We start from the raw sequence: 72,089 nt of genomic DNA, 5'->3' as shown, positions 1-72,089 counted from the left end.
TTTAGGAGTAAAATCTGCTTTTCCTGTATTCATATCGCCGCTTAATCCTGTGTGACTTATCCCCCTTCTTCTGATAAGACGCAGCTTAGATACAAAGCCTTTGGTTTAAATGTAAAAATGGGAATTGACAACATAACAAGAGGAGCAGCTCTGAATCCCGAGGAGGTGTCAGCTCGACTCATCCTCTGCATTAACAACCAATTTGTACTTCTAACACACACCCGATTTTCTGCTCTCCACAAAAGGCCAATGAAGGTGCCTTGCTGGGGAATTGCTGTTCACAGCACTTAAACAGATTTGAATGTTAGGCTCTTAAATCTGTATTCCCATGTCAAAGATGCTGCCTTCCATTCTGATGCAAGACTTGCTGAGAGCGTCTGCGGTGTCATGAGCTAAGAGCAGGATGGATTGATGAGGCTGGGGAGACACAGGTCCATGGTGACAGTGATCTATGTATGTGAACATTAGCAGTGCCAATGAGACACTTGGCCACCCTCAGTGCTCTCTACATTCCACACTTGTCTCTGGCACAGTAATCATCAGGCTGCATTCTATATACAGCAATGGTTCCAGATTCAGGACAGCAGACATCTCCCACATTCAGGACAGTTACCTCAGCGTGGAATCTGTTCGTCTCTCTCTGTATTCTAATTCGTTCCATGTCATTCAAGTACCAACTTCCCCATATTGTTTAGAGAAAAAGTTTAATCTCAGTCACCTTCTTCTCTTTATCATGTCTCATTGTACATAAAAAATACATTATATGCCAACCATATTTGGATGAGAATCTTTCAAGTGTCAGTTGCAGCTCTTCACAGACATGTCGTTATTGTGCTTAGTAAAACACCCTCTTTCCCTTTCTTTCTTTGACCTCACAGCCGGTAAGCAAGGGTCATTTTTAGCTATGTGTCTTGGGGAGGCACATCCTGCTCTATTTTCCTTTGAGTGCTCCTTACCTGAGGCACACCCTAACCCTGTATTTCTCTGAGTGCCCCCTTAAGGAGGTTACCCCAGGCATTATATTGCAGCATCCCCAGGCCCTGTATTCTGGAGTTCTCCTGTAATGCAGGGTCTACTAGTCCCACATTCATTTCCGAGTGCTGGGTGTGGGACCGTGATAATGCCAATCACGTTGTCACACCAATCACACATGACTTTTGGATCTTCCCTCTCCTGGAAGGGTCCAAACAATAGAGAAATATGACACAGAGTCCACATAGGGATCTCTACTTCTACTTTATTTAAAATTCTCCAACCACAAGTTGTCTTCAGCAACAGATGGAGTAGACACACGTTGCTGGATTGTGCACAATATAGTTGTGTACATATTTAGGCTCCTCCTCAAACTCTCAGTGCCTCCTATTGGAGATACCTGGAATCTGCACTCCTCAGTGTTTGGAGAATTTGACAACGGATGCACAGTGGTTAGCATTGTGGCACTGGGTCCACAGGTGCGATTAAAAAAAACCATTTGCTTGGAGTTTGTATGATGTTTGCCGGGGCTTTCCCTTTGTGCTCAGGTTCCCTCCACAGTCCCAGAACATAGTGGTCGGCTACTAGGCTTCTGTGTGTATCCGCAGTGGGAAAATTAGATTGCAAGCTCCACTGAGGCAGGCACAGATTTGGATAAATACATTTTCTGTACATCATCAATATGTTGGAGCTATATAAATAAAGGATAATAATAAAACCAACTATTAACAAGCAACAACAAGTCTTCTCTATATAAAATAGCCACCTAGTGCTAAGTTTGGTGGTTTGATGACTTTGGAGGGAGCGGAATGTTTGCTATTATCTGACAGTACAGGACAGATGAGGAGATGTTCCTGTGTACTCGGACATTCACGGGGTAATCGCTCTTCATGGGGGCTTCGCCAAGTGTACGGATCATCATTACTACACAATAAATGACACTAATGGGTCTCACAAAGGATCAAGAGACCATTAATATCTCACTGAAGCTCAGAGTTTAATGTAGAAAATGACAACTGTGACATATTAATCCGGAACATCATGTCCCCAGGACTCTGTTACAAATCACACAACAGTGAAGAACTTTATATTGTGTATATTCCATATATTCGCCCTAAACACATTGTCACTTTTATTTGGAAACTATTATTTCAATATTAGTATAAAATAAATTGACTTCTGGAAATGTACTGCTCACAAGGTATAGACATATTACTTATGGTTATATCTTACGGCAACACCAGTGAGTTTATATGCTGAATATTGCTGGAATTAGTGTAATAGGCTGCGAGTGACGTCAAGCACAATTTATGGTCCTGTACACTGATATAAACGTATACATTGATATAAAGAATAGATACATATATAACATTTATAGGAATAATACACTTAATCATCATAGTCCACCTTTAATTTAATAAGCAAAATGCACCTTAAACAAAGCTTCGAACACTGTTACAGTGAATGAATGTTCAGTAAATAGGCGGGGGTGGGATGCAGTGCAAGGGGGGGGGGGGGGTTCGCTGCTGTATTTGAGTTGGATATTTTACTACTGCTTGTAGCATTTTAATGTCTCTAAAAATCCCATGTAAAGGACCGGGATCCACTACGAATGTTGCGGTTTAACTGGGAAGCTCCTGGGCAGAAAAAAACCCAAAGAATCTCTGGGTAAAGTAAGAGCAGAATTGGGTCATATGCGGTCTTCTCTCCAAGGACACGTACCACGGTGCCCACATATCTATGTGAAAACCAACAGGGATGTCACCCTTTCAGGAGGTGTCCCATTATATATGCTCATTGCTCCCCCAATTTGCAATGAAACATCTCAGGAAAGTAGCGGGACATGTAGGGTGTCTCTCATGATCCCAGAATTTCTGCATTTCAGGACAGATGTGTTTCCTGTCTGTATTCTGAGCTCTGTACACACGTGACATTTCCTAGTCATCTCCTTGTTCGCTCTATTGCAGAACAACGAAACCTAAAATACTAAATAACTACTAACAACAATGACAGTAACTTAAATATATATATATAGCAGCTTATCAAAACTGAAGATATTTGGGGCTATATTTTCCTATAATCTAATTTTCAATAATCGCATTGAAGGACACAGTCACATGTTTCCCTCCATGGATGATAACAGAAGACAGTAGCCAGTACTCAACTGTGTCAAGATATGGAAACTTTTACATATATATGAGAATGTTCTGTGGTCTTTTACATAAGGCAGCTTGTAGTGTTGGTGTAGTGTCAGACATGCACAGCAACTCTATATCGGGACTAAAAACGGTGCCTATGGGGTTTAATCACAGTCCGCGCATAGCACAGCCAAAATGTTCAGCCCTTAAAACCGCCATCTTGATGGGCAAAAGATGATTCACTGACATCATCAAGATACAATCTCATTGTAGGAAGTGGCTCATTGGGATGATTTATGTTTAATGAGCATTCAGTCAATATGTTCCCAGTATTCTGTCTCAGGACCTAATAAACTTAACCTGAATGGTCTTTAAACTCTTCAGATGAAATATCACAAAAATTATACAAAAATTGAGGTTATGAAATGTTTTAACTCATTGTTTGAAAACTAAACAATGAGCCATCAGTGAATGTTACTTTTCTCTCTAGATGTTGTCTCCCTTAGTCTCAGGCTTAGAAAGAATTATGAATTGTTTTCCTAATATTCACGGGGTCCTTATGTGCAGAGATCCCACCCAGCAGACATGGGAGTGGTCCTGTCTTGTTGATGGATGCCGGGTGGGTGATGTTCTGCGATCACTGGCTGTGATTACAAGCTGACAAACTCATCTATCCAGAAGAGTGATACCAGTAGAAGAGGTAGTAATGTGTCTGGGGACAGGCTGGAGATTGGGGCATAGATCAGCATCAACGTGACAACCGCTCTTCAAGTATTTTCCTGTCTGAATCTTATGCAAAAGCAAAAAATGCCAAACAGAGAATCAATTCCTCACCAGAAAGGGGAAAAGTTGCAACAATCCCCAATCTCCTCTTCATATGTACAGAACTTCCTGTACCTCACAGGTCTCCTCTTCATATGTACAGAACTTCCTGTACCTCACAGGTCTCCTCTTCATATGTACAGAACTTCCTGTACCTCACAGGTCTCCTCTTCATATCTACAGAACTTCCTGTACCTCACAGGTCTCCTCTTCATATGTACAGAACTTCCTGTACCTCACAGGTCTCCTCTTCATATGTACAGAACTTCCTGTACCTCACAGGTCTCCTCTTCATATCTACAGAACTTCCTGTACCTCACAGGTCTCCTCTTCATATGTACAGAACTTCCTGTACCTCACAGGTCTCCTCTTCATATCTACAGAACTTCCTGTACCTCACAGGTCTCCTCTTCATATGTACAAACCTCATCGGCCTCCTCATAATATGTACAGAGATTTTAATACCTTACTCCTCTTGCATCTGTATTTATGAAACCTTTTGCTAATACGCACTTAAAATGTCTTGTTATTCAGTTCTGGTGCATTAATAAAGCAAACTGGGAATGTGGACGAGTCTGATCAAAATTCTTCTACATCAAAGCTGGAATTATCTAACCTGGAGAAACCCATTTGTGACCGGAAATGTGAGATAAACTTTTCTCTGGGGGTCTGGGACCCCCTATCCTGCTGGATACCCCCAATACTGCTAGAGACGCCTCTGGTCAAGCTTGTAAGAGTTAAATAGACAGAAATAAAGAGGTTCCCTGTGATAATTCCTAATTAAAATTCCCCAGGCAGGAAAAGTTTAGTTTTGAAGTTGACTCATCAAGACCTGTTAAATAATTGATCGTTGTCCTGTGTATATGACTGTGTCTTTCTAAAGGTGATTAGTGAGGAGAACATTCAGCTGCATAAATCAGAACTGATTAACATAACGAAGCTTCCTCTAACATCGCACTGCCTCTTACTAACATACAGGAGACCAGAGTAACCATTTGTTTCCTTATTCTGTCGTATTGTGGGAGCTTCTGCAACACAGTTTGGGATAAATAAGTCTTAAAGATACCAATATGCAAATGCAGGAATAATGGTAAATAACTTGTACCCTGACAGGGGCATTGCTAGACCCTGAATGTGAGCCGACTACCCCCTAATCCAAATAGTGCAATGGCAGCTGCATTGCATAGCGAGCACCAGGCAGAGATCCTCATCTTATATAGAGACCCAACTTACATAGTGAAACACTAAGCACAGAGACCAACATTATACAGAAAACAGAGACCCCCATCACTCATTATTTATCCTTTCCTGGGTGCTGGTGAGATTCTGGACAGAGGTGGAAGACTGCACTGCCAGGCTGTACTGCTGCCAGTAGTAATACTAGGCCCGCTCGTCAACCAGCAGCCTAGGTGTCTAAAGAGCTGACAGATGCAAGGAGGTGAGACATTATAAGTCAGTGATCGGGTCTCATTCAAATGTTCCTCTTTTGTCAGATATATAATGATGCATTGATTCCAGAATATTAAAAAGTTTGCCACCCAAATTGGTATCCACTACCCATTACACTTGCCACAAGCACAGTACTGTGATTATATATGACGCTCATAATGTATATAATTCCAGCTGCATTGAAAAGTCTCACTAGTAAATAATATACAGCCACTGCTTTACAAGGATAAGAATATGTTTTTTCCAGTGTCATCTGCCATTCCCCCTGTTGTCAGACTCACTGTCTGAGAGGCTGTATTTTCATTACTTAAGTAGCTCATAGGTTTGTTTTTCTTCTCTTTAAGTCATAGTTACTGACTTTTCAGAGTGCCACCTGGGGATATTCAGAGGAAACTCCATGTATTTGGGCCAGATGGTGTTACGCTCAAGAGTACACTCAGTCTAGATTATCACAGGCCTAGCGAGGCGCGGAGTCAAACAGCCCCCTGGTCTTCACCAAGAACCACCACAAGGAGGGATGGGTTTGACTCCTGGGAGACTGCAGGTCACGAACCTTGGTTCAGTCTCTAGACGTGAGGGGGATAGGTGAAAAAGGCAATTCAGTAAATAAATAAGGTAGTACCTTAGGAGGGATAATATGAAGAGATGATCGGTACAGCTGGCACTCTGCAGAGGGGTGATCCAGAAGGAGTAGTCAGAACACCAGCCGAGTTCAGAACACAGGTCAGATGGCTGAATAACAGAGGGAGAATCCAAGAAGACTAACAGCAGGCAAGCCAGGTCTGGTATACAGGAAAATGATCAGCACACAGAAGGTTCACAGGGATAGGCAGAACTTCGCTGGAGTCAGAGAAAACTAACTTGTTGATCTGACACAGGTTAACGTCAGAGCCTCTCTTTTATTCAAACTTCCCGCTGCGGGATCATGTGATGATCCCTGACGTGGAGTCATGTAATAGTCCCCCGCCGTGAACCCGTGAGTGACTGACAGAACAGGAGCGTGGAGGGGTAAGAATCCTTACAGATGAGACTTAATGATGTAACTTGATGTGTAATACTGTACGGTGCTGCAGAATCTGTGGCTCTTTATACATAAATGATAATAATGCAAAATTTGTTATCCCACCATGGTGAGCAAAATCATGATTGTTCTGCCCTCCAATTCTCGTTATGGCTCGTCTGCTGGAAAACTGCCAAACTCTACTGGGGGCTCAAGAGATCACCCACAATTTCTGGAGACATTCTGCTCTGTGTTTGCAGGAGTCTCTCACCTTTGTGGATGAGCTTCTGTCGCTGGTGATATTCCTCTGTCCTCACTGATATCACTGACGTTCACTATATATTTTTTTTTTATTGTTTGCTCTTTTCCTGAGGAACTGGTAGATAAAACACTTTTACTAAGATTGCAGTTATGTGCTCTAAACCACAGCAGCCAATCAGATGCTTGCTTTACTTGTCCAACTCGCATCAGACAAATACAAGCTCACTGGTGATTGGGTCCAGTGGTTCAGTATACATTTTCACGCGTATCCAGATTTGCTGACATCTTGTGCCTCTTGCCACCGCAGGGATAGGACAGGGAAAAGAAGGCGTGGTCTAATGTAGCAAGAGTACATTAAGGGCGTGTTTACATAATTGTGAACAGACACAGACCCTCAGAGAGACGCATGTATGCCTGTTAGAGGTGTATCACCCCTGGGTGCCTGGGGGCTGGTGAAAATACATGCTGATGGTCACCGGTGCTAGCCAACTGCTTCTGATTGGCTGATCGCGGCATTTATCACACACATTACACTATGAAATGCACCTTTATCAACAGAACATCCAAACATCCACTTGTCACTCATCTTCCTTAATCACTAACACAATAAACCGCTGGCACAGTAGACTGCAACCGTTCTGTCTACGATAGGTACTCGGCATTACATGGATAGGTAATTTATCACCATGGGGTTGGGGAGAGATGACTGTTTGGATTTTTGGATAAGAACCACGCTTTATGTTTGTTTCTATACTTAATATGTACTCAATAAAGAGGCCTGGCCTGCTTCTGTCACGTGACACATTTTAGAAGTTCCCATTGATTACAGGTGTAGAAGCACAGGTTTGGTTAATATTGTAATACATTTATCACATTTCTGGAACGTTCTTCCACGCTGGCAAAAATGGGGTTAATAAATAGAGCAAACTCTGCTGCTTTGTATGAAAGTCAGAGGAGGGCTGGGGGGCGTCTAATGATACCCACAGAAGTCTCGCTCGATGGCAGCTCTTCTGTAAACTGATGAGAATCCTCCCGAGGCTCCTCCAGGCTCCACTAAATGGAAGTGCTGTATGTTCTTGATGATAAAACAAGTCTTTTTAGTTGATTTTACCCTAGACAGAAAAATCTCTCATTGCAGCTGTCACCGACCACTCTCATTAACACTCCCAGGGCAGGAGACGAGTAGATCGTTTTCCATAGAATTCCACGTCCAGGAAACAAGACTGTTAACCCTTAAGTCATTGTATCCCCTTAGTTACCTGTGTCAGGGTAAATTCCCAGGACAGGGAGATATGTTTATTCCACCAGGCACTGACCTGATCTATATAGAGAGTAATAGTGGAAGAAGCAGGGATATTGAGGAATTCGTAGGTTATTGATTACTGACGATGCAGGACAGAAGATTCCAGAAGAGATAATTCCCTGATAGCTGTTTAACAAAAGATATACAGGACACAATGGGCCTGAATTATGTTTGGATGTACGTCCATTTGTGCAGCAAATTTTGCATGAAATAGTTCTCCAATGAACGCAAGTGCACGCAATTCATGTCTGAACGCAAATGTCACTGATGATCGCCTATGACTTGAGAGGTGGAATAAGGGGTGAACTAACGTAGGTCATGAAGGGGTGAACTGACGGGTCGGGTACACTTGAACGATAATGAAAAATCCGACACCGAGGACACCTACAAATAAAATCCGAACTGAGCAAAAACCAATTTAGATATAAACAGACTTACCTGAAAACCGACGCTGCACATGACCGATGGGGCCAACATGCCGACGGCAAGTTATTCCTGTTCGGCAGTACAGTTTGACGTCATCGCGACCTCAATGAATGTTAATTTAAAGCGGCAATGTCTGGACCCCGCAGGTTAGTTGTTTAAACACTTAACCCGACATGTTTATCAGCCACCACCAGACATGGATCTATATCTGAGGCAAAGCTCCTTGAAATACATATTCTATAAGCTCTATCACCATTAGACATACGTTCCCTTATCCTGCTGACCTGGAAATGAAGGACCTCATTTATGGCCTTACACAAGTGGAAATATATTGTCTACCAACCGTACATCACGCTGCATTCGTACTCCACCGTCCTTAAGAGATAACTCCAAAAACTAAAATAGCTCCAAGGAGTAAAGGGAGAAAATATGAAGTGGACACTGTGCAACAATGTAAACGTCACATCAAAGTACAACCTCGTACCACTTTATATTCACCCTCCTGCGACTTTATATCCCCTTTTCATTAAATTTAACTGCTCAGTTTAACCTCATTTACGGCTTATACTAATCGTAACCATGAGGGGACTGTCTGTATTACACGTGTCCTGAGAGTGAGGGGACATTGGGACTGTCTGTATTACATGTGTCCTGAGAGTGAGGGGACACCGGGACTGTCTGTATTACATGTGTCCTGAGAGTGAGAGGACACCGGGACTGTCTGTATTACATGTGTCCTGAGAGTGAGAGGACACCGGGACTGTCTGTATTACACGTGTCCTGAGAGTGAGGGGACACCGGGACTGTCTGTATTACATGTGTCCTGAGAGTGAGGGGACACCGGGACTGTCTGTATTACATGTGTCCTGAGAGTGAGGGGACACCGGGACTGTCTGTATTACATGTGTCCTGAGAGTGAGGGGACACCGGGACTGTCTGTATTACACGTGTCCTGAGAGTGAGGGGACACCGGGACTGTCTGTATTACATGTGTCCTGAGAGTGAGGGGACACCGGGACTGTTTGTATTACATGTGTTCTGAGAGTGAGAGGACACCGGGACTGTCTGTATTACATGTGTTCTGAGAGTGAGAGGACACCGGGACTGTCTATATTACATGTTTCCTGAGAGTGAGGGGACACCGGGACTGTCTGTATTACATGTGTCCTGAGAGTGAGGGGACACCGGGACTGTCTGTATTACATGTGTTTTGAGAGTGAGAGAAATCCGGGACTGTCTGTATTACATGTGTCCTGAGAGTGAGGGGACATTGGGACTGTCTGTATTACATGTGTCCTGAGAGTGAGGGGACACCGGGACTGTTTGTATTACATGTGTTCTAAGAGTGAGAGGACACCGGGACTGTCTGTATTACATGTGTTCTGAGAGTGAGAGGACACCGGGACTGTCTGTATTACATGTGTCCTGAGAGTGAGGGGACACCGGGACTGTCTGTATTACATGTGTTTTGAGAGTGAGAGAAATCCGGGACTGTCTGTATTACATGTGTCCTGAGAGTGAGGGGACATTGGGACTGTCTGTATTACATGTGTCCTGAGAGTGAGGGGACACCGGGACTGTTTGTATTACATGTGTTCTGAGAGTGAGAGGACACCGGGACTGTCTGTATTACATTTGTTCTGAGAGTGAGAGGACACCGGGACTGTCTATATTACATGTGTCCTGAGAGTGAGGGGACACCGGGACTGTCTGTATTACATGTGTCCTGAGAGTGAGGGGACACCGGGACTGTTTGTATTACATGTGTCCTGAGAGTGAGGGGACACCGGGACTGTTTGTATTACATGTGTTCTGAGAGTGAGAGGACACCGGGACTGTCTGTATTACATGTGTTCTGAGAGTGAGAGGACACCGGGACTGTCTGTATTACATGTGTTCTGAGAGTGAGAGGACACCGGGACTGTCTATATTACATGTGTCCTGAGAGTGAGGGGACACCGGGACTGTCTGTATTACATGTGTCCTGAGAGTGAGGGGATACTGGGACTGTCTGTATTACATGTGTCCTGAGAGTGAGGGGATACTGGGACTGTCTATATTACATGTGTCCTGAGAGTGAGGGGATACTGGGACTGTCTGTATTACATGTGTCCTGAGAGTGAGGGGATACTGGGACTGTCTGTATTACATGTGTCCTGAGAGTGAGGGGATACTGGGACTGTCTGTATTACATGTGTCCTGAGAGTGAGGGGATACTGGGACTGTCTGTATTACATGTGTCATGAGAGTGAGGGGACACCGGGACTGGCTGTATTACATGTGTCCTGAGAGTGAGGGGACAGAGTACGGACTGCTGCGTGGTACTGGGCACATGATGGCAGGATTACAGTAACAGCCCTAAATGAGATATAAGGGGTCTGTCTGGATGAATATAACATTTGTCTGAACTCTGACAAGTGGCCCCATTATTATGTGAGAGGCAGAACTGGCAAAATAAACACATTTAACTTGTGTCATAACAATGCCCCGACCAGTTCTCTGCAGTGTAATACAACAAGGTTTAATGATTTGTTGACTGTCACAATCCATCAGCTCCCGTCCTGCACTTAATCAGTCAGGGAACAGAGCCACGGATCAATCATATTAGATTTCCTTCCCGCTATGTAAAGAGATGCAGCCACATCGTTATGTTTAAAAAGCTTCTCGTTCAGTTTTTGTCACCGACACTGCAGATTCGGCTGCGTTATGTGACGGACACAAATGAATGATATATGTACATAGACAATGTGACTGGGAGCCAAATCACAGCGGCTCATTCCTAAATGTGTCGGGAATTTTTCTCTGGCAGTTTCTGCTAATTCCAAAATCCATCCAAAAGACTTACTGGCGATATCTTTTCTTTCCCTTGTACAGAGAAGGGTTAAGTTAGAGTAGTAATATTAGAGTAGTAATAGGAGAGTAGTAGCAGGAGAGTAGGAGCAGTAATAGGAGAGTAGTAGCAGTAATAGGACAGTAGTAGCAGGAGAGTAGGAGCAGTAATAGGAGAGTAGAAATAGGGGAGTAGGAGTAGTAATAGGAGAGTAGTAATAGGAGAGTAGGAGCAGGAATAGGAGAGTAGTAGCAGGAGAGTAGGAGCAGGAATAGGAGAGTAGTAGCAGGAGAGTAGGAGCAGTAATAGGAGAGTAGTAGCAGGAGAGTAGGAGCTGTAATAGGAGAGTAGTAGCAGGAGAGTAGGAGCAGTAATAAGAGAGTAGTAATAGGAGAGTAGTAGCAGGAGATTAGGAGCAGTAATAAGACAGTAGTAATAGGGGAGTAGTAATAGGAAAGTAGTAATAGCTGAGTAGTAATAGGAGAGTAGGAGCAGTAATAGGAGAGTAGGAGCAGTAATAGGAGAGTAGGAGCAGGAGAGTAGTAGGAGAGTAGGAGTAGTAATAGGAGAGTAGGAGCAGTAATAGGAGAGTAGGAGCAGGAGAGTAGGAGTAGTAATAGGAGAGTAGTAGCAGGAGAGGAGTAGTAATAGGAGAGTAGTAGTAGGAGAGTAGTAGCAGGGGAGTAGGAGCAGTAATAGGAGAGTAGTAATAGGAGAGTAGTAATAGGAGAGTAGTAGCAGGAGAGTAGTAATAGGAGAGTAGTAGCAGGAGAGTAGTAGTAGTAGTAGTAATAGGAGAGTACTAATAGGAGCGTAGTAGTAGTAGTAATAGGAGAGTAGTAATAGGAGAGTAGTAGCAGGAGAGTAGTAGTAATAGGAGAGTAGTAATAGGAGAGCAGTAGCAGGGGAGTAGTAGTAGTAGTAGTAATAGGAGAGTACTAATAGGAGCGTAGTAGTAGTAATAGGAGAGTAGTAATAGGAGAGCAGTAGCAGGGGAGTAGTAGTAGTAGTAATAGGAGAGTACTAATAGGAGAGTAGTAGTAGTAGTAATAGGAGAGTAGTAGCAGGGGAGTAGGAGTAGTAATAGGAGAGTAGAAATAGGGGAGTAGGAGTAGTAATAGGAGAGTACTAGTAGTAGTAATAGGAGAGTAGTAATAGGAGAGCAGTAATAGGAGAGCAGTAGCAGTAATAGGAGAGTAGTAGCAGGGGAGTAGGAGTAGTAATAGGAGAGTAGTAGCAGGAGAGTAGGAGTACTAATAGGAGAAAAGTAATAGGGGCGTAGGAGTAATAGGAGAGTAGTAGTAGGAGAGTAGGAGCAGTAATAGTAGAGTAGTAATAGGAGAGTAGTAATAGGGGAGTAGGAGTAATAGGAGAGTAGTAATAGGAGAGTAGTAATAGGGGAGTAGTAGTAATAGGAGAGTAGTAGTAGTAGTAATAGGAGAGTACTAATAGGAGAGTAGTAGCAGGAGAGTAGGAGTACTAATAGGAGAGTAGTAATAGGGGAGTAGGAGTAATAGGAGAGTAGTAGTAGGAGAGTAGGAGCAGTAATAGGAGAGTAGTAATAGGAGAGCAGTAGCAGGGGAGTAGGAGTAGTAATAGGAGAGTAGTAGCTGGAGAGTAGGAGTAATAGGAGAGTAGTAATAGGAGAGTAGTAATAGGAGAGCAGTAGCAGGGGAGTAGGAGTAGTAATAGGAGAGTAGTAGTAGGAGCAGTAATAGTAAAGTAGTAATAGGAGAGTAGTAATAGGAGTAGTAGTAGGAGAGTAGGAGCAGTAATAGTAGAGTAGTAATAGGAGAGTAGTAATAGGGGAGTAGGAGTAATAGGAGAGTAGTAATAGGAGAGTAAGAGCAGTAATAGGAGAGTAGTAATAGGAGAGTAGTAATAGGGGAGTAGGAGTAATAGGAGAGTAGTAGTAGGAGAGTAGGAGCAGTAATAGTAAAGTAGTAATAGGAGAGTAGTAATAGGAGTAGTAGTAGGAGAGTAGGAGCAGTAATAGTAGAGTAGTAATAGGAGAGTAGTAATAGGGGAGTAGGAGTAATAGGAGAGTAGTAATAGGAGAGTAAGAGCAGTAATAGGAGAGTAGTAATAGGAGAGTAGTAATAGGGGAGTAGGATTAATAGGAGAGTAGTAATAGGGGAGTAGGATTAATAGGAGAGTAGTAATAGGAGAGTAAGAGCAGTAATAGGAGAGTAGTAATAGTAGAGTAGTAATAGGAGACTAGTAGTGGGTGAGCACACTGCAGGATACATACAATATATATCTGGAATATAAAGTCCCCTCACAACACACAGATAAAAAGTTTTAAATACATTAATATCTGTTAATAATATACAAATACATTGAAACAAATGTGGGGGTTTTTTTTAAATTTTTTTTTTACATGTAAAACATTTATCAGGATGTTATTAATGTCTACTGTACAGAAAATGCATCTTTACTGTTACTCTTGATTGAAAGCAGATGTCCCAGCATCATTCAGTACTGTCATCACTGGGTAGTTTCTGAGCAGGCGCAGAGCAGTTTTACACATAATACGTCACTTATCGGGATTTACGTTCCTTAAGGAATCAGGCCCTGTATGTGGGGAACAAAGAGTAACTGAGTCATAGATTACACCTCGGCCGTGAACTTGCGGGGTGGGATTTTTGGTCACGTTATCAACAGAAATAGGAATGTCAGGTAGGTAACTTCTGTTGTTGGGTGGAAATATTATAAGCTCTGTTTTGAAAGATCGAGTTTGAGTTGGCGAGAAGACATCCAAGATGAAATGGCAGAAAGACAGTCAGTAACGCGAGACAACACAGATGGTGAGAGATCAGGAGAGGATAGATAGATTTGTGTATCATCCGCATAGAGATGATACTGAAATCCAAAGGAGCTTATTAGTTTTCCAAGAGAAGTGGTGTAGATAGAGAATAGCAGAGGGCCTAGGACTGAGCCTTGTGGTCTCCAACTGATAGAGGAAGTGGAGCAGAGGTGGATCCAGAGAAACAAACACTGAGTGATTAGATAGGTAGGATGAGAACCAGGATAGGACACTGCCCTAACATCCTATTGATCCTCGTATACTTATACTGAGCCAGGAGGTGCAGGAAGGGAAACCAATCTCATTGTTGTCACCAGCCCCTAACTTCCAGTACAAGTGTGCGCAGTGCGGCGGTGTGTACCCGACCTGTGCATCTACTAATCCAAATGTATCTGACTGGGAATCCCCTGGGGTTGGCAAACTACAGACTTGTGATGAGATTTGACTGCGAGAGCAAAGCTGCTTCAATCAATGGGTAAAGTGAATATATACAAACACTCCAACATTGCAAATGACCAGATAGAGATGGCTGATACTCGTTATAAAACAGCTGCCTCCAACTGCGCTGACTGCGCTCACAGACACGGACATTATGGGCCTCACTTAGCGTTTGGACTAAATCCAGCTGGAGAATTGCAATTTTTAGGCTGTATTTTCTTGCATGCAAATAACTTGCATTTGCTGCCCCGTCGAAGCTGCAGCTAGCACCAGAGGTACAGGAGGCCGGTCCCTCTACAACAGGGATAATCTGCAGCCTGGTCCCATCGTAGTGGTTTCCGCAGTCTGTTCGGCATGGGGGAATAACAAATAAAGTGCTCCACCCAGGACCAGCTCTGTATTGATAACACTGGGGATTACCCCAACACGCCCTGGCAGTGGGAGTTTGGGTAAAAGTGTTTAAGCATATTGTTTTATTATGTGGTACTACTGGTCCCAGCAGCCATAAATTGCCTGGGTATGTTGCTTCTTGTAGAACTGCAAATAATAAATAGTCACCCGATCTCTCGATTTCCACCTAATGTCCATTGTGGGAGCCCTGCCCTCATCAGGTTATTTCCCTCTAATCTAGTGTCCCACTAAATATGTAGCAACACATTGCGTATCTTTACCCCCAAATACATGACCTTATCCACACTGAACGTCATCTGCCAGGATACTGCCCAATCTCTGAACTTATCCAGTCCCTCTATCCGGATAGACATCGTGAATGGATCATATTACACTACATCACTTTGTGTCTTCCAACAATTATAAACAGGTGAAGCAGCATTGGTGAAAGGACAGAGCCCCGGGGTGTAGAATTTCCTGTCGGAGTAAAATGTTTATTTGTTTGTCTAAAGCTCAGGTAGAAGCTGGTAAATATGGAGACCAGAACTGCTTCTACTTCTTGTGCCTAATTTTCCTTCCTCTGCATTTTAAGGTGCTTTCTGATCTTTGGAAACATCCCGTATAAGATGTTTACATACATTTGTGGGTTTGCAGATACTCCAGATAACAAGCATAGCGTGAATAGTACGAGCATCATATAATGGTCCAAAATGAGAACAGCGACTTCAGGGTCTATTTCTGGGGCGTGCGGAGTTTCTTCTCCAATTTAATGAAATATTGTGTTTGTTTGGAAATGTTGCAGCCAGTCGAAATATGAATTCAATTATTCATTAGTGTCTGGCGTAATGTTTTTATGAAGCCGGGATCTGTATAAATGATGGAACACTTTAACCTCACTTCCCGATAAGTGCCGTTTGGTTGGCCTTTTAATTGCCATGTTCTGTATACCAATGAGACGGTGTTCCCGGCGGGCTGGTGGAAAGGTTATATCTCCGATTACACAAAATACAAATGAGCAGTAAAGTGATGCCTGAACTGAATTATCCTTCTGTGTCCCAGTCTCCTCTCCAACATGTGGACATATGTATAGGTCTGTATAGATCCCCTCCTCCGTAGGCTCATGAAGGTGTCTGTACACCAGCATCAGCACAGAATATTATACGTTTTCCTGTTTAATGTCCGTGCCGGTGAGAACTCAATTTTCGGTAATGAGTTGTAGATGAAAGGGCAGCGTCTGTGTTTGAAAGAAAACTGATCTTATTGAATTCCACCAACAATAAACACAATGGGCCCGACTTGGTAAGGCCACAAAACGAACATATTGTGTGTTAAAGACACATATATCCAGCATATGCAGGTCCGTATCCAACAAGGAGCGGATGTGAGGATACGTCTGGTGATGAATACGGGTCTAGGTCCGCTCTGTTCTATCAGACACTGCAGGACACGTCCAACACTTATGTGGAATATAAAGTCCCAAAAGAACGCACAGAAAAAAAACTATTCAATTAATGTCACCTGTTAATAATAATTAATTTAAAAAAAGGATTTTTTCTATTCCCCCCCCCCCCCCCCCAATAAAATAAATTAGGATGAAAGTCTACTGTACATAAAATACATTTTCACAGAAGCTTCTGATTGCAAACACATATTCCAGCTGTATACACAGCCGTCATCCATAGCAGTCGGCACTAGACCTGTAGCTGGTGCAAGTGATACAACAGAAAATCACGTACCTTTGAACTGCTGAAAGCTCGATCCGGATATTGCTGCGCTCAAGCTTAGCGCACCCTTACTATACATTGACTGCGGCAAAATGCCCCTTCCCCGCCCCGCTGCCTCCCTGAAATCTTAGGTTGTAGTAAATGTACTTTGTGTACTTTGCGTTCATAGATGAATTGGATGTTGCTGCATTGTGTGGCGTGTGGTCCGGTTCTGGCCATGCACAGTGCGATTTTACACAAAATACCTCACATATCAGCATTTGCATTCCATAATGAATCAGCCCCTATAACACACACCCATACCTACAGACCAGTCGGCTCCTTCCCACGGTCTATTTATGTTTCTGTGTTTTCAGATCTCAGGCCTACCAACCTGAACGTAAGACTTTTCCATACTGTGATTGCAAATTTCCTCAATAATGAAGTTCTAATACCTGTCTCAGTCTGGAAACCAACAATATAAGAAATGTTGACAAAATAACAAATTTTAATATTATTATAAATTTACTATTTAAATAGTTCCTAATATTTTTCTTACATACGTTGTCAAAACCTCTCCTTAGTCCTTCCTGACTGCCCCCCTTATTTATCAGTCTATGGGCAACATTTACCAAGCATTGGCTTCTGATGATTTGGTGGAACATGGATTATGGTGATTGGGTGAATGAGAGATAATAACGTTTGGTGATTGGTTGGATGATAGAATATGGAGTAGGGTATTTGGATGATTTAGAGATAATGGAGTGTGGTGGTTGGGGTGGATGAATTATAGAAATGAAGAATAATGATTGGTCAGATGGTAGAACATGTTATATGCTGACTGTTTAAGTTATATTTATATTGTGACAAAGGGGGTGGTTTGCTACAGGCTTCTAAAAGTTGAGTTAGGTATTTAACTAGCAACCTGGTGAGCAAGGCTGCAAACACAGTTACAGATTTGTACAGTAGTGCACCCAAGTTAAATAGATATAGGTGGAGGACTTATGTGTGACTCAATTATAGTAAAGAGTCTGATTTAACTTACATGCTTCAAAGTGGTTTAAAAGCATCTCCACAGCCAGCAGTAGACTGACAGGGTGTGTCTGCAATCAAACAGAGCACCTGCAGAAGACTTCTTTTTAAAGGCAAGGTGGGAGTATCATCTGTTCATCAAATTAGGGCTGTGGGAGAGGTTAAACTATTTAAACCTGTCTTTTTGTTTGTGAAGTATGACCGATGCCAGACAGTGGCCGGTGTCTAGGGAGCTGGTCTCTGTTCCTTTGCGTTAAAGTCACAAGGAAAGTGTGTGCAACTTTGTGCTATGAATTACTTTGCCATCCTGACAATAAAAGCAAAGTAAAAGCAAGAAGGTGTTTGTGTGTCCATCACCCAAAGTGTTTCCGTGCCACAATATATAGTGATGTTATTGAGAGGACAAGTGATATGATGACTGGAGGGAGAACAGAAGAACTAGTGTGGTAAAAAGTTGTATCATATAATTTACAAAATTATGATTCAGTGGTCATTGTATCACATTATAAATTATCATTAAATAATCGTCACAGCCATCCAGATAATATCCCGTTACTATAGACATTCATTGCTATCCTCTGCAGCGGTGATAATGTCCTATATTTACGGATTACACTGTGCTGTGTCAGACACGTGTGATATAGAAATCTATAATAATAATTGTATGAGCGAGCTGCCTCCTCACACGTATGTGGATTTGTTACATATTACTAGAGATGAGGGATCCTTGTCTAGGACAGCACAGTGGCTCAGTGTTTAGCACTTCTGCCTCACAGCACTGGGGTCATGAGTTCGATTCCTGACCATGACCTTATCTGTGTTGAGTTTGTATGTTCTCCCTGTGTTTGCGTGGGTTTCCTTCGGGTGCTCCGGTTTCCTCCCACACTCCAAAAACATACTGGTAGGTTAATTGGCTGCTATCAAAATTGACCCTAGTCTGTGCATCTGTCTCCCTCCCTCTCTGTCTGTGTGTGAGTGTGTTTCTTTTTTAGGGAATTAGGCAGAGTAGTAAGTTTTGGTACATGCTGGAGGCATGATACATGGATGCACCGGTGGATGAGGAGAGTAGGCTGCATACGAGAAGATCACTTCACCAAACAGCAGCATCGGTGTCACAGAACCGGCATATGACCAATCAGAGTGCAACCACTGACAACTTCCAATCAGACCGCAACTTCATCTTTATGATAAGATCTAAAATACTGACTATAAAGGCAGACTGGCTAAAGAATGACTTTACATATAAACAGACTGTTACAGAACAAGGCTGGACCCTTAGCAAAATAATAAAGTGCAGGAAGATCGGACAGAAGTTAGGTAAAGAACGTGGAAAGAATACAAGTGAAAACAGCCATGCAGCTGTGTCAGATGTGTATATTATACATCATATAATATACTGTATATTATATAGGTAATTTATCTACAGACATCCACAATTATCTTTGCAAACACCCATCGGTATCAGCATCACTACACTAATCTGCCCCCAGACTCCTCTCATCCTTCTGTATTATGATTAAAGGGGAATAGACATGAGATAAAAAGAATCTCTTTCTGTGGTTTATATAGGTCTAAAAAATGTTTTTACTGATTTCTGTTTTTGGTCCTTCATGTTCTGCTCCATATTCTGACGGTACAATTTGACCATTTTGACAACTTTTCACGACCTTCTGAGACATTCAGGGTCTGTTTATGGAGCCCCAAACCATGCAGAAACTGCTTGTTACACATGGTTTAGGCAATTGTAAGTAAAATCTTCACTTAAGAAAAGTCTAACACAGAAGATATTGGAGATATCTCATCATCATCACCATTTATTTATATAGCGCCACTGATCCCGCAGCGCTGTACAGAGAGCTCACATCAGTCTCTGCCCCATTGGAGCTTACAGTCTAAATCCCCTAACATACATACATACATACATACATACACATAGAGAGAGACTGGGGTCAATTTGATAGCAGCCAATTAACCTACCAGTATGTTTTTGGAGTGTGGGAGGAAACCAGAGCACCCGGAGGAAACCCACACAAACACGGGGAGAACATACAAACTCCACACAGATAAGGCCATGGTCAGGAATTGAACTCATGACCCCAGTGCTGTGAGGCAGAAGTGTTAACCACTAAGCCACCATTAACCGCAGTCTCCACAATGCTCAATGGAAACTGCGGTCTGGAAAACTTTGTAATTAGCTTTTCGGAACTTGTTCGCAATGGCTAATGCCATCTGAAGATGGCGTTAACCATTGAATCCTATAGCACTGTGGTAGAGGTGTCTTCGGATCCCTCACCACAGCTCACCCACTCTCCTCTCCGGTCACAATTGTGCGTGTACTTAGGTCACAGATGAGCAAAACCACTTTGTGATTGTGACCGTAGTTTTCAGGTAAAGTCATCACCAGGACAGCCTCCTATTGGATGCGCTGTCCCAAGATGATTTTTTTAATAAATGCTCATGAAAAATCAGCTGTCATTGTTACTCTTGCAAAAAAAATATGGTTGTGAAGGGAACACTTTCTCCAGCTAAAACGTACGTTAATGCGCAAAAATAATGCGCACTCGCAAAAAAAGAATCCTCACACCTAACTGAACTGCCCCAGTGGAAATGATCAGTTATTCCTATGACTGTAATACAGACCCCGCCCACCAGTGTCACATGACTCATTTGTAAGGTGTTCTGTAATGATACAATGCATTAGATACTCCCACCTACCGTGCAAGTAATGTGCACTTGTTATGTCTTCATGCTTGCTGGGAAATGGTTCCTAAGCTGTTTTTGTTCCTTATATAAAATTTTGAGAAGAACCACAGTTAATGAACGTGTAATCACTATGGGACTATTAGGCAGTTATTAGTGTTTGTGCAATTCTCAGTGGAAATAATATTCCACCTCTGGTTCAACATTTTCTGTTTTCAAACCAAGTTGACTTTTACAGTCTTTTGCAGCTTGTGAGCGCCCCCATGTGGCAACAGAACAAATCATTCTGCCTTAATATGAAACAGCTCAGAGTTCATTAGTGGATCTTGAACAATCATTTCCCAGCTGTCCCTGAGTGGAACTAATGTACTTGGAGCTTGTTTCTGCAAACCATGTACCAGGCTCAGTGGGCAGGAGGGCATGTGTCCCCTGGACATTTAGGAGGGGAGAGTTCCTGAACCAAGGTTCTGCCTCTGGGAATAGTTGACTGCAGACTTCCTGCTGTCAACGTCTCATTATTGGGAGAGTGTTGAGGATCACTGAGCGATGTTTCCCAGCCCCCACCTCCAGTCTATAAACGGTAAGTGCCATTGACGGGCTTTAGATTCCATGAAAGCAATGTCAAGTCAAGAGTAAGTAGTAGCTTTTTGTCATAAGCCCTAGAGGAGACCTGCTCTGGTCTAGCTGAGGGAAAGTACATTATCTAGTCTGCTGTACCTGGACCTCTTTGAGGAAGGAGAATTGTCCCCATAAGGACAATTATTCTCTACTTACTGTGTCAGCTCCTCCTTCCAAACTGAAAGACACAGTGACTTAAACTCTTATTCATGGGGTTAACTTCCTCTGGACTTCATTCTTGACTCCAGAAGGTTGTCTCTCATTGTGATTGTGTTGATTCTGTTTGAGTTGGGCCTCCCCAACCTATGTCTGTATTAATGTAAAGGTTGGAGATGGAGAGAGGTGAAACAACTACCTACTGGACTCACCACATGGGGGTCTAATCGCGCTTAGGCAGGGGAGTGGGGTATTTGAGCACCTGAATGCAACAGGGGAGAGACCCTTGTTTCGTATGCCAGGTACTTGTTTTGCTGTAGAGAAAATACAGGGAGGACAGTTCCTTGGAGTAACTGGACCTCCGTGAACGATCCTCGCCAGACTATACTGTCCACCACTCACGAAGGTCTTCCAATGCGCACATCTGCCATCTGATACCTGTGCACAGAGCACAACCTCCCTACCTAATCTGTCCCTATTCAACCTGTAACAACACTTTCTATAAGTGGTGCACACTGACTCTGACAGGTATCTTATGCGAACAACTCACCAATAAAAGCTAAACTACACAGCAGTAATGGAACAATAACAACAGTACACAATCACAATTCAGTGTACATATCTTAGACAATACGTTGCAATACAACACAATATCGCTGCTGGAGCTAGACTAGGGGGAGCCTATCTAGGTACTTCTGGGATATGGAATTAAGGCTGAGGACCTAAGGGTCTGGTCCTGGCTGAGGCCTGGTGGCCTGTGGCTAGTGCCTGTGGGGCGGACTAAGCCTGAGGGCTAGGAATCTGGAGCCTATGGCAAGAGGGTACTAAGGGTTGAGGCCTGAGACTATTGGGGCCTGGGACTGGGGGCGGACTATATCTGGGGCTGGTAAATGGGGAATGCTGGGTACGGGGGGGGGGGGGTCAGAGATACGCCCAAGTGGAGCGTGAATGATGCGCTGCCAAATGGCGTCACCTACATGAAGCATTGGGATGTGGCTGAGCCTAGTGCCGCTGTTACTGGCTCCCACATCCCCCCTGCTTCCCTGCTTTGTCCTTTGTAGTCTCCACAAAGAGAGGGCAAGACCTCACATAATCAGCATACCGGCTGCTGGGGCGAAGCAAGTTCGTCTTCTCGGGATAATGGTGGTGGGTGGTCTCTAGGTCTTCCACTGGGACTAGTATAGGGGTTTGGGTGAGCACATTGTCAGTAGGTTGGGGAATCGCTACAACCTCGGCGGCTGTGGGAATCAATCAGAAATATGCTATCACCACCGATCAGCCTGTTCCTCAGCAGTCTGCGCACTAGGGGCGATTCCTCAAATGAAAAGGGTGGCAGGATACTCTTGCACAGCGACTTCAATCGTTAATCTCCATGTTTGGGCACCACCTGGTACACCAGTCCATCTGGATACACGTACCTCTAGACAACGTGCAGCGTCACCTCACTCAACCTGTTGCCAGTACACTCTGTACCATATTGAGTGGTCCCATCGTATATTAACTAAAGAATAGGCCGGGTGTAGGCAATCCTGCCATCTCCTCATGACGCTGAGTCCATAACTCTAAGGGCTCAGCCGTGGGTTGTGTATCATTCAGGAACACAGAACTAGTGCTTATAACCCTCTATTGGATGGAAAACAGACAAGAGCTGCACAGTGCTACATTTCTTATATCTGGACTGACTACACAATCCCTAACAAACCCCTGGAGGGAGGTATCTGGTGCCCCAGCCTGGAAGCGAGGGATATTTACTACAGCCACGCAGGGCACCAGGGCTATACTTGCAATATATAGAAGATAATTTTATAATAACAGTTCACATGTGAAAACAAGAGAAACAAACAAATATATATAAATCTTGTACTGTCCGTAGTGTGCTCCAAGCTAGTCTAGGATAGTTAGAAACATCATATTAATATAACATACAAATATTCACAGAGCTTCTCCAACAGCTGTCCCAACAAGCGAGGTATCGCTGCCAACTGTCCTTTATCACACACGCTCTGCACAGAGAACTCTCTTGTAGGATATGATTGTATAATCTTCCATTGTGGAGCCGGGGATTGCCCAGATTTGCTGAGCGAGCAGCAGAATCCTCACAGTTGTAGCACATGTTGTGTAGAAGTGTTGTGTAGCTGTGTACGTCCTTGTGCAACATGTTCTTATTTCTGATCTCACACTTGTGGATTGTTCAGTTTTATATTTAAGAATAAGCAGAATAGATGGCACGGTGTGGGGTAACACGTCACCTCTGTACAGATCAGTAACTTGGCTGCTGCAATCCCTCTTTCTTACACACGGGGCTGTATATACCTTAATAGTCATTTGTAACTTATGTTAATTTGAGTCTGAATGTCATACATACATACAATTTTAGATCTATCTATATATAGACATAGATATATACATTTATATATACTTTTATACATGTATTCACTTATTTACTACATTTATACACATATATATGTTTATATACACATATATACACTTTTATACTCTAATAAACACATATACACTATATGGACAAAAGTATTTGGCCAATCCTGTTAAATATTGAATTGTGGTGTTGTAATCAGACCCGTTGCCAGAGCTGTATAACATCCAGCACCAGCCATGCAGTCTCCATGTACAAACATTTGTGATAGAAAATGCGTTGTTCTGAAGAGCTCAGTGACACCAAGCGTGGTACTGTGATAGGATGTGTGATACTGTGATAGGATGTGTGGTACTGTGATAGGATGTGTGGTACTGTGATAGGATGTGTGGTACTGTGATAGGATGTGTGGTACTGTGATAGGATGTGTGGTACTGTGATAGGATGTGTGATACTGTGATAGGATGTGTGATACTGTGATAGGATGTGTGATACTGTGATAGGATGTGTGGTACTGTGATAGGATGTGTGGTACTGTGATAGGATGTGTGATACTGTGATAGGATGTGTGATACTGTGATAGGATGTGTGACACTGTGATAGGATGTGTGGTACTGTGATAGGATGTGTGACACTGTGATAGGATGTGTGATACTGTGATAGGATGTGTGACACTGTGATAGGATGTGTGGTACTGTGATAGGATGTGTGGTACTGTGATAGGATGTGTGGTACTGTGATAGGATGTGTGATACTGTGATAGGATGTGTGGTACTGTGATAGGATGTGTGATACTGTGATAGGATGTGTGGTACTGTGATGGGATGTGTGACACTGTGATAGGATGTGTGATACTGTGATAGGATGTGTGGTACTGTGATAGGATGTGTGGTACTGTGATAGGATGTGTGGTACTGTGATAGGATGTGTGGTACTGTGATAGGATGTGTGGTACTGTGATAGGATGTGTGATACTGTGATAGGATGTGTGGTACTGTGATAGGATGTGCGGTACTGTGATAGGATGTGCGGTACTGTGATAGGATGTGTGATACTGTGATAGGATGGGTGATACTGTGATAGGATGTGCGGTACTGTGATAGGATGTGCAGTACTGTGATAGGATGTGTGATACTGTGATAGGATGTGTGGTACTGTGATAGGATGTGTGATACTGTGATAGGATGTGTGGTACTGTGATAGGATGTGCGGTACTGTGATAGGATGTGTGGTACTGTGATAGGATGTGTGGTACTGTGATAGGATGTGCGGTACTGTGATAGGATGTGTGATACTGTGATAGGATGTGCGGTACTGTGATAGGATGTGCGGTACTGTGATAGGATGTGTGGTACTGTGATAGGATGTGTGGTACTGTGATAGGATGTGCGGTACTGTGATAGGATGTGCGGTACTGTGATAGGATGTGTGGTACTGTGATAGGATGTGTGATACTGTGATACTGTGATAGGATGTGTGGTACTGTGATAGGATGTGTGGTACTGTGATAGGATGTGTGGTACTGTGATAGGATGTGTGATACTGTGATAGGATGTGTGATACTGTGATAGGATGTGTGGTACTGTGATAGGATGTGTGGTACTGTGATAGGATGTGTGGTACTGTGATAGGATGTGTGGTACTGTGATAGGATGTGTGGTACTGTGATAGGATGTGTGATACTGTGATAGGATGTGTGGTACTGTGATAGGATGTGTGGTACTGTGATAGGATGTGTGACACTGTGATAGGATGTGTGATACTGTGATAGGATGTGTGACACTGTGATAGGATGTGCGGTACTGTGATAGGATGTGTGGTACTGTGATAGGATGTGTGACACTGTGATAGGATGTGTGATACTGTGATAGGATGTGTGACACTGTGATAGGATGTGTGATACTGTGATAGGATGTGCGGTACTGTGATAGGATGTGTGATACTGTGATAGGATGTGTGATACTGTGATAGGATGTGTGATACTGTGATAGGATGTGTGACACTGTGATAGGATGTGTGGTACTGTGATAGGATGTGTGATACTGTGATAGGATGTGTGATACTGTGATAGGATGTGTGATACTGTGATAGGATGTGTGACACTGTGATAGGATGTGTGGTACTGTGATAGGATGTGCGGTACTGTGATAGGATGTGTGATACTGTGATAGGATGTGTGACACTGTGATAGGATGTGTGACACTGTGATAGGATGTGCGGTACTGTGATAGGATGTGTGACACTGTGATAGGATGTGCGGTACTGTGATAGGATGTGTGATACTGTGATAGGATGTGTGACACTGTGATAGGATGTGCGGTACTGTGATAGGATGTGTGGTACTGTGATAGGATGTGTGACACTGTGATAGGATGTGTGATACTGTGATAGGATGTGTGACACTGTGATAGGATGTGCGATACTGTGATAGGATGTGCGGTACTGTGATAGGATGTGTGATACTGTGATAGGATGTGTGACACTGTGATAGGATGTGTGATACTGTGATAGGATGTGTGGTACTGTGATAGGATGTGTGGTACTGTGATAGGATGTGTGGTACTGTGATAGGATGTGTGATACTGTGATAGGATGTGTGACACTGTGATAGGATGTGTGGTACTGTGATAGGATGTGTGATACTGTGATAGGATGTGTGGTACTGTGATAGGATGTGTGGTACTGTGATAGGATGTGTGGTACTGTGATAGGATGTGTGGTACTGTGATAGGATGTGTGGTACTGTGATAGGATGTGTGGTACTGTGATAGGATGTGTGGTACTGTGATAGGATGTGTGGTACTGTGATAGGATGTGCGGTACTGTGATAGGATGTGCGGTACTGTGATAGGATGTGCGGTACTGTGATAGGATGTGTGATACTGTGATAGGATGTGTGGTACTGTGATAGGATGTGTGGTACTGTGATAGGATGTGTGGTACTGTGATAGGATGTGCGGTACTGTGATAGGATGTGTGGTACTGTGATAGGATGTGTGGTACTGTGATAGGATGTGTGGTACTGTGATAGGATGTGTGGTACTGTGATAGGATGTGTGGTACTGTGATAGGATGTGTGGTACTGTGATAGGATGTGCGGTACTGTGATAGGATGTGTGGTACTGTGATAGGATGTGTGGTACTGTGATAGGATGTGCGGTACTGTGATAGGATGTGTGGTACTGTGATAGGATGTGCGGTACTGTGATAGGATGTGTGGTACTGTGATAGGATGTGTGGTACTGTGATAGGATGTGTGGTACTGTGATAGGATGTGTGGTACTGTGATAGGATGTGTGGTACTGTGATAGGATGTGTGGTACTGTGATAGGATGTGCGGTACTGTGATAGGATGTGCGGTACTGTGATAGGATGTGCGGTACTGTGATAGGATGTGCGATACTGTGATAGGATGTGTGGTACTGTGATAGGATGTGTGGTACTGTGATAGGATGTGCGGTACTGTGATAGGATGTGCGGTACTGTGATAGGATGTGTGGTACTGTGATAGGATGTGTGGTACTGTGATAGGATGTGTGGTACTGTGATAGGATGTGTGGTACTGTGATAGGATGTGTGGTACTGTGATAGGATGTGCGGTACTGTGATAGGATGTGTGGTACTGTGATAGGATGTGTGGTACTGTGATAGGATGTGCGGTACTGTGATAGGATGTGTGGTACTGTGATAGGATGTGCGGTACTGTGATAGGATGTGTGATACTGTGATAGGATGTGTGACACTGTGATAGGATGTGTGACACTGTGATAGGATGTGCGGTACTGTGATAGGATGTGCGGTACTGTGATAGGATGTGTGGTACTGTGATAGGATGTGTGGTACTGTGATAGGATGTGTGGTACTGTGATAAGATGTGTGGTACTGTGATAGGATGTGCGGTACTGTGATAGGATGTGGGACACTGTGATAGGATGTGCGGTACTGTGATAGGATGTGTGGTACTGTGATAGGATGTGTGGTACTGTGATAGGATGTGTGGTACTGTGATAGGATGTGTGGTACTGTGATAGGATGTGTGGTACTGTGATAGGATGTGTGGTACTGTGATAGGATGTGCGGTACTGTGATAGGATGTGTAGTACTGTGATAGGATGTGCGGTACTGTGATAGGATGTGTGATACTGTGATAGGATGTGTGACACTGTGATAGGATGTGTGGTACTGTGATAGGATGTGTGATACTGTGATAGGATGTGTGACACTGTGATAGGATGTGCGGTACTGTGATAGGATGTGTGGTACTGTGATAGGATGTGTGATACTGTGATGGGATGTGTGGTACTGTGATAGGATGTGTGATACTGTGATAGGATGTGTGACACTGTGATAGGATGTGCGGTACTGTGATAGGATGTGTGGTACTGTGATAGATGCCACCTTTGTAATAAGACTGTTCGTGAAATTTCATCCCTGCTGGATATTCCACGGTCGGCTGTTAGTGATATTATTAGAAAGTGGAAGCATTTAGGACCAACAAAAACTCAGCCACAAAGCAGAAGACCACGTAAAATCACAGATCGAGGGCAACGACTGCTAAGGCGCACGGTGCGTAAAAGGCGCCAACAATCTGCTTATTCCATAGCTGAAGAGTGCCGACCTTCCACTGACATTAATGTAAGCACAAATACTGTGTGGCCGGAGGTTAATGGATGGGTTTCCATGGCCGAGCAGCTGCATGCAGCCTCACATCACCATCACCAAGACCAATGCCCAGCGTCGGATGGAGTGGTGTAAAGCACACCGACCCTGGACTGTGGAGCAGTGGAAACGTGTTCTGTGGAGTGAGGAATCACACTTCTCTGTTTAGCAGTCAGATGGGCGAGTCTGGGTTTGGCGGATGCCGGGAGAACGTTACCTGCCTGACTGCATTATGCCAACTGAGAAGTTTGGTGGAGGGCAGATAATGGTATGGGGCTGTTTTTCAGGGTTTGGGCTGGACCCCTTATCTTCAGTAAAAGGCAATGTTAATTCTTCAGCATCCCAAGTCATTTTGGACAATGTTATGCTTCCAACTTTGTGGCAACAGTTTGGGGAAGGCCGTTTTCTATTTCAACATGACTGTGCCCCAGTGCACAAAGCAAGGACTACAAAGACACGGTTTGATGAGTTCTGTGTGGAAGAACCTGACTGGCCGCACAGAGCCCTGACCTCAACCCCATAGAACACCTTTGGGATGAACTGGAACAGAGATTGTGAGCCAGACCTTCTCCTCCAACATCAGTGTCTGACCTCATAAATACTCTACAGAATGAATGGACACAAATTCCCACAGTAACACTCCAGCATCTTGTGGAGCCTTCCAAGAAGAGTGGAAGCTGTTATCACTGCAAAAGGGGAACCAACTCCATATTAAAGTATATGTATTTGAATACAATATCATTACAGTCCCTGTTGGTGTAATGATCAAGCGTCCGAATACTTTTGTCCATATAAGGTATATTTATACACACTGTGGCACAGTGGTTAACATTGCTGACTGAGATGCTCTCTCCTACCTCCATACATGGGGCACACACATACATGGGACACACACATGACACATACAGAACACAGAGTGAGCATAACTTCCAGTATACAGAATCTGGCTCTGTCAGTAATGTACCTGTCTGTGTCCTGAGATGATGCTGAGAATGGAGCTGAGTAATGAAGATATAAATAGTACAGCTCCTGGGGTGTTCATTCTGCTGAGGGGAAGTTCCTAAATAAAGTTTTTGCCAGAACATCAGTCTGAGGTGAATGAACCTCTTACTCTGTGTCTCTATTACTGACTGAATTATACAAGTGGCGGCCATTTTTGTGGAGCCCACAAAGCACATAGGCTTATGTAAATAGCTCAACCACTATGGCTTCTGCATTGGAGACAAATTTGACTGTGACAAGCATAGTTGCCAATTCGGCTTATAACAAGTGGAATTGGGCTTCTTTTTTTGTGAAGTTGCGGGATTTTTCTCACTGCCGCAGGTAGCTTATTTTTGGGCTTGGACACCTTCTCCAAGTCCTCAGGCTGCATAATCGTTTTGTTTTTATTTGTTTTCCTCTGTTACCATTTTGTGATTGGTGCATTCAGTTTTGTTTTTTTTGTGGGCGGGTTGAGCAGCGACATCCTCCAATGAAGCGGAGCTTTGTGGGTGGGCGGAGTCAGAGGAAGACGTGGAATAAATCACAGGAAGACGGATCTACAGCAACTTACTGAGATAAGTGGTGAGTCTGGTGACAGACACAGGATCGCTGCACTTATAGCAGGTAACACCTCTATATAACACCCTCCCCTCCCATTCAGTAAGCTGCTTATACTGTTATATCATGGGGCTGTGTGGTATAGACAGACCAGTGTCCTAAATTGCAGCATTTGCCCTATCAGTGTATAAATGTGTCCTCTTGTGTTTATAAAGGTTTTCTGAATGGAGATTCAGTGCAGAAAGTAATGTTATAGAAAAGGACGGTCCCCTGTAAGTTGGGCTTTTTAGGATTGGTTTGGGCTTGTTTTTCATTTCAAAGTTGGCAACCCTGGTGACAAGAAGTCACTGAGTGGGTGAGATAGATGAGAACCACCATTATAACTTACCGCCCTACGCCAGGCCACTTCAACCACTGCTTAAGGGACCTTAATCTGCCGCGATAGGGTTCATTTTATTATCACTGCTTATCGTGGTGATTGCAAGATTTGTTATTGACACAATTTATAACAAATCTTCCTGGGCCGGGTTTACGGGTTTCGCCACACCAGTCTCTGTAGATATGTGCATCCATTTTTTTTACAGTCACAATACTTGGCAAATAGACTGTGGATGGTGTCACTGACGGAAGCTGCCTCATATTTCCGCCAGCGCGGGTTATCGCCAGTGGTACTGGCGGCAGTAACCCTTTGATGTTTTGGGGAAAGCATGAAAACGTCTTAGCGACGAAAGCACCTACATCAACCAATGAGAAGCTTGCTTTCATTATCCCACCTGGCAATATTGTAAGGTGTAAGTTTGCACCCATGTTGGTAAATAGCCCCCAGGGTGGGGTAAAGGGGGGGGGGTGACCTTGTCCGCTGCATGTTCTACATCTCCCACTTCTGTGTAGACGTCGGATGATTTTCTGCTACAGGGCTGTTTCTTGATGTTGTTATAGGATTGTTCTTATACAGACACTACAGCAGCGCTGTACAGTCTGCTGCATTCTGGGAATGACACTATGACAGTGTATTCAGCACTGTTGCGCCACTAGAAAAAGCTTCTATCGGGTCCTTGTAATTTTTATCTGACTTCAGGTCCCTTTTATTTACCATGATCAGAGAATGTGCTGGTCTATTATTATATTATGTATAGGACACCTCATTATATTATTATATTGTGTATAGGACCCCTCGTTATATTATTATATTGTGTATAGGACCCCTCGTTATATTATTATATTGTGTATTGGACCCCTCGTTATATTATTATATTGTGTATAGGACCCCTCATTATATTATTATATTATGTATAGGACCCCTCGTTATATTATTATATTGTGTATAGGACCCCTCGTTATATTATTATATTGTGTATTGGACCCCTCGTTATATTATTATATTGTGTATAGGGCCCCTCGTTATATTATTATATTGTGTATAGGACCCCTCGTTATATTATTATATTGTGTATAGAACACCTCATTATATTATTATATTGTGTATTGGACCCCTCGTTATATTATTATATTGTGTATAGGACCCCCTCATTATATTATTATATTGTGTATAGGACCCCTCGTTATATTATTATATTGTGTATAGGACCCCTCATTATATTATTATATTATGTATAGGACCCCTCGTTATATTATTATATTGTGTATAGGACCCCTCGTTATATTATAATATTGTGTATAGGACCCCTCGTTATATTATTATATTGTGTATTGGACCCCTCGTTATATTATTATATTGTGTATAGGGCCCCTCGTTATATTATTATATTGTGTATAGGACCCCTCGTTATATTATTATATTGTGTATAGAACACCTCATTATATTATTATATTGTGTATTGGACCCCTCGTTATATTATTATATTGTGTATAGGACCCCCTCATTATATTATTATATTGTGTATAGGACCCCTCGTTATATTATTATATTGTGTATAGGACCCCTCATTATATTATTATATTATGTATAGGACCCCTCGTTATATTATTATATTGTGTATAGGACCCCTCGTTATATTATTATATTGTGTATTGGACCCCTCGTTATATTATTATATTGTGTATAGGGCCCCTCGTTATATTATTATATTGTGTATAGGACCCCTCGTTATATTATTATATTGTGTATAGAACACCTCATTATATTATTATATTGTGTATTGGACCCCTCGTTATATTATTATATTGTGTATAGGACCCCCTCATTATATTATTATATTGTGTATAGGACCCCTCGTTATATTATTATATTGTGTATAGGACACCTCATTATATTATTATATTGTGTATAGGACCCCTCGTTATATTATTATATTGTGTATAGGACCCCTCATTATATTATTATATTATGTATAGGACACCTCATTATATTATTATATTGTGTATAGGACACCTCATTATATTATTATATTGTGTATAGGACCCCTCATTATATTATTATATTATGTATAGGACCCCTCGTTATATTATTATATTGTGTATAGGACACCTTATTATATTGTGTATAGGACACCTCATTATATTATTATATTATGTATAGGACCCCTCATTATATTATTATATTGTGTATAGGACCCCTCATTATATTATTATATTGTGTATAGGACCCCTCATTATATTATTATATTGTGTATAGGACCCCTCATTATATTATTATATTGTGTATAGGACCCCTCATTATATTATTATATTGTGTATAGGACACCTCATTATATTATTATATTGTGTATAGGACACCTCATTATATTATTATATTGTGTATAGGACCCCTCGTTATATTATTATATTGTGTATAGGACCCCTCGTTATATTATTATATTGTGTATAGGACCCCTCGTTATATTATTATATTATGTATAGGACACCTCATTATATTATTATATTGTGTATAGGACACCTCATTATATTATTATATTGTGTATAGGACCCCTCGTTATATTATTATATTGTGTATAGGACACCTTATTATATTGTGTATAGGACACCTCATTATATTATTATATTATGCATAGGACCCCTCATTATATTATTATATTGTGTATAGGACCCCTCATTATATTATTATATTGTGTATAGGACCCCTCATTATATTATTATATTGTGTATAGGACCCCTCATTATATTATTATATTGTGTATAGGACCCCTCATTATATTATTATATTGTGTATAGGACCCCTCATTATATTATTATATTGTGTATAGGACCCCTCATTATATTATTATATTGTGTATAGGACACCTCATTATATTATTATATTGTGTATAGGACACCTCATTATATTATTATATTGTGTATAGGACCCCTCGTTATATTATTATATTGTGTATAGGACCCCTTGTTATATTATTATATTGTGTATAGGACCCCTCATTATATTATTATATTATGTATAGGACACCTCATTATATTATTATATTGTGTATAGGACACCTCATTATATTATTATATTGTGTATAGGACCCCTCGTTATATTATTATATTGTGTATAGGACACCTTATTATATTGTGTATAGGACACCTCATTATATTATTATATTATGTATAGGACCCCTCATTATATTATTATATTGTGTATAGGACCCCTCATTATATTATTATATTGTGTATAGGACCCCTCATTATATTATTATATTGTGTATAGGACCCCTCATTATATTATTATATTGTGTATAGGACCCCTCATTATATTATTATATTGTGTATAGGACCCCTCATTATATTATTATATTGTGTACAGGACCCCTCGTTATATTATTATATTATGTATAGGACACCTCGTTATATTATTATATTGTGTATAGGACACCTCGTTATATTATTATATTATGTATAGGACACCTCGTTATATTATTATATTGTGTATAGGACACCTCATTATATTATTATATTGTGTATAGGACCCCTTGTTATATTATTATATTGTGTATAGGACCCCTCGTTATATTATTATATTGTGTATAGGACCCCTCATTATATTATTATATTGTGTACAGGACCCCTCATTATATTATTATATTGTGTATAGGACACCTCATTATATTATTATATTATGTATAGGACCCCTCATTATATTATTATATTGTGTATAGGACCCCTCATTATATTATTATATTGTGTATAGGACCCCTCATTATATTATTATATTGTGTATAGGACCCCTCATTATATTATTATATTGTGTATAGGACACCTCATTATATTATTATATTGTGTATAGGACACCTCATTATATTATTATATTGTGTATAGGACCCCTCGTTATATTATTATATTGTGTATAGGACACCTTATTATATTGTGTATAGGACACCTCATTATATTATTATATTATGTATAGGACCCCTCATTATATTATTATATTGTGTATAGGACCCCTCATTATATTATTATATTATGTATAGGACACCTCATTATATTATTATATTGTGTATAGGACACCTCATTATATTATTATATTGTGTATAGGACCCCTCATTATATTATTAGATTGTGTATAGTACCCCTCATTATATTGTGGGCAGCATGGTGGCTCAATGGTTAGCACTTCTGCCTTACAGCACTGGGGTCATGAGTTCAATTCCCGACCATGGCCTTATCTTTGTGGAGTTTGTATGTTCTCCCCGTGTTTGCGTGGGTTTCCTCCAGGTGCTTCGGTTTCCTCCCACATTCCAAAAACATACTGGTAGGTTAATTAGCGGCTAACAAAATTGACCCTAGTCTGTGTGTGTCTGTGTGTGTGTGTTAGGGAATTTAGACTGTAAGCTCCAATGGGGCAGGGACTGACGTGAATGAGTTCTCTGTACAGCGCTGCGGAATTAGTGGCGCTATATAAATAAATGGTGATGATGATGATTATTAGATTGTGTATAGGGTTGAGCCCCATTGTGTCATTGGGTGTTTGTGTACAGATGACAATGCGGATATTAATCATCTCTCCCATACACACACAGGGACAGAATCAGTTGCAGAAGGGATGAGGCTGCTGGTTGTTTGCTCTGTATAATTTGCAGACGGGAGAAGACGGTATTTGTATTACTTCAGTGACGGTAAGACCTGCCCGAGCCTGTGAGCTGACATCCACATTCCCCGGCAACAATCTGCTTCTCTTGTAACACTTTCTCTGCCAGTATATAAATTGTGGCTGAATCTTCCCATAACATTCTGTAGATGATGGAAGAGAAGACGCGGGATTGGTGGTGGGGATGATGGGAGCATAAGGCAACGACAGGCAACATGATATTTCTGAATATATGTTTTGGAATTGCTCTTTTGGTGAAGATGAGCACACCCTGTATCTGCAGTGAATTACATAGTATTACATAGTATTACATAGTGTGACTGGATCACTTACAAATAACTTATTTGTGGCTGGCTCATGTAGAAATAATTTATTTACTGCACCAAGCAGCTGCTGGCACCAGTCATGATGATAGTAATCCCTCTACGTCATCTGCTATATACTATGGTAAAGTGCATAGTGTTTTTAAGTCAGGGAAACAAAAATGTAAAAAAACACTTTTTACCTTAGTTAAGAAAAAAAAGATGTAATCCAGGCAAAATTATCTGCAGAAAAAAATAAAATTGCCAACATGCCATTCTACACACGCACTGGCAAGGAAAGAATGAGACCTTCGCCTTTCTATATAAGTGCTAGTTCTGCAACTGTCACTGAGGTATCTTCTTGTAAGGTCAGTCATGACCAAGCAAGACCTTGTCATTCAGACTCCAAAAGCGGTGTCCAAATACTTTTACGTGTAAAAGCCGAGCTGGAAGAAAACAGTAAGGCATTAGAGAAAAATGTATGTTCAAATTCAGAAATGACACAAATCCCTGAGGAGAGTCTATCCACGAGTGCTATGTGTAATCCTGACCATTCTGATAGTGTACCCATAAAGAAGCATTTCTGCAGATGTGTGCATGAAAAGCCCGAGTGTAGCCGGTGATACACAAATTGAGGATGCCACTTTGAAATTGCAACAGGATGAGGGGGATATTTGTGTAGCTGACAAGGGCGGTAATGAGGATGCTGATGAGGATGATGTTGTTTGTGTAAGTCCTGCACTGGTGGAAGCAGTTCTTGCCAGTGATAAGAAGAAGACCATTGTCATGCCTGGGCATAAGACCAAAAAAATCCACCTCTTATGTGTTGAATTATTTTTACCCAAATCCTGATAACAGTTATCTAGCCATTTGTAGCATTTGTAAAGCCACAGTCATTAGAGGTAGGGACCTTAACCATCTAGGAACCTCATCCATGTTACGCCATTTGAAGAGAGTTCATGGCAAGCTGTTGGGAAAATCAGAAACTTATGCTAAAAAAAAATAACAACAAGCAGTCCATCATCAGCTAGGTCCCTTCTCTCAGCTACATCCCGACACCTGCAATCTACACCCACAACACCGTCCTTATCAATATTCTCAGTAGCGATCGGAGTTAGTCCTGCATCCAAGTTGCTAAGGAGAGATGACTCCCCCACTATCCTGGATTCCTCAGAAGAATTCTTGAGTGTTAGTCCCACTGCTGCTGCTGGGGGTGAATCTTCATCCTAGAAGCAGACCAAGAAGACTACTAGTATTTTACAACAATTGACTGTTAAACAATGCTTTGCAAGAGATGAAAGCGGTCGCCCAGTCGTAAGGCGGATCACAGACGCCATGGCGACTATGCTAGTATTAGATCTGCGTCCAATATCCAATATTAATGCAGCTGGTTTTAGACAGTTAGTTGAGGTCTTGTGTTCCTTTTATCAAACTCCATCTTGACACCATTTTACTAGAAAAGTTATTCCTCACCTCTACCAGAAGGTTCATAAAAATGTAATTATTGGGCTACAAAATGCCATTCTACCCACTGTACACTTAACCACAGATATGTGGACAAGCGGAACTGGGCAAACTAAAGATTATATGACTGTGACAGCCCACTGGGTTGGTGATTCGCCTTCACCTGCAGGAACAGCAGCAGTATGTACCCAAGTACGTCACATTTGTCAGAAGCAGCTACTCTGTTTATCACCGGCTTCACTAAGAGGCATACAGCTGACAATCTGTTACACAAACTAAAAGCGACGCACTGAGGAGAAAATTGACGCACTGAGGAGAAGGGTTGTTTACTGAGTAGAACAGAGAAAAGTCACTTAGATATGACCTAATTAATGTCTTCACATATATTCAGGGACAAAAAAAAGATTTTTCTGACTAACTTTCTAAACCCACTCTGTAGATATGACAACATGCACTGTCACTATGTGATTATGTAACACAACCGAAAGGGGCAATAATGGCAGAATCACTTTGGATGCAACAATGGACTTGATGCTTTTCTTACAAGGAAATGTAAATATCCTAATGTCTGCCAATGCTATCTGCCAGCTTGTCATCCTGGTCCACAGTCTGAGTGTTCAGTGTAGAGCAGGTGCAGTCACACAGTCTCTCAGTGCACAGATAAGAGTTTAGAGTATTGAGATGGGATATCGGGATGAACAGGGAGCAGAGGAGACTATCGCCAGTTACACTTCTTGTAGCTTAGAGCTTGCACAGATTCATGACCTATTTTGTGTCTGCAGGTTGGACTTCAGCGGAGAACATTATTTCCAGACGGACACTTGACACACTCACAATTTTCACATGTATTAAAGACGGTCACAATGTCCCTCACTCTCATGATTAACGTAAGTCAAACAGATGCTGAAGACAGACTAAGGCTGGTGCTAGTTTTATCTGCTGCAGTATAATGGGAACATTAAAAGATACTTGTATAAACGAGTACTGTAGATTTTAATCTAATGGGACTAAAGCAGAACTAATATATATATATATATATAGCCTAGCTCTTTCAGTTGCTCCCTTAGTGCTTTTCAGTTTTTTGTTTTTTTGAAGAAGTACAAACAAATATTGCAAAGTTTAATGTGTTGAAAATTATTATGTTATTAATTATGGACGATTCGGAAATGGAGATACTAGATGGTATAGCCGGATTTGGAGACAGTTTCACGTCACATGTTTATGTCTGCAGTCTCCACAAAAGTTCATTATCACATAATTATCTGTTGGTGATTTCTGAAAACTGGGCAAATATACAGCTCCTCCTGTATTCTACCAACCAATCTCATGTAATTGCTGCAGGGTTCAGTGTGTTTATTCTGGATGCCAGTCTGATGCTTATTATTGTGACACTGAGTGTATCTTAGTTGTATCTTCCTCAGCGTTGTAAAGAATAGTCCGTACGCTGAGCTGGAGTTGTATTTTGTTTAATGGATTGTTTAGTATTGATATAATTACACCAGAATATAAGTGATAACTTATTGGTGACATTTCCCTGCTCATAGCCGGGGTGACTACTATGCACATTCCACTCCAGCGTCCTCGGCGTGATTGCAGTTATGCTTTTCCCAGTCAGATTTTTCACAGTCCAGGATACTTCTTTCCGTGCCCTTACACGCCACTTCATCCAGAAAAATCTTCCCGGTTCCTGCAGAGAAGAACCACAATTGTATCATACAGAGAACTTGTGTCGTGGGATCAGGACAGAAGATGGAGGGTGGTGGTTTGTGTCTTATGTAGAGTTGGACGCAATTTCTGTCTTAAGCGGAGGAGTCTGACGCATTATTATCACTGCGTGACTGCGTAGCTGGGCTAGAGACCAGCAACAGATAGGTTCCTTGACAGGCGCCTGCGTCCAGGTCTACATAGGTCCATTTACTTGAACACGCCCCCTTACAATACTTGGCCGATGCATGCCCGCCCTTTGCCTCCCCGATCCGCCTCTATAAGCGTAAGGAGACGTATGCACAACACCCGACGGACTCTGTACACAGACACACTCGCAATCCTTATCCTGCCCCAGAGCTGTACAACCTGGAGGGTGCGTGCACTAAAACAGGGAAAGTCACAAGCGTGGGGTCCTGTGATAGAGGAAACCAGCCCGAGCTTAGGGCTGGAACCTTTATGGGAAGAGGGGGGGGGGCTGTAATTTTGTGCCTCCCCCTCCCCTTTCCACAGAGACTCCAACCTTGCGCTGACCAGGTTGGTGCAGTTTCCACTACAACAGAGGGACCCCACACATTGTAAGGGTTTCTGGGGGACATGCTGCCTGTGTCTTTAATTATTTATTGCTACATAGATTCCATTTAAATGGCTGTGTGGTTTGAGACTGAGCGGTTTGAAATAATGCGGTTTAGTAACTCTAGGGTGGGTCTCCACTATATCAGGGGGGCCCTTGCGCATGTACAGCGGATCGCGAGCTGCAGGCGATGTGAAACCACGTTGTATCTGTGGGGGCAGGAAAGTGCTGATACACACAGTACATAGAGGAAGGAGACCCCCTTACCTGCGGCTGCAGTGAATACTGACACAAAGTTCGAGTGTCCCAACATTCGGCAGATTACTATCCCATCATTATTGTCCCAGCTGTCATCACAGATTGTTCCCCACTCTCCGTTTCGCTTGATTTCCACGCGGCCTTTTAATCCTCCAACAATCCGCACAATATCACTACCTAGGGAAACAGAACACATATAAAACACCGGTTAGGTTCTATATGCAGTTAGTTACGTTCCCAGGATTTTTACCCCGCACATCATATTCCTAATTAATAGTGTTAACTGTAAAGGAAAACTTTCTAATATTTTCATGTATAAAATATTAAACCTCTCAGCAACCTGTTGACACTTTCAAGGAAGATTAAAGGGGAACACCACCAATTTATTTTAAATTCATATCTTCTTATAAAAAGTACAGCAATTTGCAAATAAAAACATTCCCATAATTGCAGGAACACAATTTACATCTATCTCACGTATATACATGGTCACAGCTACATAGTCATATATGTACAGACACAAGTTACATGTACATTACTTTTTATTGATATCCCCCAAATAATTTGCAGATTATTGTTACTAACTTGTCTGCTGTCTTCTGCTTTGGAAAATAACTAAATAGTCCATATATGTTGTTTCTAACCTAACCACCCTGTGAGCTGGAAATTTGATGTATGAAGGCCATTTCAAAAGATTGATCCCCATATTTGCTGCATATCATGCCCATTCATCCTCTGTGTGCCGGTCCTTGCAAAAGGCAACAGGGTCTATAAACGGTTTTCTGGAAATTAGATTCTTATAGGTATGCTAAATCCTTTTCTCTGAATCCACTGGAGTTTACTGGTTCCGTGGAGATATAGAGCCTCCGATAGAGGTATCTTCCTCCCCCTATACATGCCCATCCTGCAGGGAACTCCGTTATCTTTCTAACCAAGCCCCACAGGACAGAACCAGAGAAGAACAACATCATGTGGGCAACATGGTGGCTCAGTGGTTAGCACTTCTGCCTCACAGCGCTGGGGTCATGAGTTCGATTCCCAACCATGGCCTTATCTGTGTGGAGTTTGTATGTTCTCCCCGTGTATGCGTGGGTTTCCTCCGGGTGCTCCGGTTTCTTCCCACACTCCAAAAACATACTAGTAGGTGAATTGACTGCTATCAAATATGACCCTAGTCTGTGTATGTTAGGAAATTTAGACTAAGCTCCAATGGGGCAGGGACTGATGTGAGTGAGTTCTCTGTACAGCGCTACGGAATCAGTGGCGCTATATAAATAAATGGTGATGATGATGCGTCAGATAATAATCTCCTCTTACCTCTGTTTTGTCCGGGGATTCCAGCAGGTCCTACATGAAAATAAAATGGAATCAGTTAGTGCCTTTATTGGGTAGTTCCATGAATTCCAGGACAGGACAACAGGTTAATGAAGCAGAAACATTAGCACAAGATGTAAAGTCTGTAACACAAAGCACAGTCTTAATTGACTGATACTGTACGTGTTCTGCTATTTGCTGATCTGTAACCTCATGTGATGAACTATAGCAAAATGTCTTCGAGATTTAGAGTAATATAAGATATTAAGTCAAGGACCTGCTGCTGGCATCAGTATAATCAGAAAATTACTGCACAACCAGCTCTGGTGCCGTGTGCGCCTCTATGTGTACCTAAATATCCTCCAAAATGTATTGGATATGTGGAGCGAGATATTCGACATTTACGGAAGGGCAAAACTTTACACAGACCGAGGCAAGGAGTGGGCGGAAAGAGGGTGCTCCCTGCAGAGTACTGAGCAGGTGCAGAGCAAAGGAGATATCACTTTACAGTTTGAGATTATTAAACCGAGAGAAATGAGTGGAGAGGGTACATTATAAAGAGTGCATGGACCATAAAGGTAATACAGACAGTCCCGGTGTCCCCTCACTCTCAGGACACATGTAATACAGACAGTCCCGGTGTCCCCTCACTCTCAGAACACATGTAATACAGACAGTCCCGGTGTCCCCCCCCCCTCTTAGGACACATGTAATACAGACAGTCCCGGTGTCCCCTCACTCTCAGGACACATGTAATACAGACAGTCCCGTTGTCCCCTCACTCTCAGGACACATGTAATACAGACAGTCCCGGTGTCCCCTCACTCTCAGGACACATGTAATACAGACAGTCCCGTTGTCCCCTCACTCTCAGGACACATGTAATACAGACAGTCCCGGTGTCCCCTCACTATCAGGACACGTGTAATACAGACAGTCCCGGTGTCCCCCCCCCTCTTAGGACACATGTAATACAGACAGTCCCGGTGTCCCCTCACTCTCAGGACACGTGTAATACAGACAGTCCCGGTGTCCCCTCACTCTCAGGACACGTGTAATACAGACAGTCCCGGTGTCCCCTCACTCTCAGGACACGTGTAATACAGACAGTCCCGGTGTCCCCTCACTCTCAGGACACGTGTAATACAGACAGTCCCGGTGTCCCCTCACTCTCAGGACACATGTAATACAGACAGTCCCGGTGTCCCCTCACTCTCAGGACACATGTAATACAGACAGTCCCGGTGTCCCCTCACTCTAAGGACACATGTAATACAGACAGTCCCGGTGTCCCCTCACTCTCAGGACACATGTAATACAGACAGTCCCGGTGTCCCCTCACTCTCAGGACACGTAATACAGACAGTCCCGGTGTCCCCTCCCTCTCAGGACACATGTAATACTGACAGTCCCGGTGTCCTGAGAGTGAGGGGACACATGTAATACAGACAGTCCCAGTGTCCCCTCACTCTCATGATTAGCCATATATGAGCCTAGACCAGACAGTAGTTAAGGAGGTAATCTGAGAAGTGCCACTTAATGATAGAGGGTGGATATAACGTGGTAGGAGGGTGGATGTAACGTGGTAGGAGGGTGGATGTAACGTGGTAGGAGGGTGGATGTAACGTGGTAGGGGGTGGATATAACGTGGTAGGAGGGTGGACTTTGATAAGATGTTTTCTCTTTAGCAGAGTGCGTCTCTGGAGATTTTCCCTCCTTCCCACACTACTAAGTGCACATTTACTTTCCATAGTTGTGTCCTGAAAGCAGAGAGTATAGTGCAACATTACCGGCAAAGCCAAGATGTTATTGTGGTTCTATAGTTGGTTGCGCTGAACCTGGGATGTACCTTGAGGACCAGTGGCCCCCTTCTCCCCAGTTTGTCCTTTTGGGCCTGGGGGACCGGGGTTTCCAGTTGTTCCTGTGCTGCCAGGAATTCCAGCAGCTCCTGAAGAACAAAATACAGAAGCAAATTAATAATGACGAACTAGCACAGATCCTGAATTATTAATCATACCCTCCTTTACTTTTGTCTTTATTAAGCGACATCTCTCAACACTGGATTTTCTATCCCATCTCTGTTATATTATGACTCTACTCTGAACTATCCCACCCACTATGACTCTTCTCCCCACTATGACTTCTCCCCACTATATAATGCTAACCACTGTGCCACCCAATATATAATATAATGCTAACCACTGTGCCACCCAATATATAATATAATGCTAACCACTGTGCCACCCAATATATAATATAATGCTAACCACTCTGCCACCCAATATATAATATAATGCTAACCACTGTGCCACCCAGTATATAATATAATGCTAACCACTGTGCCACCCAATATATAATATAATGCTAACCACTCTGCCACCCAGTATATAATATAATGCTAACCACTGTGCCACCCAGTATATAATATAATGCTAACCACTGTGCACATGGCATTGCCCTCAGCTTCTTACCCTATAAATATACTTCTACATAGCCCAAGTGATGTACCAGTGCTCGGACAGTGACTACCTGAGTGTTGTGCAGCTTCATACAACACCTCTGCAGTATGATCTGATCTGTATACATTGCACACGTATGTAATATGGGGCACAGAGTACAACTAAAGAGATGATCTCACCTGGAATTCCTCTGTCACCTTTATGTCCCACATCTCCTCTCGCTCCTAGAAACAGATCTCAGTAAGAAAATGACTGAAAGCGACAATTACATTTATGTCAGGATTAAATCCTTCTAGGACACAGAATGGGACCTTACAGAGCGCAACGTTGTGTCAGGTGAAACCGTCACTGTCTGTACTTATATATATATCTCATGGCCTCAAACACACAAGTCCTCTAATAGACCGTGCGAGTATATGTGTGACTAATGTATGAGAGTAATGTGTGTGAGTATATTATTGGTGTGTAAATGATAGTTGGTACTTGCTGTAATACCTGTGTCACCTTTCTGTCCTCTCTGACCATTGGTCCCAGGATTTCCAGCAGCACCTGCACAGGAGAAAACACAGCTCAATGTTATCTCTGATAATCTATTGTAATTCCTGTCATTAATCATTGATTCCTGCAAGGGATCATTCCTCCCCGGGACTCATCATACCTCCCCGGGACTCATCATACCGCCCCGGGACTCATCATACCTCCCTGCAAATAATATTTTCTGTGAATTAATATTGTTCCTGTAACTAATCATTTATTGAATATTCCTCCTTGTCACTGATCATTCCTTTTGTGTCTAATCATTCCTATGACTAAACAATTCTTCCTGTTTCTAATCATTTCTTCCTGTATCTATTCAATACTTTCTGTGACTAAGATTTCCTTTAAGTAACTGATCTACAACTGAAATTTCCATGTGTTGATCATTCTTCCCCTAACTGATCATTCCTGCCTTAGAGTTATCATTCCTCACCTGGTGTCCCAGGAAGACCGATATCACCCTTGTTTCCTTTCTCTCCTGATACACCTGGTAGACCACGGAGGCCGGGTACACCGGGAGCTCCTACAGCACCTGCATTACATGGATGATTAATACCATTTAGAACTAAAAGTAGACAGTGTTTCTCACAGACCTTGTATGAGAAGAATGAAGGCAGGTTGTCACGCCGTATCTTTTTCTTGATTCAATTCGGGACCCTTGGGCCTAGCTGGAGCAGGACTGAAACAGAACCTAGCGGCCTGGATGATGTTTCTGCTCATGTAGAGTCCTCAGAGTAGCACAAGCAGTATAGGAATATAAGGACTGGAGTCTGAGCCTAAGTACTGGACTGGAATCCGGCTGTCACTGTTTGGTATTCTGGACTCTTGGATCCGCCCAACAGATGTTACCCCTAGCAGGGCGCGGAGTCTAACGGGCGAATGGTTATCACCAGCGGTCACCGCAAGGTGACTTGGACTCAGCGGCGTTCGCCCGCAGGTCGCGGTCCCTACCAGGGGTGCTGGGCAGGGTCCCAGGGGAGTGATAGTGACTGGTGTAACGTAGGCACACTGGTAATGTTGTAGGTGCTACACCCAGACAGCGGATAGACAACAGATGCAGGATAAAAGTACAATCAGCGATTTAATGATGATTGGATGATCAACAGGAGAGTCTGTGTATTGATACAAAGAACGTAGGAACAGGGTAAGCAGTGCCACCAGCAATATAGCATGAATGAATACAAATAGAGATATAATCGATATATTCAAATATAGCAATAGCATGAACAGTCCAGCAACAGGGTAGAGATGGTAATGCAGCAGGTATATGGGACCACAGTAAGGCAGCACAACATCGGAGGTACAAGTAACAGTCCAGGCAGCAATGTAGTCACAGAAGATGCAGCAAGAGAGAGATACCCTGTAATGCTATTATATGCTTAGATGAAATAGGAACAGTTCAGCCAGCAGGAGTAGATAAGAACAAGCAGCTAGATGATACGACCTGTAATGTCACTGAGCCACATAAGCAAAGGCGAAGTAGATGAAGCTTGAGTGGTGCAGTCCGTGGAGTGGTGACACAATAGGGTCAGATGTAACTTGAGCAGCACGGCCCGTGTAGTAGCAGCACAATGAAGACAAGTGTAGCCTTAAGCGATCCAGCCCGTGGAACAGCAACACAGCGGAGACAGGTGCAGCTTGAGCGGTATAGCCCATGGGACGGCAACACAGCGGAGACAGGTGCAGCTTGAGCGGTATAGCCCGTGGAACAGCAACACAGCGGAGACAGGTGCAGCTTGAGCAGTATAGCCCGTGGAACAGCGACACACAACAGAGACAGGTGCAGCTTGAGCGGCACAGCCCGTGGAACAGCGACACACAACAGAGACAGGTGCAGCTTGAGCAGTATAGCCCGTGGAACAGCAACACAGCAGAGGCACTGACGATCCAGGTGAGAGCACACAGAATAGGTAGGAACCTAATCAGACAGGTAACTTGATCAACAGGCCCAGAGGAAAGGGAGGAGGTGCCTTTTGAACTTTAGAGCCAGAAACAGGAACCAATAGGAATCTTGCCAGAAACAGACAGGTACTCAGTCTGCACATGTGCAGATCAAGACTAAGGGTTTGAGGTCTGCTTAATGAGGCACAGGTGAGTGTCTTAGTCTACGTTTATGGAAGCCGAATGAGCGCCACGTGACACCGGCGTTATACCTGACTGTAACTGTTTGTGGGAACTCAATTCCAGCTCCTATAGCCAGGCACACGGGACTGGAGCCCACTAATAAGATCTCAGATAGGAAACGTGGAAACTCAGAACAGAGCAAACTGGAACTGGAGACAGGGACTAGAAACTCAGCACCGTGACACGAAATGGTGAACTCAGGACTGTGAGGCAGGTACAGACCTAGAACCCACACATGGAACTGGAAAAAAGCCCTAGAGACTCAGCTGTAGCAACAGAACTGATGATACTGGTAAAACCGCTGGTACTGCAGGATAGATACTGGATGGTGCAAAGGTCTTACTGAGGTGAGCACTCTGCTGAATGGAGAATATTGCTGGAGGATGAGCAGCTTGAAAGTGCAAAGTACCTGCAGGGTGATGACCTCCGGATAATGTAGGATGCTGGAAGAAGATATGCTCTTTACAATGCAGGATACTTGCAAAGTGATATGTAGTTGGTAAAGCAGGATGTACACAGAAGATGATCACTTTGTAAACACAGGGAATCAGGAACAACTGGAACCTGGAGCCTAGCACTATCCTCAGGGGAGAAGTGTGTTGTTCTAGCAATGAACAGATCTCAGCAGCAGGTTTAAATAGGGTGTCCCAAACAACTATTGGCTGCACAGTTCACGTGATCACAGCTGCTGAATCTGGTTGGTCTGGAATGACCACCTGACTGCATCCAAGATCACCATGCCCATGCAGCAGAACAAACCGTATGTGTTTGTTTACAAACAGAGATGTGATGGACAGGAATGCTGCAGGCGACCAGGAGGGGCCCAGGTAGCCGTGATATGACAGTGGCGGATGAGGTAAGTGCGTCTAAGACCCCAATGTGTGACACAGGTATTCCCAGACCTGGTTCTGAAGCGCATGATGTTTGGGCTTTCTTGTCTATTCATATATTACAAAATAAATAAAGAAATAAAGTCTAATTAAATTAGATTAGAAGCCCAGGTTAAGCTGGGTACACACTGGAGTGTTTTCGTCCAATAATCGGGCAAATCAGCTGACATACGACCATTCGGTCGGAAGTCTGGTTAGTGTGTATAGTGACACGATGGTCAAAAGTTATTCCAAAGTGCCGATTGTCGGCTCATTTGGTCGGTCGTACGGTTTAATATTTTCTGACCAATCACCGACCGATCATGTAGTGTGTATGCACTCATGCTGACGATCTCCATAGAGGTTACAGAGTCGGCTCTTTTCAGCCGATGCCGGCAATGAATGTCCCGGTGAATAAATGTAGAGAATGCTGTGGAAGGAATAATTCATTTGTTCATTCTGAGACAGGATATTTATTTTCAGAGTCACAGAAGCTAATGAAATTCCTTAGGACATAAGGATAGCTATAACAAGGCGGTTTTAATCAGTGTGACAATAATAGATGAATGAATATTGTGCTGTAATTCTCTGAAGACTAGAGGACCAGATGAAGGACCAGATGAAGAGCACGGATCTGAAAGTAAATGGTGTCAGTGTGTACACATGAATCGTCAGACTGATCGGACCTTCAGTCGTAGGTACAATCGTTTGAGATAACACGTCGGTCGGACAATTCTTCAGTGTGTAACTAGCTGTACAGTTGACCGGTCCTCTAGGGAGAGTGTGATTGGGGATTGTTCGGGTCCTGCACCTAGAGATCCATATCTCAATGCTAAGTAGCACTGGGACCTGCTGGTACTAGGGTCGACATGTTAAAATATTCTGCACGCTCTTATGGAATCGCAGATGTCAGCGTACAGCACCACAAGAGTGGGCAAATAAAAGTGTTGCCCCACTAATAAATGGACAAGAATTTCTCTGATATAAGTTAGAGTACTGTCCCCGATTCTGTTTAAATAAATAATGTCCCTAACTGCCTTTAACTAAGACCCCCATAAGAATGAATCATTTTTTTGCCACCATTAATAATACAAATGTATGTCCATAATAAAAACATACGTAACTTATCCGCCCAACATTATCTAGTAAAAAAAATCCTCACTGAACTGACAAACCGCTCCGGAGGGGCACCCGGCGCACAAGGAGTTAAACTTAATAGCCGAGCAGCCAATCAGGAGAGATCTCTTACACCGCTCAGCCAATCACAGGTAAGAGCCTGCTCCTGATTGGATGTCCGGCTCACTAGGCAATGGAGTAATTAGGGAAGTATTTATTATGGGAACACTATATATCAGTTTTTTTTATAATTTAGAGTTATTGGACCATTGTTAATTAAAAGACAAGTGAGGGTATTAATCATTTATATAGAATTAGGGACAGTACTCATTTAACTTATATCAGGATAATCATTGTTTCCTTATTAGTGGGGCAGTAATGTTAGTGCATGCTCTTGTCTCATTGCATGCTGGCACTTGTAGTGCCACAAGAGTGAGCACTATGTTTTAACATGTGGACCATGAACCACCCACCAGGGGTAACGGAAGGATTCCAGTTGTGACATAGCATTGGGCTGGGACTCTCTAGCTGCCCCCCTCCCCTAAAGGACCAGCCTGGTGCTGAATAGACTGGGCTTTTAGTAAATACAAGGGGTAAACCATGCGTTTTAGGGGTTTACAAACCACAACACATCAGATGCCGATTTAGTTTTCAGCCTCCAAACCGCAGGATAGTATATTCTGCAGTATGGATCCCATGTGGGGCAGTTCTCAAGTTGCACATAAAACCTCATATTAGTTTATCTCCCACTACGTGTTTTCCTTTTGTGTCCTTGCTACATTATTCTCATATTGTCCCTATTTCTCAGAGGTTACAATGGGAATGAGGATCATGGCAGTGACACCTGCGTAAGGCAATCAGGATACTAGAAAGAAACACTGGGGTACCAGCATTGCCGCTTTAAATGAAGAGTTATCTAGGCCGCACTGTTCAGTGACGTGGAGGTGAAGTGCCGGTCAGCATGATCCAGACATCGGACATGTGCTGCGTCGCTTTGTAGGTAAGTCTGTGTATATTGATGTCATTTTTTGTTCTAATCGGTGTTTGTAGGTATCCTGGTTGTCGGGGTTCTGGTACTCAGAAAAACAAACCCAGCCCAGAAGAGGAAGGGGGTGTACTCCTTATTGATCATGCTGGAAGATATTGCTTTACTGGTGCCCTTTGTATTTGGCCCGCACCAGGCTGGCAGCACACGCCGGCAGCCACCACATGTCAGCACACACACCAACACGAGATGATTTTACCTTTTTGCCCATCTTGTCCGGGCTGTCCTGGTTCACCCGTCGTCCCTGCAGGTTACAGAGTAATCAGTCTGTTATATCAGTCACTTATATCAAATACTGTATAACATTACACAAATGTTGTATCACTAGTGTTACCGGACTCATCAAGGTACACATATCAGCCACTTAAAGGCAATTGTTAAACGTTAATATCTGTAGTAAGTAATGATTGCATAGTGCTGAAACACTGGTGATTTAACAATCTCTCCCTCCTCTCTATACATTGCACAGAACATATCAACATACTGTACAACCCTCACTCTATGCCAGGGATCATACATGTCACCTTGGTACCAGAAATCCTTATAGCTCACCCACCCTCATTTCTGCACTAGATCGCATGCTATAGGGACACTGGATTACATGCTATAGGGACAGTGGATCACATGGTATAGGGACACTGGATCACATGGTATAGGGACACTGGATCACATGATATAGGTGCACTGGATCACATGGTATAGGGACACTGGATCACATGGTATAGGGACACTGGATTACATGCTATAGGGGCAGTGGATCACATGATATAGGTGCACTGGATCACATGGTATAGGGGCACTGGATCACATGATATAGGTTCACTGGATCACATGGTATAGGGACACTGGATTACATGATATAGGTGCACTGGATCACATTGTATAGGGGCACTGGATCGCATTATATAGGTGCACTGGATCACACAGTATAGGGACACTGGATCACATGGTATAGGTGCACTGGATCACATGATATAGGTGCACTGGATCACATGGTATAGGGACACTGGATCGCATGGTATAGGAACACTGGATCGCATGGTATAGGGACACTGGATCACATGATATAGGTGCACTGGATCACATGGTGTAAGGACACTGGATCACATTATATAGGCGCACTGGATCACATGTTATAGGGACACTGGATCACATGGTATAGGAACACTGGATCACATGATATAGGTGCACTGGATCACATGGAATAAGGACACTGGATCACGTGCTATAGGGACACTGGATCACATAATATAGGCACACTGGATCACATGGTATAAGGACACTGGATCACATGTATAATGATATCTTACCATTTTGTCCCGTTCTTCCAGGAGGTCCCTGTATTCCTGGGAGTCCGGGGGTGCCCACTTTACCACTACTTCCTTCATCTCCTTTATTACCAGTTAATCCTAAAATCAGGGATGGTCATATACAGGTGATGTCAGTTATATGCGGGTACTGTACATTGTGCTTACCAAATATATCTGTATAGACAGTCCCAGTGTCCTCTTACTCTCAGGACACATGTAATACAGACAGTGCCGGTGTCCTCTCACTCTCAGGACACATGTAATACAGACAGTCCCAGTGTCCTCTCACTCTCAGGACACATGTAATACAGACAGTCCCGGTGTCCTCTCACTCTCAGGACACATGTAATAAGGACAGTCCCGGTGTCCTCTCACTCTCAGGACACATGTAATACAGACAGTCCCGGTGTCCTCTCACTCTCAGGACACATGTAATACAGACAGTCCCGGTGTCCTCTCACTCTCAGGACACATGTAATACAGACAGTCCCGGTGTCCTCTCACTCTCAGGACACATGTAATACAGACAGTCCCGGTGTCCTCTCACTCTCAGGACACATGTAATACAGACAGTCCCGGTGTCCTCTCACTCTCAGGACACATGTAATACAGACAGTCCCGGTGTCCTCTCACTCTCAGGACACATGTAATACAGACAGTGCCGGTGTCCTCTCACTCTCAGGACACATGTAATACAGACAGTGCCGGTGTCCTCTCACTCTCAGGACACATGTAATACAGACAGTCCCGGTGTCCTCTCACTCTCAGGACACATGTAATACAGACAGTCCCGGTGTCCTCTCACTCTCAGGACACATGTAATACAGACAGTGCCAGTGTCCTCTCACTCTCAGGACACATGTAATACAGACAGTCCCAGTGTCCTCTCACTCTCAGGACACATGTAATACAGACAGTCCTGGGGGAAAATGTATGAAAGTCCGTTTTTTTCAACTTGCCGGAAATCGGCGAGTTTTCCGGCAAGTTGAAAAAACGGGACTTTCATACATTTACCCCCTGATGTCTGTGTAAGTATACATAGCATGTGCTAATAAGGTCTTGTACAGAAATGTTATTTGCTGTAATACCTGTGTCACCTTTCTGTCCCCTCTGACCGTCGGTCCCAGGATTTCCAAGTGCACCTGTACAGGAGAAAACACAGCTCAATGTTCCCTCTGATAATCTATTGTGTAATGTGTAGTGTCATCACATAGAGTTGTGTATTATGTAGTGTCATCACATAGAGTTGTGTATTATGTAGTGTCATCACATAGAGTTGTGTATTATGTAGTGTCACCAGAGTTGTGCATTGCGATTTCATCAAATAACACTGACAGGAGCAGTATATTCTAAAATAACCCAATAGGAGGGAATATTGTATAATATACACCATAGATATATATATATATTCTGCTGCAGCCCCAGACAGGTTACGTACATCTCCGCAGTCCCCATCATCACATTTGTGCTGAATGTGATAATATTGCACTTTTTTGCATTTTAAATACATATTTAATAAATATTAAATCTTCAGGTGAATCATCATTGAGAGCAGTATTACTTTTACAAGGTGCAAAAATTTATAATTGAAAAATTTGTTCCATGTTTATGATTTAGGTAATTGCTTTTCCGTCTGAGTTTATCTATGCAATTTGCACTGACTATAAACAAGATGCAATATTTGCATAAGGTCATACTTGCCAACTTTTCTTTGTTGGCTTCAGGAAGATCCTGTGGGAGGTGGGCGTGCGGGGGCGGGGCTTGACGAGTCACATCATTTTGGCCTCGTCCCCTAAACAATTGTCACAACATTGACCAATTACAGCAGGGGGGGGGGGCTAAGATAATGTGATATTTGCATCATTATGCCCCGCCACTTATCTGTTGCGGAGGCGAGAACCGGGAGGTTGTCCTGCTTTCCCAGAAATGTGGGAGTCTCCTGGACATTCCAGGATAGTAGACAACTATGCATTAAAGAAAAGCAGCTAATGAATCTTTAAGGACTGAAGTGTCTTTTACATTTCTGTCTCCATTACTGAAGTCATGTTGTCTTACATGTCAGTCTTTGATTAAATGTTGGTCTCCATGAAAATGGCCACCTCCATAGGCATCAATACATGGACATAGGACACAATTTCTGAACTGTGTCATTATTCCACAGATGGCGAAGCCAACCACGTCTTGTACTGGCTCAGTATCAGGGAGATCACCCCTATTTCAGGGAGTCTCCTGGACATTCAGGGAGAGTTGGCAAGTATGCATAAGGTTGTTTGTTTTAAGTGTATATGTAGGCCTGACTATTCCTTCCTATGATGGATTATTCCTGTCTGTGACTGATCATTCCTTACCTGGCATCCCCGGAAGACCGATATCACCCTTGTTTCCTTTCTCTCCTGATACACCTGGTAGACCAAGGAGACCGGGAACACCGGGAGCTCCTACAGCACCTGCATTACATGGATGATTAGTAATGTTAGTCCAATTCGCATGTATAAATGGCTGCATACAGTGTTACTCACATTCTGTATTAAAGCCACTTGTAGAGAGAGGTGTACCGGGTGCTTTAGTATATACACTATATATAGATACATAGATAGGAGATAGAGATAAGTTAGGTGATAGATAGATAGATAGATTTGAGATAGATAGATAGGAGATAGATATTGTGACTGGATCACTTATAAATAACTTATGGTATAAATTTAGTTAACGGGAATAGAGCAGGGCGCTTATTTATATAATTGCAAATGTACTTATTTTTGCTCTTATGTGAATGTTGGTAAAGGAGATATCTTTATTTCTGAGACCAGGGGAAGAAATTAATTTGTTTTAACTTTGCTAGAGGAAATGCATTATATATCTGATACAATAAGTCTTTGTTGAGGAAGTCTTTTGTGCATCTTGCAGTAGGGAAATGACTTGTTTGGGGTTTTGTGACTTTGTTTGGGAATGTGTATTCTGCTGCTGTCTGAAGAAAGGACCTCATGTTAATTAGACCTTTTGATGTGTGAGGGTCCAGCAACTGAAGGCACAGGAAGCTTTAATTAAGACTTGCTACTAGATTTCCTGCGTCTAAAAACAAGATGCAGGAAATCATAGCACGTTTTAGGATATCACAGATAAGCGTAAATATTGTTAGCTTTGCATTGCATGTAAATCCATGTTTGAGTAAACAAATTGCATCCTCTATCCCTGTGACCTACAGATTAGACCCAAAATCTAATCTGTTCCCGGCTTTTTCTGAGGTTTGGACCCAGTTTTCGGCTACCACCGCTCTGCCGCTACCCAGCAGCTCTAGCCAGTGTGATAGGCCAGGGGGGTTTCATCCGCAGCACCCTGATCCATAGGAAGAGGTCAGGGGTACCAGCCCAGGTACACCAGTAACAGGGTTTCACTCGCAGCATCAGTTAACCAGAAGAAACCCGGTTCTGGATGCCGGTAAGGAGTCCAGTGGTGGCAGTATTTGTAAGCCCCTCCTACTGCGGTTAGAGGGCGCATTTGGGATAACGAAAGGGAATGGTCGCAAAGTAAGCCCAACCGGTTCCCAGCAACAACAGACAGGGTGGCATAGGTGGTCCATCCTGTCACAAATAGATAGATATGAGATAGATAGATACATAGATAGATAGATATAGAGAGAATGAAAGAGAGGAGAGAGGGAGAAAGACACAATAATAGGTAATACCCATGGGGGTAAATGTATGGTTTATATGGCTCTGTATTCTGACTGATACATTAGGGTATTTGTTGTATAGTCACCTAACATATCAATGTAACAGAATGTTCACGTATGTTCTGTATGTTATCACACACACATCTACTCTAGACGTGTTATGTTTTCTACATTACTCCGCATTGTGAATGATTGTGTCTTTTTCTTCTCTTCCATCTCCCACCTCAGAGACAGGAAGTGTTTGTACATAATTATTGTGCTCCATCCGCTGCAGTCCGGCCAGCTCTGAGTAACACAGGTCTATGTGGTGACAGGAGAGAATGGAGCTTCCTGTGATCCAGTGTTTTACACCAAGAGGTTAAAGGATGCAGGGGCGGGCTGGCAAGTTTCAGCCCGGGGGGCGTACAGGCGCCCGCATCACATGACACACGATGCGGCCGAGTCATGATGACCCAGCCCGAACAGCCGTTAGACTGAGCCCCCCGGCCCCCCGGCCCAGCCCGCCCCTGAAGGGATGGGTGCTACTGATCTCTCCTCCAGCAGCCTGTGATTACCCGCTGTTGTCTGAGAGAGCCCAATGCCAGCCCTGAAGGAGGTGCCCACAGCAGGGTGCTGAGAGGGCAACTGATGGGCATCACAAGTCAGACACTTGTGTCCTGATTCATCAAGGGGCGCATACTGAACGCGACGTGCGTTTGTTTCAGAACGCATGTAATTCGGGTGTGCGCACACCCGAACACAACAAGGAGCGGATCTGAAGACACGTGCGGTGATGAATTCAGGTGTAGGTCTGTTGGGTTCTACTACACAAGACCCTGCAGGATACGTCCAATATTATACATTCACAAAGAACACACAGAAAAAGATATATATTAAATTAATGTCACCTGTTAATAATATAGGCATTAATGTCAAAACAATATAAATTTTAAAAAATAGATTTCTTTTAAAAAAATGTTTTCCATGAAATACATTTATTAGTACGTTATGAATGTCTACTGTACTTAAAGTAGCACAAGTTATAGCTGCATACACAGCCGTCAGCACTGCTGATCAGGACTTAGACTAGTCCTGTAGCTGGAGCAAGAGATACGGCAGAAATACAAGTACCTGAGAGATACCCAAAGCTTGGATCGGAGGCCGCTGTGTGCCCTTGAGCTTGGCACGTCCTCACTGTACACTGACTATGGCAAAACTGGTCCTCGTTGTTCAGCAAATCTACCTTATTTGATCTATTTCCATCTACCATCACGTGCCAGCAGCCAGCAGCAGCCAGCACACAGTACACAGACGAGAATATATAACATCAGATGATTTCACCTTTTTGTCCATCTTGTCCTGGCTGTCCTGGTTCACCCTTCATTCCTGCAGGATACAGAGTGGTCAGTCTCCTTATATCAATGGTTATCAGTCTGTTATATCAAATACTGCCTAACATTACACAAATGTTGTATCACTAGCGTTACCATCTCTATCACAGATTCATATACTGCATTATACATTCACTTGTTAATGGAGGATTGCAAATACCTGGAATCTTTCAAGGCAATTTTTTTTTTATAAGAATGTAAGGTAAAAACACAACAAAAAATAAACCAAACAAAAATGCAGTTCCAAACCTGACCACCAGGTGGCACAGCAGATGTATTTAATTCAAAACTACAGATTACTGTACACTATACTTTGTAGGCTAAACTAGGGCAGAATCCATACATACTATATCTCTGTGAGTATTATTATTATTATTATTATTATTATTATTATTATTATTATTGTTTATTTATAAAGAGACCACAAAAGGTCTGCAGCCGTACATAGAGAATACAATTAAACAGTACAAGGCTAAGACAGTATATTACAATAAGGCAGTGCATGTCAAAAGAGGCAAAACAGTATAATACACAGCAAAGGAACAGACAAACCAGCAGTAAGTAAAGTGCTTGGCCGGTAATAGTCCCTTACACTAACTAGAGGTGGGGGGGCAAGTAAGCACAATCTGAGTCTGTACCCAGGAGTGTGGGCGCAGGATCAGAGTCACTAGTAGAGGGTAGAAAGGAAGACGCAGGTGAGCTGGTGATGTAGGTTAGAAGAGGAGGACATAATGAAGAGTGGAGTAGGGCTGGATTAGAAAGAGAGCTAGTAGGCTTTGATGAAGACATGGGTTTTGAGAGCCTTGCAGGGAGGTTGAAAGCTTGACTGGGAGAGGAAGTGAGTTCCAGAAGAGAGGAGCAGCACGGGAGAAGTCTTGGAGGAGGTAATGAGTGAGGAGGAGATGCGGCAGTCATTGACAGAATGGAGAGAGCAGGAGGGATGTGGAGGGAGATGTAGAGTGGGGTTGGGTAGTGGAAAGGAAGCCACTGTGGTGACTGCCAGAGAGATGAACGTTACAGAAGTCCAGACGAGAGATGGGAAGGGGGAGTTTTGGTTATCTCCAGGGTGAGTAAGGTTCTGATCCTGAGACAGTGGAAGAGACATCTTTGGGAGAGGGATTGAATGAGAGGGAGATGTCAGGCAGCGAACTTGTGAGTCTTGGGAGCTAGTAATGTTGCTGACGCATAGAGAGATGGATGGAGGGGACTCGGGAGGGTGGGAAGACGATGAGTTTAGTTTTGGACAGATTACATTTAAGGAAGTGCTGAGACATCCAACAGGAAATATCAGAAACATAGTTGGGGACACTAGAGAGGAGAGAGGGAGGAGGTTTAGGGAGGGGATGCAGATCTGGGTGTCGTCAGCATATAGATGATATTGGAAGCCGAAAGAACTGATGAGATCACAATGGGAGAAAAGGAGATGGCCAAGAATAGATCCTTGAGGAACACGATGGGCAGAGGAAATAGGATTTGCAGGAGAAGATGGTGGTCTATGGTGTCAAAGGCAGCGAAGACGTCCAGGAGAATGAGAAAATAAAAATGACCTTTAGATTGAGCAGCAAGATGGTCATTAGTACCTTAGTGAGGACAGTTTCAGGTAGCTCTGTATATACATATATAATGTGGCATCTAAAGAAAAGTATGAACCAGTTGGAAGTTCTGTGTTCCCATTGGATAGATTCCACTCTACAACCCGCTGCTAAGATCCTGTGCTTGTTACTGACATAAGATCACTTATAACAAGCCCCACCCCCTTCATATCCATACATTAGGTCACGTTATGATCTCACCATTCTGTCCTGATAGTCCTGGTGGCCCTTGAGGTCCAGGGGGGCCCACTTTACTGCTGCTTCCTTCACCTCCTTTTGGACCCGGAAGTCCTAATTCCAATCAACATAATGTGATCACATAGTCAGTTGATATTTGTGTTTATAGATATATATATATATATATATGTGTGTGTGTGTGTGTAAATATTATATGGTAACTGCATTCCCTACTGTACATTATGTGGATATTAGACATCACAGACCAGTTCTGTGACCATTTTGTGGAGGTTTTTATACAGATTATAGAAATTCGAGCTGACATCGTATATCTACAGGGTGATTCAAAAGTCGCAGTACAAAACTACAGGAAATTGGGAAACCTGAATACTCCAGTAAGGTATGGGTGACGTGGTCTATCTTTTACGGTATGTACCAAACATGGGCGCCATCTTGAAATCGGCCCAATTCCTGTAGAGTTTTTAAAATAAAAGGGTGTACTGCGACTTTTGAATCACCCTGTATAATGAGTTCCATTAAGGGGTGCGTAATTCCTTATTATACAAAGCCTTTCCTAATGAAGTGATAACATAACAACTTGCTAATTATACAGTTATTATTTATAGTAGTTTATATAAATATTAATACACTCATAAAATATACAGCAATATGTCTAATATACTGTGTCCAGCATTATACTGATTATTAATCCTTGATATCATATTATTTTATCAGACATTCAAAGAACCTCCTCAACTCAACTCCAAAATTAGCATCGCCCTTTCCTCTAATAATATTCAATATGAAGATATAATGACATAAATAGCCACCAATCCTCTGCGTGCAGATAGATCTCAGCCATGGCTCCCTTCAAACACTCCTGTCCGGCAAAGTAAGTAATTGGCAAAAGTCTGACATATATGTCACTTCCATGGAAACGCACTGGACACTACCAACCAAACACACTCATTTATCTTATCTCCACTCAGACTTCTTGCCCTAAACACATGATTAACACATTCTCTTCTCAAGAGAGAGAATTGCCCACACTTGTCTCACGCTATCTATCCTCACACAACCTACTGGACCCTCCTCAGTCAGGGTTTCGTTCCCAACATTCCACAGAGACTGCGCTGACCAAGGTTGTCAATGATTTGGTCACTGCTAAATCTAAAGGCCGCTACGTAATTACTAATACCTAAATATAATTAGCAGATATTAACAACAATATATATTCTATCCGATTACCCAAAATTACCCCCTGTCCCCCTGACCAACATCGCTGTGTGACTGGGTCATATAACCACTAAGCACTTTCTCACATTACTATCTGGCTGGACCAGTATGTAGCACTGACCCTCATGTACCACACTCCTACGGCTGATAGATTGTAAGCTTGTGGGCAGCGCCCTCTTACCATGTTACCTGTCTGTTAATATTTAATATTATTCTATTACCGTTCACAATTGTAAAGTGCAATGGAATGCGTGTTGGCGTTAGATATAAATGCTCGTAAATAAATAGTGTTATTTGGGGTTTCCATGAATCTGTGTATGTACAAAACCCCTCTGTCTGTTTGGGGTGGGGGTTTCAGTGTGGGCTCGGGATCTGTTGATTTGAGACCTCACCTGCGTCCCCCTTTTCTCCTTTGCTTCCTGGGATTCCTGGGGGTCCTCTTTCACCCGGTTTTCTGTAGATTCCAGACTCACCTGAAATGAAATAAACATTCTAGGAACACAATGTAACATGGTTCCCAGCACAGTAATATTATCCCATTGAGATACAGAGTAAGACAACACTGTCAATGTCCTGGGCGGGCCAGAGAGGGTGCTCTGCTAACGGTTATCAGCATTATTTTTAATTATTTTTAACATTTAATTTAAATATTTATTTTCTATAGATGCAGTTGGACCACGGAGAGCGAAAGCTGGGTACACACTACAGAAATTTCAACCAACTTTCTGTGCCTAACGATTTTACATGCGATCGATGTTCCGATCGCTCGGTCAATGGACTGCATACACACTAGCCTTGTTTAGGACGATAAAGGGAAGAGCGGACGTCCCTTTAGCGACTTTTTACAGCCATGTTGTCGTGAGCAATGACTGTAATTTCGTACTCACTGTTGTGAAGTTTATACACACTACACAGCGGAAACGAGATTGGAACGAAAATATTAAACGGTACGACCAACCAAATGAGGCGACAATCGTCCATTTGGGCAGACTTTCGACCATCGTGTCACTGCACACACTGACCACACTTTTGAACGAGCGGTCATATGTCGGCTGATTGCGCCGATTATTGGACGAAAACCGTGTAGTGTGTACCCAGCTTTAGAAGGAGGTGATGGGGACTGGGGCAGGTAAAGTCCATAGTCCCTTCACCACGTTCATCAGTCATTGATTCTCCCTACACTCCCTAATGCCTTCCCTGTCTACGCTCCTCACCTCTGTCTGCTTATGTCTCCTTCAGTCTGCCCTGCGCCCTTCACCTGTCTACTACACTCCACTCCCCCCCCCCCCCAGCCTGTCTATATTTCCCCCCTTCCTGTCTATACTTCCCCTGGGCCCTTTCAGGGACCGTTACACATTAATGTACAGCATACTTGCCAACTCTCCCAGAATATCCGGGAGACTCCCGCATTTCGGGTGGGTCTCCCAGACTCCTGGGAGTGCATGGCAATCTCCCCCATCTGCCCACTTCCTAATGAAGTGGGCAGAATTAGGTCCAAAATGCCGCAATTCTCCAGGAATCATGGCATTTGGCCCTGCCCCCACTGTAAAATGGCGCGTTTGCGTCAATACGTCACAAAGGCGTGTCTAAAATGACACGATTTTCGGAGTCCCGCCCCACGCATGCCTACCTTTCCCCGGGAGACTCCCAGACGCCAACTACAAAAAGATGGGAAGTATGATGTACAGAAGGATCTATGTATGAGCGTCTATACCTGTAAACAACGTGATGTTGTTGAGTCTCAGTGTGAGCTCCATGTTCTTGCTTTGGATTAAACGAATCTGACCCTCCAGATCTCTCAGCCTCTCTGATGACAGGTTGCGTTCGTGTGTCTCTTCTACGACTGGATTCCATTCCTCTCTTCCTCCGATAAATGCATCATTACTTCCTGCATTATCTGGACATTTCCGATGGCAGAATCCTGCAGTGAATGCGGTGAACTCCTGGTGCAGTCTTATATCTGTTAAACAGAGCACGTTACCAGGGTGATTATTATATAGTGATAATAACACAAATATAGTATATTGTATGTTTATAATGGGCTACAGAGGAGGGAATTGTGGAGGTATTAATGAGGTGTGTTCATGGGAAACATAGAAAGTAATCTAACAAAACAAATGATGAAATTATCTTTTTTCTTGTGTATTTCAGCTGCATTTAATGAAGGGACGTTACTTCCCAAGCTCCAAAAACAATATCTGCCCATTGTACAGGAAAGGCCATATGTCGGTAATGTAACATGTATGTGACATGTAAGTGTGATAGGAAGACCGCTAGCAGCGCTGAGGCCCTGGGTCTGTGGTAGCGAAATTAGATTGTAAGCTCAGGATGACACTAATAGGTGCACAAAGTAATTGGCCCGATGAAGGGTGATAGCCCCTGTGTGACCCCTCTGTCTTCCTGTCACAGAGACGGGTTGTACAGACCGCAGCGTTGGTTCTCCCATGTGACTCCATGTGGCTGTGGATGGCGGTGCCCGTTATACCCCGTTATACCCCGTTATATCCCGTTATGCCCCGTTATACCCTGGGCTACTGGGGAACAGCAGGTTTCACGCTTTATCTCCACAGAGTCCTTTATAACGTCTCTGGTATTGGTGGTGGGTGGTAAAGTGAGCGCTGTCTGGTGACCCCTCTGCCTGTACCCTAACGTCACCCATGGAGCCTCTCTAGTCAGGCTGTTACCTCTGTACACCAAGTACACCACTCCAGCCGTCAGAAGGGTCAGATACACAGATAGGACCATATGCCAACATTTTACTCTGGACTTTCTCTGAGACTTTATATCTGCAAAAGACAATTATTAGACATTTATAGTCATCATTCACCAACTACAGCCAGATTAGTAACAAATGAGGGCCTGGGGGCAGTGACCCCTTCCCTGAGTCTGTACGCAAAGTATACCAGCAGTGCCCCCCCCATATACTGATTGTACCCCAAGTGACAGCCACACATGTTATACCAGCAGTGTCCCCCCATACATTATACCAGCAGTGTCCCCTCCCCATACATTATACCAGCAGTGCCCCCCCATACATTATACCAGCAGTGTCCCCTCCCCATACATTATACCAGCAGTGCCCCCCCATACATTATACCAGCAGTGTCCCCTCCCCATGCATTATACCAGCAGTGCCCCCCCATACATTATACCAGCAGTGTCCCCTCCCCATACATTATACCAGCAGTGCCCCCCCATACATTATACCAGCAGTGTCCCCTCCCCATACATTATACCAGCAGTGCCCCCCCATACATTATATCAGCAATGTCCCCCCCATACATTATACCAGCAGTGTCCCCCATACATTATACTAGCAGTGTCCCCCATACATTATACCAGCAGTGTCCCCCATACATTATACTAGCAGTGTCCCCCATACATTATACCAGCAGTGTCCCCCCCCATACATTATACCAGCAATGCCGCCCCGTACATTATACCAGCAGTGCCCCCCCATACATTATACCAGCAGTGTCCCCTCCCCATACATTATACCAGCAGTGTCCCCCCCATACATTATACCAGCAGTGTCCCCCCCAAACATTATACCAGCAGTGTCCCCCCCATACATTATACCAGCAGTGTCCCCCATACATTATACCAGCAGTGTCCCCCCCATACATTATACCAGCAGTGCCCCCCCATACATTATATCAGCAGTGTCCCCCCCATACATTATACCAGCAGTGTCCCCCCCATACATTATACCAGCAGTGTCCCCCCCATACATTATACCAGCAGTGCCCTCCTCTTACATTATACCAGCAGTGCCCCCCATACATTATACAAGCAGTGCCCCCCATACATTATACCAGCAGTGCCCCCCCATACATTATATCAGCAGTGTCCCCCCCCCCCATACATTATACCAGCAGTGCCCCCCCATACATTATACCAGCAGTGCCCCCCCCGTACATTATACCAGCAGTGCCCCCCCATACATTATATCAGCAGTGTCCCCCCCCGTACATTATACCAGCAGTGCCCCCCATACATTATACCAGCAGTGCCCCCCCATACATTATACCAGCAGTGTCCCCCATACATTATACCAACAGTGTCCCCCCATACATTATACCAGCAGTGCCCCCCCATACATTATACCGGCAGTGTCCCCCATACATTATACCAGCAGTGCCCCCCCCATACATTATACCAGCAGTGCCCCCCATACATTATACCAGCAGTGCCCCCCCATACATTATATCAGCAGTGTCCCCCCCATACATTATACCAGCAGTGCCCCCCCATACATTATACCAGCAGTGCCCCCCATACATTATACCAGCAGTGCCCCCCCATACATTATATCAGCAGTGTCCCCCCCCATACATTATACCAGCAGTGCCCCCCATACATTATACCAGCAGTGCCCCCTTCACACATTATACCAACAGTGTCCCCCCATACATTATACCAGCAGTGCCCCCCCATACATTATACCAGCAGTGCCCCCCCATACATTATACCAGCAGTGTCCCTCATACATTATACCAGCAGTGCCCCCCCATACATTATACCAGCAGTGCCCCCCCATACATTATACCAGCAGTGTCCCCCCCATACATTATACAAGCAGTGTCCCCCATACATTATACCAGCAGTGCCCCCCCATACATTATACCAGCAGTGCCCCCCCATACATTATACCAGCAGTGTCCCCCCCATACATTATACAAGCAGTGTCCCCCCCATACATTATACCAGCAGTGCCCCCCCATACATTATACCAGCAGTGTCCCTCATACATTATACCAGCAGTGCCCCCCCATACATTATACCAGCAGTGTCCCCCCCATACATTATACCAGCAGTGTCCCCCCCATACATTATACCAGCAGTGTCCCCCCATACATTATACCAGCAGTGCCCTCCTCTTACATTATACCAGCAGTGCCCTCCTCTTACATTATACCAGCAGTGCCCCCCATACATTATACCAGCAGTGCCCCCCCATACATTATACCAGCAGTGCCCCCCCATACATTATATCAGCAGTGTCCCCCCCCCATACATTATACCAGCAGTGCCCCCCCATACATTATACCAGCAGTGCCCCCCCCCGTACATTATACCAGCAGTGCCCCCCATACATTATATCAGCAGTGTCCCCCCCGTACATTATACCAGCAGTGCCCCCCATACATTATACCAGCAGTGCCCCCCCATACATTATACCAGCAGTGTCCCCCATACATTATACCAACAGTGTCCCCCCATACATTATACCAGCAGTGCCCCCCCATACATTATACCGGCAGTGTCCCCCATACATTATACCAGCAGTGCCCCCCCCATACATTATACCAGCAGTGCCCCCCATACATTATATCAGCAGTGTCCCCCCCATACATTATATCAGCAGTGTCCCCCCCATACATTATACCAGCAGTGCCCCCCCATACATTATACCAGCAGTGCCCCCCATACATTATACCAGCAGTGCCCCCCCATACATTATATCAGCAGTGTCCCCCCCCATACATTATACCAGCAGTGCCCCCCATACATTATACCAGCAGTGCCCCCTTCACACATTATACCAACAGTGTCCCCCCATACATTATACCAGCAGTGCCCCCCCATACATTATACCAGCAGTGCCCCCCCATACATTATACCAGCAGTGCCCCCCCATACATTATACCAGCAGTGCCCCCCCATACATTATACCAGCAGTGTCCCCCCCATACATTATACAAGCAGTGTCCCCCATACATTATACCAGCAGTGCCCCCCCATACATTATACCAGCAGTGTCCCTCATACATTATACCAGCAGTGCCCCCCCATACATTATATCAGCAGTGTCCCCCCCCATACATTATACCAGCAGTGCCCCCTTCACACATTATACCAGCAGTGCCCCCCCATACATTATACCAGCAGTGCCCCCCCATACATTATACCAGCAGTGCCCCCCCCATACATTATACCAGCAGTGTCCCTCATACATTATACCAGCAGTGTCCCCCCCATACATTATATCAGCAGTGTCCCCCCCATACATTATACCAGCAGTGTCCCCCCATACATTATACCAGCAGTGTCCCCCATACATTATACCAGCAGTGCCCCCCCATACATTATACCAGCAGTGCCCCCCCCGTACATTATACCAGCAGTGCCCCCCCCGTACATTATACCAGCAGTGCCCTCCTCTTACATTATACCAGCAGTGCCCCCCATACATTATACCAGCAGTGTCTCCCATACATTATACCAACAGTGTCCCCCCATACATTATACCAGCAGTGTCCCCCCATACATTATACCAGCAGTGTCCCCCATACATTATACCAGCAGTGCCCCCCCATACATTATACCAGCAGTGTCCCCCATACATTATACCAGCAGTGCACCCCCATACATTATATCAGCAATGTCCCCCCCATACATTATACCAGCAGTGCCCCCCCATACATTATACCAGCAGTGTCCCCCATACATTATACCAAGTGTCCCCCCATACATTATACCAGCAGTGCCCCCCATACATTATACCAGCAGTGCCCCCCATACATTATACCAGCAGTGCCCCCCATACATTATACCAGCAGTGCCCCCCCATACATTATATCAGCAGTGTCCCCCCCCATACATTATACCAGCAGTGCCCCCTTCACACATTATACCAGCAGTGTCCCCACACAATAAACCCGTTGAATATTAATTGTATTAGAAGAGATAACATTCATTTGACTATATTGGCAATACCCCCCCCATACACACACTTTGCAGGAGCAGTGCCAGGAGAGTCTCCACACATTGATTATAAGAGCAATGACTCCCACACACGTTGCTACTACAGAGGTAGCTGTATGTAATAAATACACACAACTGTTCGCTTTCCCCTCTCACCTCCTCTCTCTCTCTCTCCCTCTATTTCTCCCTTTGTCCTCTCTCTTCCTCTCTCTCCCTCACTCTCCCTCTCTCTCTCTGTCTCTCTACTCTCTCCCTCCTCACCACCACCTCCTCTCTCTCTCTCTCCCTCTCTTTCTCCCTTTCTCCTCTCTCTCTCTCCCTTTCTCATTCTCCCTTTCTCATTCTCCCTCTCTCTCCCTCTCTCTCTCCCTCTCTCTCCCTCTCTTTCTCCCTATCTCTCACTTTCTCTCTCTCACTTTCTCTCTCTCACTTTCTCTCTCTCACTTTCTCTCTCTCACTTTCTCTCTCTCACTTTCTCTCTCTCACTTTCTCTCTCTCACTTTCCCTCTCTCCCTCTCTCCCTCTCTCTCTCTCTCTCTCCCTCTCTTTCTTTCCCTCTCTTTCTTTCCCTCTCTCTCTCCCTCTCTTTCTCCCTCTCTCTCTCCCTCTCTTTCTCCCTCTCTCTCTCCCTCTCTCTCTCCCTCTCTCTCTCCCTCTCTCTCTCCCTCTCTCTCTCCCTCTCTCTCTCTCCCTCTCTCTCTCCCCCTCTCTCTCTCTCCCTCTCTCTCTCTCCCTCTCTCTTTCTCCCTCTCTCTCTCTCTCTCTCTCTTTCTCCCTCTCTCTCTCTCTCTCTCTTTCTCCTCTCTCTCTCCCTCTCTCTCACTCAATGCAACAAGTTTTGCCCAGGTGCAAACTTACTCCAGTTTCTGCTTTGCTCTCCTTAATGACTCAGGTCATTTGTCTGTAGCATTTACATTATTTTAACATTGAAAATTAATTGTAGTTTAACTCTGTATTTAATTTAATTAGAGAAACAAACATTGCTACAAATCTAGGTCTGTTCCTTATAACCTTCAGGTGTCCCTGTTGCTATTCCTGCCTGGGATGAGGTTTAATCAGTGACCTGGAACTCTGCAGAGTTATCATCAATTCTATGGGGTCTATTTAATAAGACCCCCTGATGACTGCGTATGTCAGACCAGGGCAGTGATACTCTGCCCCCAGCACTACCGGCCGACATTGGTAAGAGGAGTCTGACCGCTGCCAATATATTAAAGATAAAATGGAAACAAATAAATAATAATTTTAAAATGAATTTAAAAAAAAAACAGAAAAAGATGCTTTATTTTAAAAGTAAATTATTTTTTCCTGTGTAACCTCCGGCTAATGTTCTCCTGCGATGGCGTTAGCAGAGGACAGCGGGGATACTTGTACCTTAAACCCCGGTGTATGTTTTCTAGTGACATTTATTGCAGAGTTCAATTTTATTACATATCACACATTTATTTGTTATAATTTACTTATTATTCTTCTTTGAATCATTATTTATAATCAGTGATTTCCAAACAATGTGCAGAATAAATTCATTTACACCCGACTTATTGGCCATTAGACAGTTACAACGTATCCCGTCTGACCATAGATACAAAGGGCCTGAGTCATTAAGGCAAAAAAGGAGTAAATGTTCTCTGGGATAAACCATGTAACAATACAAGGGGGGCAAATTAGTTTATTATTTTGCACATAAGTTAAATACTGGCTGTTTTTTCATCTAGCACACAAATATTTGCTAGTTTTATTATTACACTGAAATTTAAAGTTGATCTAGGACATGTTCTACCCCAACTATAAATCTGTCACCACATTTTAAATTTACCTCCCCCTCCAATGCAACATGGTTTTGCCCAGGTGGAAATGTTACTCCTTTTTTATGCTTTGCTCTCCTTAATGACTCAGGTCCAAAGACTCAACTGGAACATCATCCTGTCCGCATCCGGCTGGTCACACCGGGAATAAATAAATCTCCTCTCTCTCTCTCTCTCTCTCTCTCTCTCCTCAGTAATGGTGAAGCTGTAAATAAATAAATCACAGTTTCTCCGTTACTGCATCCACAACAAATATATACTTACATTATTACCTCAAATTTGCAAAAGATTAAAGCTATTTAACACTCTATATTGTGTCCTTTCACTTCCCCATAAATCTCTAGTAAATGTGTATCCATATAACTCTGTTACTCCCCCACATGTTAGACCCATAACCCCTCAATCTCCCACCTAACATCAGCCACACTGACCCCATCCAGCAGAACATTCCGCATGGACGGTAGTAAATTACTTGGAGATATCACAGTTACCGTTCATTTCAAATGTAGACCTCTCAGGAGCTGCCATGTCCTCAGCCAATATAAAGGACTTGTACTTAGTGTCCCCATCAAGCTGAACACAACCCAGGTTTTCCATCACAAGCCAAAAACCACAAAAGGATCTGGGAGACAATTGTCAGCTTTGGTTATTCGTGGTGATCTCCACCCATCAGTTTCATAATGAGAAATCAGCACTTTACAAAAATAGATTTTTTTGTAGTTTGCATTTATCGTGTATTGAGAAACTTAGAAAGTTCCATGTGACCTTCTACAAATTTCCCATTTTACTAAAACACTGGATCACTGCAATCCTCTTCCTAAGGGGCACATTTATCAGTGTTCACATAAAGTGAAAAATAGTTTTCAATTCTTATCGCATTGATAAGGATTGAACTATTTCTCAAATTTATGTACAACCCAACACAGAGACAGCAGTTCCGATAAACTGCTGTTTCCGTGATAAAAAAAAAATACGTACCCCCCTCTTCGGAAGCGCTGTCTGAGGATCATCTCCTTGTCTGGTTCGTTTTCCTTCATACTGCAATTGCGCATGTGCAGTTCGAAGACCTGGTCATGCGCACAAACATCTCGCTCTCTCTCTGCAACTATAGTTGCAGAGAGCGAGTGGTGAGTGACAGGGAGGGATCATGTGATCCCTCCACACATGCGCTGTCCAGCTCTGCTCTTCGGAGCACTGACATTTTTCAATTATGATAATGTACGCAAGGTTCAGGTGTACATTAACATGACAAGTTTCCAAAAAAAAACTTTTTTTGGAACTTGTTAGATTGTGAGAGGGAGCAGTCACCATACTATTGAATGGTGACCGCCCCCAAAAACGAAGCAGAATGCAAAGCAGCAGATATCCACAATATCTGCTGCGATGAACCTTTCATAAATATGCGGCACACTCCAATTTCCGTTGGAGTTACGGAAAGAGAGTGAAACTGTGCTACCACCACTTCACAAATATGCCCCTAAAGAACCTCTGAGATATATGAATATAACATGAATATAACACAGAACCAGGCAGAGATGGTGCACAACGAATTAGCCAAACAACACATGTGTTCCTGTATTATAGTGAATTTTGTCATAACCGTCCTACCGATATCACTCACTGATTAGAGATGCGCAAATCATGATTTTAAAATCCAGCCCAATTTAAGAGATTTGTCACCAGCGAAATTATTTGCGATTTTATCCCAATTCGCCCAACAAAGGAAAAATAAAACACACTGCGGAATCAATCCACTGCACCCAATGTACAAAGCAGCAATAACGCTACCCCCTTCACTGGAATGACCTGCCTCGCTCCATCCGTCTCTCTCCCACTCTTAGCTCCTTCAAACGGGCACTAAAAACCCACCTGTTCCTCAAAGCCTACCCACCTTCCACCTAACCCCGCCTCCCCTCCTTTATACGCCAACTCACTCCCTCTGTACTTGTGTTTTGTTCACCCTCCCTTAGGATGTAAGCTCATTGAGCAGGGCCCTCCTCCCTCTTGTGCCCTTACCAGCTCTTCTGCTCCATCTCTACCGCATTAGCCTGCTTAGAGCTCCTGAAGTGTCAGTATTTTTTGTTTACTGTTCAGTAATGTAATACCCTGTACTGTCTACTGTTTGTGCATTGTACGGCGCTGCGGAACTCTTGTGGCGCCTAACAAATAAAGGATAATAATAATAATACCGCCGCTCTATCCTTATTTCCTATGGGGACTATCAATGACGGGACCTCGCTGCACAGCACAGGACCAACACTGTTTAAAGTACAGTAAACAAATGATCATTTTAAAAATGATACATACTGGAGGGCGCTGTATAAAAGAAAAATAATGAAAAAATAGGCAGATATAGAAATACGGCAAAAGTTATTACCGGTGGAAACCGTAACTGAAGTATCCCCCGCGACCTGACTGAGGAGGAATTTTCTGGTAGTTAGATACATTCCTCTACTACAATTGGTACTTATTTAAGCGTCAGGATTTTATCCCAATTATATTATTTTAGTGAAATATTCCTAATAGTTGTGGTCTGGGTGTAATAACTGGTTATGTTTGTGTAATTCTTCCTAAAGTATTTAACCTGTTGTTTTGCAATATTATCTATTCACCAATCACAGAACATCCCCATCACCACCCCAGAGACAAGCTCAGGATTCATATATGTGGCAGATTTAGGAGAAGGCGATAAGTAATTACTATTTCTGGTGAAAATAAGCATATGTCCCGGTGATTTTGTTTTTATTCGTTCCACCATATGGACGGCTAGCGTGTGACAGCGTGTGACAGCGTGCGACAGCGTGCGACAGCGGAGGTTCTACGAATATGAATAATTGCAATCACTTTCTTTAGTTATCGGAGCCACTGTCCCAGGTAATCAATTTTAATAAATTGCCATATTGCAATAAGAGATGAAAATTAACGAGAGCAATTTAAGTTTGTTCACAAATAGACCCCACTATGTATTACTTAGTATGGATGGGAGAAGCGCAGAAACCATTAGAAGAAAGAGACAATGGGACAACAACCAGCACGGATCGCATCTGCTTGTCGCTCAAACCGTTCACATTATTGGCGCTTGTGTGTAATAATCTTTCTACCATTTTCTATGGACAATACAACAATAACGACCTTCACCGTGGTCTGACCACAGATATATAAGAGGAGCGTTGTATATATATCTTCTTATATCTAGTCTCTGTCCACTCCTTCTCCTGCTTTACTCACCAATATCACCATCCTGCACACAGATCCATCTCATGATCCTCTGAACTGACCTTGGAAAATTAATCTGAAATTTCCTAACAAAAGTCAGGACTACATGTAACCTGAGAGTGAGGGGACACAGGGACTGTCTGTATTACATGTGTACTGAGAGTGAGAGGACACCAGAACTGTCTGTATTACATGTGTCCTGAGAGTGAGGGGACACCGGGACTGTCCGTATTACATGTGTCCTGAGAGTGAGGGGACACCGGGACTGTCTGTATTACATGTAACCTGAGAGTGAGGGGACACCGGGACTGTCTGTATTACATGTAACCTGAGAGTGAGGGGACACCGGGACTGTCTGTATTACATGTGTCCTGAGAGTGAGGGGACACCGGGACTGTCTGTATTACATATAACCTGAGAGTGAGAGGACACCAGGACTGTCTGTATTACATGTGTACTGAGAGTGAGAGGACACCGGGACTGTCTGTATTACATGTGTCCTGAGAGTGAGAGGACACCAGGACTGTCTGTATTACATGTGTACTGAGAGTGAGAGGACACCAGGACTGTCTGTATTACATGTGTACTGAGAGTGAGGGAACACTGGGACTGTCTGTATTACATGTGTCCTTAGAGTGAGGGAACACTGGGACTGTCTGTATTACACGTGTCCTGAGAGTGAGGGGACACCGGCACTGTCTGTATTACATGTGTCCTGAGAGGGAGGGGACACCGGCGGGACTGTCTGTATTACGTGTCCTGAGAGTGAGGGGACACCGGGACTGTCTGTATTACATGTGTCCTGAGAGTGAGGGGACACCGGGACTGTCTGTATTACATGTGTCCTGAGAGTGAGGGGACACCGGGACTGTCTGTATTACATGTGTCTTGAGAGTGAAGGGACATCGGGACGGACTGTCTGTATTACACATGTCCTGAGAGTGAAGGGACACCGGGACTGTCTGTATTACATGTGTCCTGAGAGTGAGGGGACACCGGGACTGTCTGTATTACATGTGTCCTGAGAGTGAGGGGACACTGGGACTGTCTGTATTACATGTGTCCTGAGAGTGAGGGGACACTGGGACTGTCTGTATTACACGTGTCCTGAGAGTGAGGGGACACCGGGACTGTCTGTATTACATGTGTCCTGAGAGTGAGGGGACACCGGGACTGTCTGTATTATACGTGTCCTAAGAGTGAGGGGACACCGGGACTGTCTGTATTACATGTGTCCTGAGAGTGAGGGGACACAACGGGACTGTCTGTATTACATGTGTCCTGAGAGTGAGGGGACACCGGGACTGTCTGTATTACATGTGTCCTCAGAGTGAGGGGACACCGGGACTGTCTGTATTACATGTGTCTTGAGAGTGAAGGGACATTGGGACGGACTGTCTGTATTACACATGTCCTGAGAGTGAGGGGACACCGGGACTGTCTGTATTACATGTGTCCTGAGAGTGAGGGGACACCGGGACTGTCTGTATTACATGTGTCCTGAGAGTGAGGGGACACTGGGACTGTCTGTATTACATGTGTCCTGAGAGTGAGGGGACACTGGGACTGTCTGTATTACACGTGTCCTGAGAGTGAGGGGACACCGGGACTGTCTGTATTACATGTGTCCTGAGAGTGAGGGGACACCGGGACTGTCTGTATTATACGTGTCCTGAGAGTGAGGGGACACCGGGACTGTCTATATTACATGTGTCCTGAGAGTGAGGGGACACCGGGACTGTCTGTATTACATGTGTCCTGAGAGTGAGGGGACAATGGGACTGTCTGTATTATACGTGTCCTGAGAGTGAGGGGACACCGGGACTGTCTGTATTACATGTGTCCTGAGAGTGAGGGAACACCGGGACTGTCTGTATTATACGTGTCCTGAGAGTGAGGGGACACCGGGACTGTCTGTATTACATGTGTCCTGAGAGTGAGGGGACACCGGGACTGTCTGTATTACATGTGTCCTGAGAGTGAGGGGACATCGGGACTGTCTGTATTACATGTGTCCTGAGAGTGAGGGGACACCAGGACTGTCTGTATTACATGTGTCCTGAGAGTGAGGGAACACCGGGACTGTCTGTATTACATGTGTCCTGAGAGTGAGGGGACACCGGGACTGTCTGTATTACATGTGTCCTGAGAGTGAGGGGACACTGGGACTGTCTGTATTACATGTGTCCTGAGAGTGAGGGGACACTGGGACTGTCTGTATTACACGTGTCCTGAGAGTGAGGGGACACTGGGACTGTCTGTATTACATGTGTCCTGAGAGTGAGGGGACACTGGGACTGTCTGTATTACATGTGTCCTGAGAGTGAGGGGACATCGGGACTGTCTGTATTACATGTGTCCTGAGAGTGAGGGGACACCGGGACTGTCTGTATTACATGTGTCCTGAGAGTGAGGGGACACCGGGACTGTCTGTATTACATGTGTCCTGAGAGGGAGGGGACACTGGGACTGTCTGTATTACATGTGTCCTGAGAGTGAGGGGACACTGGGACTGTCTGTATTACATGTGTCCTGATAGTGAGGGGACACCGGGACTGTCTGTATTACATGTGTCCTGAAAGTGAGGGGACACCGGGGGT

General features: G+C 43.6%; 1 protein-coding gene across 1 annotated transcript; it reads right to left on the bottom strand.

Moving 5' to 3' along the window:
• Window positions 1-37,852: 37,852 nt before the first annotated feature.
• On the bottom strand, window positions 37,853-66,927 carry MARCO (macrophage receptor with collagenous structure). The gene is made up of 17 exons (XM_075181212.1): window positions 66,765-66,927; window positions 60,445-60,546; window positions 59,475-59,720; window positions 58,153-58,233; window positions 56,549-56,638; window positions 54,706-54,750; window positions 52,061-52,159; window positions 50,801-50,854; window positions 49,713-49,811; window positions 48,602-48,646; window positions 43,682-43,780; window positions 43,207-43,260; window positions 42,891-42,935; window positions 42,102-42,200; window positions 40,256-40,285; window positions 38,948-39,115; window positions 37,853-38,089 (listed from the first exon to the last, which is right to left on the bottom strand). Exons 1-17 carry the CDS (start codon window positions 66,868-66,870, stop codon window positions 37,959-37,961), a joined length of 1,593 nt encoding a protein of 530 aa, XP_075037313.1. The 5' UTR covers window positions 66,871-66,927; the 3' UTR covers window positions 37,853-37,958.
• Between the last annotated feature and the right edge of the window lie 5,162 nt (window positions 66,928-72,089).

Source organism: Mixophyes fleayi, chromosome 7 (assembly GCF_038048845.1).
Source record: "Mixophyes fleayi isolate aMixFle1 chromosome 7, aMixFle1.hap1, whole genome shotgun sequence".
Lineage (NCBI taxonomy): Eukaryota > Metazoa > Chordata > Amphibia > Anura > Limnodynastidae > Mixophyes > Mixophyes fleayi.
This window is presented reverse-complemented; position numbering and strand designations above follow the sequence as displayed.

What these genes read in the sequence shown, in the direction of transcription:
- MARCO (XM_075181212.1), bottom strand. Translation starts at nt 66,870, where the DNA reads ATGGAAAACCTGGGTTGTGTTCAGCTTGATGGGGACACTAAGTACAAG. An exon ending in CGGACAAGATGGGCAAAAAG is followed by an intron (nt 43,781 to 48,601) that starts GTAAAATCATCT and finishes CATGTAATGCAG; the next exon opens with GTGCTGTAGGAGCTCCCGGT. An exon ending in AGTATTCACTGCAGCCGCAG is followed by an intron (nt 38,090 to 38,947) that starts GTAAGGGGGTCT and finishes TCTTCTCTGCAG; the next exon opens with GAACCGGGAAGATTTTTCTG.